Raw genomic sequence first — 72,089 nt, 5'->3', positions numbered from 1 at the left:
GATGTTTAGACGAGTTGTATATATATATATATATACATATATAATATGCAGAAACAAAAAAAAGTGGTAACAAAATATAAAGATGTAACGCAATGTGAAGAGAGACATTAGCATGATTAATACAAGCGTATGACAATCATTTTTGTTATCTTAATTTATCAATATATTTCTATCTATTCTTGCATAACATGATGTCAATTTTTAAACGCACAAAAATGAGATGTAAATCTCGTTCGCGAATTCGAATTTGAGGTTGCAAAGTGAAAATAGAAATAATGTAAAAACTCCTTGAAATTCCCAAAAGTTTTGAAAAAAAAGCGAGCAGTATAGAAATGTCAGAAAAAAATCCAAAAACATTTAATCAAGTGTATTTACTCCTTAAAGCCGTCAATAATTACAGCACTAGATCGATACCTCTGCTGATGGACTATCATTATCCGGCATTCAGATTTTCTGTACTGGCATGATCTATAACAAACCTTTTTTAAATTGTCTAAATTTTGAAACTATTACAAACTAAGGTTTAACTTCGTGCCGCAAATGCTGTCTTCAGAATTATTTCACTTTTGTTAGGTCATATTTGGTAATATATCTCTTTAACTGTTTCGGTTCTTATACATGCCATGCTTTCTTATATTCGACTATGAGCGTCCCTCAGGAAGGTAAATCATGAGAACCGCTTCTGACTCGTTTTTTATTTATTCACAGCAGAGGGTCGGAACCTCTCCTGGTAGGCTATCAGTACCGGAGGGAACCAGCAGCCCATACCCCAGTATTCAGTATTTCGCTGCTGGAATGATTTATAAAAGGCATTTTTTTCTAAATTTTATATAATAAAAAACTTAGGTTTCAACTACATCAGGCAAGGTTAACATAAGTTACATGCATGAAGCTTTGTTATAGTGCCTTTTTGGTAATATATCTCTTTGACTGTTTATGTTCATACACATCCTTGGATTCATCATACGGTTCAGCAGAGCATTCATGATGAACGCTTCGGTCGATTGACATTAATAACGTGTTGTTGTATTTTTTCAGCACGGGATTGCTGCTTCTCCTGGAAGAATTTCAGTCAGCTTTGATAATATATTCTGGGAAGTCAGTAAATCGGCATTTGTACGGTACTGACATGCTTTATAAAAAAAAATCTAAACATTGTCCGTTTATAGATTTTGAAATAATTAGAAACAAAGGTTTCAACTTTCTCAGCTCAAATAATGTTGACCTAAGATGGAGTTTACTTTTTTTTCTGCCCTTCTTGAATATAAAGCTATCCAATTGTGTAAGGTCAATTGTATCCTTTGCCTTCAAATATTTGGCTTTGAGCATTTCTAACAAAGGTAGAAAAGTGCTTCGTATGAAAGAAATTGAAAATATGTTGTTTTCATTTTTTACAGAACTTGGTCGATACTTCTGCCGGTGGATTATAGGTTTCCATAGGTTTCATAAGCTGGGTATTTAGTACTACGGGACTGACCTAATTTTTAACAATCGTTTCTAAAATTGGTCTTTAATAAATTTTAAAATCATTAGAAACTTAGATTTCAACTAACTTAGACAAAGTTGACCGTAGATAAGTTTTGCTATATTATACATTATTCCTCTTATTTTATAGCTCTTTAAAATTTAAGGTTATTATACAATCTTGACTTTCAAATATTTGGCTTTGCGTGTTCATGTTGAATGTAAATCCAGAAAATCGCTTTCAGCGCATGCAATTTATAGTATGCTATTTTCATTTTTAAAACTATTGACATCACTGCATTGCTTATCATTTTTTGTTGTTTATAGATTCTAACTGTTTTTTTCAGCAATTTTAAAAATAAAAGGCAAAGATGCAAATATGGGAAAACAAATCTTGCCTCTGAGGACAAAGCCTTGATAATTTAATGTAATCAATGTAAAGGTACGAATAAAAAATGTGTTATACTGGTTTAACAAACAAAAAAGTACTAACAGAAACTTATAAGGAGTTTCACTATAAACAAAATATCGGAAAATTATGCTTTTATTTTTCTAAAATATAAGTAGTAATATTGTTACCTTTAATATTTGATATTCGTTTATAACAGCAGCAATACAATAACACTGATAAACTTTTTCCTTAAATACAAGAGTATAAAAAGAAAACAAAATATTCTGAATAATAGGGTAACCAAGTTGCCGAACATTTTTGTCATATTCATTTTATTGAAATTATTTCGGACTATGTTCTGCCATAGAATCTACCCTTACAGACTTTATCTTAATGTACTTTTGGAATACGAAATCATATTTTTTTTAAAATTTTATAGGATTCTGAGATTTATCAAATATTAATCCAAGGTTCTTTGACCAAAATACAAAATCAATTATGTATCCGATGTGTAATATATGAAAATGTATCCCCCCACCCTACCACCCTTTTGTATAATTAACAATACTTTATAATATTTAAATGTCAGACAATTCAAATGATACCAAATTGTCTCCTTTACCCAGTCACATTTTCAACCAACATAATATGATTCCCTTTGAACATTTTAAGTCTATACCTGCTAAATTAATAAGTATTACATACCTCTGATGTTCCATTGTATTGGGTCTTTTAAAAGTTCTGTGACTTCCGAGTGTTCAGTCTGTAAAGTACTGTGGGAATCTTGCAACTTCTTCAGATTTTCTGTAACTTCTGAGTGCTCTATCTGTAAAGCACTGTGAGAATCCTGTAGCCTTCTCAGATTTTCTGTTACATCTGAGTGTTCTGTCTCCATATTCTCCATTGCTTGTCTCAGTGCTTTCATCTCTTCTTGTGACTGTTTGATTTCCAACATAATTTCCTGATTTGACTTATCTAAGATTTTAACCTTCACGTTTTGGCACTCTTGATTCATTGGTTGACCACCTAATCGACTTACAGCCTACAAACAAACATTTAAAAGACAAATGTTCAATGAATATTATTGTTATATATGTTATTTTCCGATCAGTTAAACGGTTGATCTTTTCATTTTAAAATCTTGAACAGAATATCTCATATTAAAACTAAATTTTACAAAAATTAATTTGATAGGAATGACACCTTTGATGACAAAAAAAACCTGACATTGGTTTCACAGTGTAAGTTTTGAAAAAAAATGTATTGATTGGTTTGATATGATTTATGACTATAAATAAAAGTCAAAAGAAATACTGTAGAATGGATTTTTCGTGGTTTTTTTTAAGTTGAATTTAAGAAAAAATGTAAACTTGGTATATTAGGTCTCAGGCTATTAAATATATAAATACCGTTTCGATCCCTAAAATCACTGAAGAGACATTTATTGTCGAAATCCGGATCTGGTGTACTAAAATATATTGACACCGTATGTTTGTGGCATAACATCGCGGCCACAAGTTTAAAAAGTTTTTCTGTTTAGTATTAAATTTATTTTAAGATCCATTTTGTTACATCTTGTGATCAATTTTATTTGGCAATCGCCAATAGCAGTCAGCAGGGTTCATGAACATCAGTTGTTCGACCTGTTAGTCAAATGCGTTTTGTTGAAATATACTTTTTCACTTTTTTGGTCTTTTGGAAAATGTTGTTTGTGCTGTTTTTAGACCTTTCTACAACGAAATTTGTTTTAACATGTACATGTATAAAAATTGCGGTTTTTATCCAACGCAATCATAGGTTTGAACATAGTTTTCAATTTAGACTCGTTTATATTTTTTTGTTTGGGCTTTGTATCATATTTTCCCTTCGGTTTGTATGATCCGTTCATCCTATATAGACTCTTTAAATTCAAGAGTTTATCTACAAATTAGGGTACTTTTTCTAAAAATGAGAATACTCTTAATATGGCCTTCCAAATACCGTTTCGATCCCTTACATCACTGAAGAGACATTTATTGTCGAAATCCGGATCTGGTGTACTAAAATATATTGACACCGTATGTTTGTGGCATAACATTGCGGCCACAAGTTTAAAAAGTTTTTCTGTTTAGTATTAAATTTATTTTAAGATCTATTTTGTTACATCTTGTGATCAATTTTATTTGGCAATCGAAAATGGCAGTCAGCAGGGTTCAAGAACATCAGTTGTTCGACCTGTTAGTCAAATGCGTTTTGTTGAAATATACTTTTTCACTTTTGTGGTCTTTTGGAAAATGTTGTTTGTGCTATTTTAGACCCTTCTACAACGAAATTTGTTTTAACATGTACACGTATATAAATTGGGGTTTTTATCCAACGCAATCATAGGTTTGAACGTAGTTTTCAATTTAGACTCGTATATACCTATATATATATATATATATATATATATCACTCGTCTAAACATCAACCCAACAATATTAGATCTGTAAATTTGCCTTCGCAAATGTTTGGTTCTTCCCTCGCCGGGATTCGAACCTATGCTACTGTGATATCGTGACACCAAATCGCCTGCACTGCAGCCGTCCAGCTAGACCACACAACCACCTGGGCTTTACAATAATAGAGCTTCCGCTGGCCGTGTGTTACCTCTCCTCGTCAGTTTTAATCGGCGTACTACAGTACATGATATATAAGGCATAAGATGTTATTGTTACAGATCAGCTAAATTATCTATAGTAAAGGATCCTACAAATTAATGTTATATACAGTCACAGAAAATAATTATATTTATAAGTACGTCTGAGTCAGTGACAACTCTACAACAGATGTATCCAGCGGATCGCCAGCAATGATGGTGATACATGGCTGTGTACATAATGTATATACAACTCATCTAAACATCAACCCAACAATGTTAGATCTGTAAATTTGCTTTCGCAAATATATATGTCTCTTCGCTGGTGGAAATTAGATTATACATTTAATCAGCACTTTTTTTACAAATAATCGTAGAACAGTACCATGAAGAGGTATCAAACTCAATCATGACTGAACTAGCTGCATATGTTGAACTACATTAGATGTTGCGACCGGACCTATATCTTTCTTCTATATGTTTCGAGAAAGGTAAAAACAAAGTGTAAGATGTACTACTATATCCAAAGAGTTTAAGTTGTGATGTATCATGATTAACACGCTAGCCCCAACGAATTTAATAACAAAAGACAGCAGTTACTGCCAAAACACAATTTACTCAGAAATCAATTACGTACGCATTGAAAACATTTACAAACACACATAATAAATTTTGAATTTTCGTAGCTGATCACCAGACACCGTAGTACATTTAAAAGAAAAAATTATCATAATGTACCAGAAGACGAAGCTGAATGGAATTCTGAATCCTAAAACAGAGAAGTGTATGTTTTAATCTAAATCCAGACAACAGAAATATTGACTCGCTCAAAAACAAGTTTATTTGTGCTAACAGGTAAAAGAAATTCAACAACAATATTGAAATTTGACAATAAAGATGACTACATGTATTTGAAAGTAGCTGATTCAATAAGGCAGTTAATAAGGTACTATTGAAACCGTCAAATGAAACTAACAAATGTTAGAAGGACTTAAATCGTAATTTTCTTAAGACGCAATGCAATTTTAAGTAAATTGGATGATAAAACTGGTTATGTTGAATGACAAAAAATATATTATTAAAGCAGTCCAAACAAACTTGACCCTTAAATCATGATGGTATATGCAAACAGAGAAAATGATAAATGAATATTACACCTGAAAAAAAATTAATCAATCGTACGTGAATTAAAATGCCTTGATGATAATTGTGCGATATTTTCAGGAAGAGAACTATTTACCTGCTCTCAAAAGCATTAGACGTTTTATAAGCTTTTGGAGCATTGTGTCTAGAGGTCATCACATATAATTTACATATAATTTGAACCTTGTAATAAGTGATCATTTAGAGAATCAATATCAATTGACATCAAATTTTCCAGAGAAAGCGTATTAATAAACTTTCAACCATTGTGTTTTTTAAGTTCTATCACACGTCATAAAACCAAATCCTATGTAATTGGCTTATTATCAATTTGAATACACCTAGTATATAAAAAAAATGTACAATTTATAATTTTCTTTACAATAAATTCTTTTAAAAGTCTAAAATGTAGTCTGCGATCGGGAAATATTAAAATTTAAAAGTATAAATATTTTTTTAAGTTGACTGCAATGCTTTATATGTTATCTTCAGTTCGTATGTTGTTTGGTGTCTTTTTAGTTTGTTTACTGACCTATTTAGTAAAAGTAAATAACATTAATGTCTTACCTAAATAAAAGTTCATAGTTACAAATAGCACACATTATCAGAAAAACAAACGTTGTATTTTGAAGTCAACGAAGCATGAAACAGAGACGAAGGTTCAAATATCATTAATAGGGTTATTGTTGGATCTAGGGTTTGAAAAGTGTGGTGACACATTTTTGCAGTTTTACTTGAGACACTTTGGGCCACCTCACATTCTGAAAGTGATGTAAATTATTAAAATTACACTTACAATTGATATGTCATTCCATGCTGTCGTGAAATAAGCAGTATCAATTTTATTACTATCATGATGAGCTAGATTATTTCTGTACCATTTTATTCTAGCTAGATCAGGTCCTGCCGTTGTCTCTATTGGAAGTGGAAGGCTGTCAAATCCATTTATTGGTTGATTAACAGATGTCAGGTGTCTGATCAAACAGATCATCAATGTGACATCGAAAGTTGTCGAATCAGGTACACCTGTAACATCAAAATTATACGAATCATGTACGCCTGTTATATTAAAAAGTACAAGAATTGGATACACCTACAACATCAACACTTTTGGAATCAATTACTAGAAAACCTGTGAAATCAAAAGCATTGGAATATGGTACACCTGCTTCATGAGAAGTTTTTGAATCGGTTATACTTGTAGCATCGCTAGTTCAAGCAAAAGATACACCTGTGAAATCAAAATATTTTAAAGTAGTTATACATGTAACATTGAAAATATTAGAATAAAGTACAACTGTAACATCAAACGTATTGCAATTATGTACATGCATAGCATTAAAAGACATTGAACATTTTCAGTTATCATAGTCCTTGAAATAGACAGACAAATATTTTGTGAAATAGCTAGTTTGACAAATAAAATGTAAATAGTAACAAACTTTTTCAAGGCATATCTTAAATCATTTGAGCCCCAACATGACAAAAAATCTTTTCGGAACATGTAGATAGTCAATCTTTAAATTCGTACTTTATTTGGCCTCTTTAACTTTTTTGATTTGAGCGTCACTGATGAAACTTTTGTAGACCAAACGCGCGTCTAGCGTAAATACCAAATTTAATCCTGGTATCAATGATGAGTTTATCTATATAATACAATTACAGTTAAATATTGTTAATAAATAGCATGATACGAGTATATTTTGACATTATTTACTAACTGCATTTGTTTGAGTTTGAAAAAATATGTGTAGCCTGTGTAAACATAAAAAATATGTGCATGCCTGTCTAAACATAAAAAAATATGTGGGGTTAAATTTGGCTGTGATTATACATTATGGTTCTGCCTTGTGATGTTTATGACAAACATATTGTTATAGTCTTTGTTCAAATCTTTTCACACCTTAGTACCCAAGTATGTCTACACTAATTAATTAAAAGATTTATAGGTATGGTATAGACAATTGGTCAATATATATATATAGCTGTCGATGTTAATTCTTTTTGGTTTATACCCTGTATGCATATCTCCCCTATCTTCAGTTGAACAAAAACATACCATTTCTTGGAAACAGAAGATTCCACTGAGCCTGGTTCAAAACTCTCCTTAATTTCAAGTCATAAAGAGTGTTGTAGCTGTTATTCAGTGTTGAAGGTAAACGAGTAGGTGGGAATTCGCTGTCGAAATAAATACGGACTGCTCTTGGTGACACTCCTTTCAATAACAAAGCTAATCGGATATAATTCTCTTCTTCTTCTGATAGTGGTGCCATCTTTTAAAATGATTTCTACTATAAAACAGAAACTTTATCAAATCTACATTATGGCTCATAGCTTACTTAAAATCAAAATGTTCCTACACATGAAGTTATGTAAAAAAAAACACCAAAAACCCTCTCATACTATTCATCTCAATAATGAACAACATTCACTTAGATTTTTTCGTCTAAATAAACAACCGTTTATTGAACCCCAAGAATTTTCGAACATTTGAATTTTTATTAAGGCATTTTACCAAGAATCTAAAAGCCGAAACAAATCAATTAAAACGATTTTTTTTCGCAAACTTTTTTTTTAAATGGATTGAAATACAAACTTAATTAACATTACATCAATAAAATCTAATACTCATGGTCATGAATTCTCCAATATTTACTGCTCACGCATGTTCGGCGGGGAAAAGATACAGAGGGTGTCATAAGGATATTTAAACTCACAAGTCGAAAACAAAATGACAATAACAAACGAAAAAAAACTGAATGTTAACAACAGTTTACATCACACAACATAGAAAATCAATCTTCATACCGAGAATCTTAATGTGATCGATATACTATGTACATGCTACCACTTTTGGCATTATTATTGTTTATATTTATATGCATTGAATGGTTATTTACTATTTCAATCTAATGGATCAGAAAAGAGAATATGATGAAGTTTGATTCTTACCTTCTAAATTGAATTTATATCTTCTCAGTGAGGGTTACAAATATCAAGTTATCATTCCATGCAGGAACATATATATAGTAACGTTAGATATACTGTTCCCAGTTCCATGCTACAAAAAAAAATACTATATTTTCTTATTTTGTGTTTAACCTTTTTGTATACAAATGTAGATTCATGTATATATATAAATAATGTCTAAAAATAGCAACAATGAACATTCAATCTAATTAAGCGTGGATCAGTTTGTGAAAATAAACTGATATATTTTGTTACTGAATTAAAATTATATAAGTATCTAAGAATAAAACTTAAACACACTAATTGATACATTAAAAAGTTCTATTAGATGTTAAATAGAAAAACGCAATATTCCGCTTAACAAATTAGCTTCATCAGGCGTGTGCATCTCTCAAGGTGAAATCGGATGCATGACAAAAAAATATTTTTGTAGCTTAATCTATACAAGAGTTTAGGGACAGTGTAACATATTGATTGGGGCATAAAATATGTTTGTAGCTACAACTACATAAAGTTGGAATAAAAGTTAAACACCTTCATAGATGTTCGATTAATTGTATGAATTTTTATAAATTAATTTGTATGATTTCAAGATAATTATGGTTGTGATTTGCTTTGAAATCTTTTTTCGTCTCTCTCATTGAGTCCATCAGGTTCAAGAGTTCGTAACTGGTGCATCCAAAATATCTCTCTTTTTTGTCTTCCTTGTGTATTCCAATTTTGATTTTTCTCAATGATTTGAAATGTGACGTTTTCAAAATCATGTCCTGCTCTTAAAAGGTTTCTTGTAATTGGGCAGTTCCTTTCTTTTGTATAATATGACCGATGGTTATTTAGTCGGATGTTAAATGGTGTTTCTGTTTCACCAACATATTGTTATTTGCAAGTTCCACACGTTAGAACATAAATGCAATTTTTCGTTTTGCAATTTGATGTTATAAATATGTAGTGATTTTTCTTTGTGACTGTGCTGATGAACTGGGTTTCTATATTTGCGACTTTACAGCACTTACAATTGCCCCTTCCGCATTGTTTATAACTCCGATTGTTGATTGTTCTCCCGTTTAGATACTTTGGATGATACTAGAATATCTTTGAGGTTTTTAGGTCTGCGGTAAGCCATGTATATATATATATATATTCATAAGTACGTCTGAGTCAGTGACAACTCTACAACAGATTTATCCATCGGATGGCCATCAATGATGATGATACATGGCTGTGTACATAATGTATATACAACTCGTCTAAACATCAACCCAACAATGTTAGATCTGTAAATTTGCTTTCACATTGTTGGGTTGAAGTTTAGACGAGTTGTATATATGTTCGTTATGATCACAGAATGTTACGAATTCTATTGCTTGAATATGTGTATCTAAATCTGTTTAAAATATTTGAATTGATCAAAATGGCATGTATACAGTGTTTATATTTCTTTAGAATAGATGTGTCATATCGATAAATTGTTCTATTGTTTTAATCAAAACTGTTAGCTTATACAATTTGCATAATGAAAGAAGGGCACAGAAATTATTCTCGAACTTATTTAACCATAGTGTGAGCTGATGTTAAACATCAGAGCACTGTTTTTACAACATTTTCAAAGACTATTCATATAATTTTGGTGTCTTTTTTCAAAGTCTGATAAGTAGTAAAACATCTGATTGTATTTAAACTGAATTGGGTTAAACAATGTATTCGTTCAGTATTGTTATTCAGTTTCATTATTATACTTAACCTTGGACTATCAAGAATATATAAGAGTTCAATCCATAACCCATGAGTTGTTTCATTGGCAATCATACCACATCTTCTTTTTTTATAAGCTCTTCTCATCACTTTGAAAAAAATTAAACTACTGGCAAAATAATATCAGATGTGGCCCAAACCATCCTTATGGTAACTAGTTTTAAAAAATAGTACCCCTTGACACGCCCCATAATGAAGATGACCGCCATGTCTAAAAAAAAATGAACATTATGGGGGGAGAGGGGTTAAATGTAGATTTGGTCTTGTATTTCTGAAACTAAAGCATTTAGAGCCAATCTAACAAGGGTTAAAATGTTCATCAGGTAAGCAAAATCTCTGCCTAAAGTTTCAGACACATTCAACGTGTTTTCGGGTTGCTGCCCCTGAATTGGTAACTTTAAGAAATATTAGCAGATTTAGAGTTATAAAGACCTTAAGCTTGGTTGCTATAAAGACTTAGCTAACTTGTTTTAATGACTTAACTAACTCAATCGTTAACTAACTCGATCGTTTAGACAATTTCTCTTACTTGCTTACTTAAAACAAGATAGATAACAAGTCTTGTTACTAAAATAATACTTATTGTAAATACACATTTATTCACACAGTTATGACTAATTATGATAAAAAAAAAAAAATCGTTGACATTTTCCACTTTTATCACATATTCATATGAAAAATTCTACTGTCCTGATAACCGCGACATGTAGTTCAAGATCTGATTTTATTCCTTTTTCTTTTTCAGGAGTAGTAACCCGGGATACAGTCATCTTTCTTTGATGGTACATACATACTCTATTAATAAAAAGTATACCTAACATTTTATCACATTTACGGAGTAGTATTATTAAAAAGTATTGCATTTTAGTGAAGAAAACAAATAACACCAACTTCTCCTTTTTTCCGCCCTACAGACTTGACCAATTTTAAAATAATCACTGGTGTTGTCTTTATTTCAAATGCTTCTTTAAGTTAGATCATAAGTAAATGTTTTTTGAGACAGAATTTTCTTATAATTTGCCAAAATGAAGATATTACTATGCTTTTTTCAAAAATATAATAAAAAGTATGGTTCACCGCGCTATTTTTCAAGCTATGAGTCGTTAAAAATTGCCTAAATTTGGTTAGTTTGTTCATGGAAAAACACATAAGAGTGCATAAAAAAAATTCTATGAGATAGAATTTTGAAATAAATTGTGAGAAGATAGGTTTCGTAATATGCTTTTAGAAAATAAAAAGAAAACATGGTGTCACCGAACTTGTTTTTTTGCCACAAGAAAAAATAAAAAAAATCCCTTTTAGCCTAGTATATAAATTTTGTAATAAAAGAGTTATCTCCCCTTAAATGGCTCCTTTGCAAAAAATGATTTTAAAACCCAAAAAGGTTGATATTTGTTAAAATATTTTGATAATACAATAAATTATCAAGTTTTCTTTATATAAATAAACAGTCTAACCATAAAATTGCAAATCTGTTTCCAAATTTGCTGATTTGGGCAAATAACTAGACCGATTTTGTACTGTGATTGTACAATCCAAGATGGCGGTTTACCATCAACCTACCTTAAAAGGTGTATTTTACATTTAGAAATGGCTCTTTCGATATCTAAAATATTGTTCATATCTATTTCGTTAGGAAAATCAAGTAAATGCTAAGTATCTCTTTAATCACTCTCCCCCTCTTTTCGAGTATGTAACCACTTGACTGTCAATGCTGTTGTGTTTCCCGAAGTATCTTCATTACTTGAATAGCCTCAAACGTTTTTTTTTTAAAGTAACGGTGTTCGCCATTTGGAAATAGTTGCTGTAGACATTCCGAAATTTAAAGATTAATAAGTGTTATCTAAAAAACTAGCTTCAAAATTAATACAAATTGTGACTATATGTCACAATCGGAAAGAAGATATTGTGTGTGTAAGCTTACTATAAACACATGCAACACACGTCGACACCATTTGCCAAAATAATAAAAAAATTCAAAGGAGAAAAACCAATGACATGATTGATTTTATACAAAACTGTAAACGACAAACAAATGATGTACAGAGATCTGTATAGATCTATAATATTAAAATTACGAGGTCCAATTTGTCAGCCGTCATCACGTAAAAACGATGAATCAAAGAATTCAACTTTACATATTACTAATATAGTACAATGCTGTTGATTAAAAATTACACCACTCCAGACCCTTTTGTTTTCCACATAATTAATATTGCCAATAATTAAGAAGTTCCGGGTGGAATCCGATACCGATACCAATAGTATATTCACCTGATACCTATTAACTTATCTGTATGTTCCGCATTTGACAGGCGCACCACCAAACGCTGTATTTAGGATTTTGCTATATACACGGGTCATAATCACAGGGTTGACACTACTACTGTTCCTACTTGTAGTACTTTTATCAGTATGACTTTCCAAGATGACAATATGAACAATAAAAAATCTGGACTTAAAATAAGGCGTATAGGTACAGCATGTACAATTTTGAATTTGTTTAAATGACGTAAAACAGCGAATCAAAGAACTCAACTTTATGTATAACTCATAAAGGACAATGCTGTTGATTAAAACATACTCCTTTCCAGGCCCTTTTGCTTTCCAAATAAAATTATTAATACCAATAATTGATCAGTTCCAGGTCGACGGGTCCAAACAGAAAGATGTTGAAAGCAGAGAAAACTGTGTATCTTATAATCGACATGACTTTATCAGATGACAATACTTATAAGGCTTACGCATAGTTGTATTCTTTAATTCAGTCACAGACCCGCGAATCACAGGTGTGTTCTAGTAAATATGCGTATTTACGTATCCGTATCATTTTTGTTGAGCCTTTTATATTCAACTCGTATTTCCGCTTAGCATTCAGACATTTTCTACTTACCTATACTATTAAACGAGAAGACCTCATTTTTGGTGTCGCTTCTCTTCTTTCCACAATAAATTAATCAACACGCCTCTGTGTCCTATAGGTACAGTGCATAGTGGCATTTGTCATCCATTCATATGATTATTCAGATTGAGTTATTTTTGGAGAAAAACGAGAAAAAAAGACATCCGGATATTGTTCCGTCATTGGACGAAATTTTAAGAAAGATTAGACTTCCGGTTTGCGTTTTTCTGTATACTTTGAACATACATATACAAAGAATAAAGTGTATTTTCAAAATTCTATCTGCTATCATGTTCTTTTAAGTTAACTATCCACGGCAGTCACAGAGTTTATTAAATAGAGAAGGTCTGTATACTTTTCTGTATACTTTGAACATACATATACACAGAATAAAGTGTATTTTCAAAATTCTATCTGCTATCATTTTCAAGTTAACTATCCACGGCATTCACAGAGTTTATTAAATAGAGAGGGTCTGTATACTTTATCAATGACCACTATGGATCGATTTGTAAACTTCGAATATACAAAGAATAAAGTGTATTTTCAAATTCTAACTGCTATTATTTTCAAGTTAACTATCCACGGCATTCACAGAGTTTATTAAATAGAGAGGGTCTGTATACTTTATCAATGACCACTATAAATCGATTAGTAAACTTCGAATTAAAAGTAAATACACAATATTTATATGATACTGAATGTTCATAATATACAGATAAGCGCTATAATTATTCATGTGAACTTTTGATACCTTTTCTGAAAATTTTACAAAATTCATTGATTACAAAAAAAAGAAGATGTGGTATGATTGCCATGTTGAGACAACTCTCCACAAGAGACCAATATGACACAGATATTAACAACTATAGGCTACCGTACGACCTTCAACAACGAGCAAAGCCCATACCGCATACTCAGTTTTAAAAGGCCCCGAACTGACAATGTAAAACAATTCAAACCAGAAAACAAGCGGCCTTATTTATGTACAAAAAAATGAACGAAAAACAAATATGTAACACATAATTAAACAACAACCACTGAATTACAGGCTCCTTACTTGAATGTTCATAACATACTAAATGTATGTTCATATTGAAATTGAAAGAGAACCAAAACATGGGAATATTGGAAATAAAGGAGGGGGGATAAAAAAAAAAAAAAAAAAGCATTTTCCTGTCCCCAATAACCTATCACTTATGATACTTTTGCTGAAATTTTCCAGTCATTCAATATTTTACAAAATTCTTCCAACAACACTTTACATACTTTAAACTACGCTCTGAATGCCCGCGATTTCGCGGGTGTGTTCTAGTGTTACTTTAAAAGAAGTAACCAAAATCAATATATGCGTAATCTGTCCATATGTTAGTGTCATATACTGTTTTGGACGTATCGATATAAGTAAACACAAAAGCGTCTTCAATGTTTCGTATGCTTTACTAGTCTAATATATACAAGAGAGACGTCGCCAAGTGACGACGTTGCGGGCCTATTGTTACGTAAATGGCGGTAAAACGTTAAACAAATAAAAGTGATAAAGTGCTAAACTGAAACTAAAACTAATTCACAACATTCTGGGGGCCGCAAAATGCAATTACTGTTCATGTATGCCAACTGTTCTCATCCGATATCCACGACGGTCCTTGCATCCACAAAGTCGATTCTTTGAATTGCGTTGATGATATTCCTCTAGTTCTTCGCTCACTTCCTCTTCCGATAGTTCCTCCACAATCTTCTCGTTCAGTTGATCGATCGTTTCCTGCTTCTTCACAATAAGTCCTCGAATGGTTGAAAGTTCACTAACGTCAAATTCCTGCAAAAGTTCCTCGGAACTCGGTTCCACTTCCGATAGTTCCTCCACAATCTGATACTATTAACTATTTTAAAGCCAATCGAGTAAAATACGGATCTATAAATGTATGCTTTGCTTAAATGATAAAGATTTATGATTTTTTATACTTTGATATAATTGCTGGAATACTCTTCCCATATCGATTGTTTGTACAACTTTTATGAAAAAAAAACGTATGTGCCTGCCCCAAGTCAGGAGCCTGTAATTTATTGGTTGTTGTTTGTTTACTAGTATGTGCTACACATTTGTTTTTGTTCATTTGTTTTATATAATTAAGGCCGTTTGTTTTCTCGTTTGAATTATTTTTCATTGTTATTTCTGAACCTTTTATAGATGACAATGCGGTATGGACTTTGCTCATTGTTGAAGGCCGTGCGGTGTTAATTTCTGTGTCCTTTTGTGGACAGTTATCTCATTGGGATTTATACCACAGCTTCTTTTTTATATGTATCATTATTGAACGCATACATATCGTTATCTAGGTTCTTTTATTTTAATTGTATATATACATATATACAACTCGTCTTAACATCAACCCAACAATGTTAGATCTGTAAATTTGCTTTCGCAAATTTTTGGTTCTTCCCTCGCCGGGATTCAAACCCATGCTTCTGTGATATCGTGACACCAAATCGCCTGCACTGCAGCCGTCCCGCTAGACCACAAGACCACCTGGGCTCTCAAAAAAAGAGCTTTCGCTGGCCATGTGTTACCTTTCCACGTCAGTTTTAATCTAGCGGCGTACTACAGTACATGATATATAAGGCATGAAGATATATATCTACTAACCCTTTCGAATAAACAAAGAATGGTACACAAAAAAGATTGAAATAAAATACATTTCAAACAAAGATAAGAAAAAAACAACGAAAGTAGTAATTATTTAACAATTTTGCATTAGTGTGAATGCTAACTAATCTTACAGTGCAAGATGCCTGCAGTACACTTAAATTCAAATAATGCCGTGACAGTTTATAGCGATATTTTTCGTAACAGCTCAGTGGCGGGTCATAGGGTGTTCTGGGGATAGGAAACGTTTTTTTTTGGAGATCAGTGCATTTGAATGGGAACATAATTTTTATAGTTGGAACCCCCTCCTTGGGTCCTGGATTTTTTTTTAAATGGATGGATCCGCCACTGCCCCTCATGCAGTCGGACAAGATGGACTGATTTTAATAACCTATCTATTAAATATTATCATTTTCTACGTATGTTACTTTAAAAGAAGTAACTAAAATCAATATATGCGAAATCTGTCCATACGTAAGTGTCATATATTACCAAACACAATGATAGTCAAAGTTTCAACAGGACATTCACGAAACTTAGGCAGCAATCAGCTCATGTTCAGGGGGGGGGGGGGGGGGTGACTTTGTTGGGGTTTTTTTTAAGTTTGTTTCTAATTGTTTGAGAAACAAAAAAAAAATTTTGACCCTGTTTTCAAATGTTTGCTGCCTTATGCATGTGTGGATAACTTTTATTCTTTAATAGTTAGTTTAAATAATTGTATACATTTATTTACATAAATCTCTATGAAACCAGTTTTTGACAACTATTATTATAAAAGTTTAAATCGCCATTCAATTCATTTCTTTTTAATTATTTTAAGTCATTTACGTTTCACTAAATAAATATCTGTTCACGTTGCAATGATCACAAATTAACGAAATATTTGGATTTTTTTCGTGAATTATTTGTCGTAACTTATGTGTCGTAACTTATTGTAAATCAAAGCACCAAAGGCGCTGTAGGCAGTTAAGTAAAAAAAAAACAGAGGCAAACTTGGCAGAAGTTTATATGATAAAACAAATATCGCTGCTTCAATTTGTTTTTTAAAGATTTTTTAAAAAGAATAAACATTAAACAATCATATATTGTACATTTATGTTCATTTAATGAATTAATCATTGAGGCAAATAATACATATTTTGTCAAAGTTTTTAAAAACAACACATATATCAAGTATATTTTTTTCATGGTCATGAGTCTGCAGTGGTACAAGTTTGCAATGATTGCAGTTCGTTAACGTTAGTATTGGTTGACTGTTATAAGTTTAAATTGACTTTAGTACGAGCTTGTAAAAGTATGAATAGACTTGCTTCCCTGGAAAGAAATCTGAGTTTGTGTTCAACAGTACATTAAGTTATCAAACAGGAGTGGGTAGGGTGACCCTAAGGACTCTCCCTATATTTCATTTGATCAGTTCTCATACATGAATATATATATGGTTTAATTTAAAGGTGGGGTGACTGCAGGGACTCTCCCTATATTTCATTTTATTTAGAGGTGGGGATCCCATCTGTTTCCAAGTTCTTAAACAGGAGGGGTATGGTGACCACATGGACTTCCCCTATATTTCATTTGATTTGTTATATAGTCCCATACATGAGTATATATGATTAAGGGGTGAGGATCTCGAATTTTTCCAAGTTCTCAAACAGGAGGGTGTACAGTGACCATAGGGACCCCTTATAATTTATTTGATTTGTAATATTATCCCATAGATAAATATATATGGTTTAAGATTGTGGATTTCGACCATTATAAATTCTCAAACAGGAAGGGGTAGATTGGCCCCACAAACTCCATCTATATTTCATATGATTTGTTATATTGTCCCATACATGAATATATATGGTTTAGGGGTGGGGATTTTGACCGTTACCAAGTTCTCAAACATGAGGTGTGGGTGACCCCCAGGGAACCCCCTATACTTCATTTGAATAGTTATATTGTCCCATACATGAATAAATATGGTTTAGGGTTGAGGATCTCGAATGTTTCCAAGTTCTCAAACGGAAGGATGAACAGTGACCCTAGGGAACCCCACATTATTCCTTTGATTTGTAATATTGTCCCATACAAGAATATATATATTCTTTAAGATTGGTGATCTCAACTGTTTCCAAATTCTCTAACCGGAAGAGGGAGAGTGCCCCCACGAACTCCACCTATATTTCATATGATTTGTTATATTGTCCCATACATAAATATATATGGTTTAGGGGTGGGGATCTTGACCGTTTCCAAGTTCTCAAATAGGAGGGGTGGGGTGATCCCCAGAGACTCCCTCTACATATTTCATTTGATATATTGTCCCATACATAAATATATATGGTTAAGGGGGGATCTCGACCGTTTCCAAGTTCTCAAATAGGAGGGGTGGGGTGATCCCCAGGGACTCCCTCTACACATTTCATTTGATTTGTTTTATTGTCCCATACATAAATATATATGGTTTAGAGGTGGGGATCTCGACCGTTTCCAAGTTCTAAAATAGGAGGGGTGGGGTGATCCCCAGGGACTCCATCTACATATTTCTTTTGATTTGTTATATTGTCCCATACATAAATATATATGGTTTAGGGGTGGGGATCTCGACCGTTTCCAAGTTCTCAAATAGGAGGGGTGGGGTGATCCCCAGGGACTCCATCTACATATTTCTTTTGATTTGTTATATTGTCCCATACATAAATATATATGGTTTAGGGGTGGGGATCTCGACCGTTTCCAAGTTCTCAAATAGGAGGGGTGGGGTGATCCCCAGGGACTCCCTCTACATATTTCATTTGATTTGTTATATTGTCCCATACATAAATATATATGGTTTAGGGGTGGGGATCTCGACCGTTTCCAAGTTCTCAAATAGGAGGGGTGGGGTGATCCCCAGGGACTCCCTCTACATATTTTATTTGATTTGTTATATTGTCCCATTCATAAATATATATGGTTTAGGGGTGGGGATCTCGACCGTTTCCAAGTTCTCAAATAGGAGGGGTGGGGTGATCCCCAGGGACTCCCTCTACATATTTCATTTGATTTTTTATATTGTCCACTTCATGAAGATATATGGTTTAGGGATAGGGATCTCGACCGTTACCAAGTTATCAAACAGGAGGGATGGGATGATCCCCAGGGACTCCCCCTATATTTCATTTGATTAATTATATGTTGTCCCATACATGAATAAATATGGTTTAGGGGTGGGGATCTCGACTGTTTCCAAGTTCTTAAACATGAGGGGGTGGGTTGACCCTGGGGATCTCCCTTATATTTCATTTGATTATTAATTTAGTCTCATACATGAATGTTTACGGTCGAGGGGTGGAGATCTCATCCGTTTCAAAGTTATCAAACAGGAGGAGGAAGAGTGGCCCAATGGACTCCACCTATATATAATAAGATTTGCTTACATTCAGGTATCATATATATAGTTGCACTATTTGTGCCTGTCCCAAGTCAGGAGCCTGTAATTCAGTGGTTGTCGTTTGTTTATGTGTAACATATTTGTTTCATAGTTATTTTTTTATATAAATAAGGCTATTAGTTTTCTCGTTTGAATTGTTTCACATTGTCTTAATGGGGCCTTTTATAGCTGACTATGTGGTAATGGTATGGGCTTTGCTCATTGTTGAAGGCAGTACGATGACCTATAGTTGTTACTGATGTCTGTGTCATTTTGGTCTTTTGTGGACAGTTGTCTCATTGGCAATCCTACCACATCTTTTTTTTTATATAAGAAACTTCCAGCTATTTTAACTGACCCATCAAAATTGAGAAGAAAAAAATACCCCTTGAAATTGCAGATCATTGTAGTAATATGTTTAACTTTAAAAGCATCTAACATGCATTACCAACATTTATCACTGATAAAGAAAATTTATACTGTTACCAGAAACATGTATATTGTTAGATAAACTGTTCCCAGCTGTCACATTGTATTGGATTTTGACATTGAATTGTGTAGAAAATGTTTTCTGCTTTTTCTTTCTTTTACATATATCTTTTGGTTTTCAATTCTAGTGTTTATATTTATTTATCATGCATAGATGTATTTTGTCACCTGTCTGGATTTTTTTTAAATGATAGCCAAACCCGGGATTACCATTATCCGCTCTCGGAATCGGATCCGATATTGTCTACCCCGGCAGCCATTTTATTTTCAATGTTGTTTTTGACAGATGCAGTGAGATACGATTTAACTCGGATTTACATATTATTTGTCGGCGATTATCTGTATAAATCTTGCGGTTGAACACATTGAACACCGCTGTCATGGATAGTAATGATGAAAATAAGTTTGAGATCGTTTATTAGAAAACTTTGGTAAAAATGTTTGGAAAGTTATTTTTTTTATTTTCTTTCAAGGTCCGTCGGGCATGTCGGGCATAGCTAGTAACCAAGTAGAAAGTCCGACTGCGAAAATGGAAGGTCGCAGACCTCGGACCACCGCTAATTTGAACCCCTGCGTCCAAATTGAAAAGAAACGAAATTTCGTATTCTAATTCAAAATTGCCGCCAACAGCATGACCAGTCGAACTTATTTTAATAGACTACTGACGTAGTTGACTACGTATTGATGACAAACAATATGCCTACGACTTTTGCAATTTGGGAAATCTAAACTACTTGTCTTTAGAGATTTTCGGCGATTAAATATTTCATAAATTTGTTCTTTTACATCTTAGCCAAAAGCTCAGGGGATAATAAAATACATAAGGATTCCTAATGTGCCCTGCTTCCAATGTGCAACTTCAAAACTTTTGGGAAAATCGACGATCATTTAAGGTTTTTTTGGTCATATTTTTTGTAATCCAGAATGAAAAGTATGAAAAAAATGTCCAATAAGTAATAAATAATATAATATCCAGCTAGATAATAACAATGGCACGTATTTCAGCATTTATTGGGTAGCACACAAATCCAGGGTGCTCGCATAAGGCAGCTTAACTGCCTAAAAATTGTATGTGTTCCTGTTTTCTCCTATTTTTCGCACATATACTGTCAGTCGAAATAGAAAGAACAATGATGTAGTTTTAGTTTATTCTATTGTTAGATCATGTTATTACTACGCATATGGGCACTATTGCCACGATTACCTGAGGGCACCGATTACCTAAGGGCATACAGCAGCGGACCTAACTGCCATCTGCATTTTATATCGGACAAAAAGCAAAATTATCGGACAAAAAGCAAAACGAACAAAAGCAACGGACAAAAAGCAAAAGTTTCGGACAAAAAGCAAAATAATTGGACAAAAAGCAAAACGGACAAAAAGCACCGGACAAAAAGCAAAAGTTTCGGACAAAAAGCAAAATAATCGGACAAAAGGCAAAACGGACAAAAAGCAAATGACAAAAAGCAAAAGTTTCGGACAAAAAGCAAAATTATCGGACAAAAAGCAAAAGCGGACAAAAAGCAAATTGCGGACAAAAAGCACCGAAATTATTCTCGGACTTATTTAACCATAGTGTGAGCTGATGTTAAACATCAGTGCACTGTTCTTACAACATTTTCAAAGACTATTCGTATAATTTTGGTGTCTTTTTTCAAAGTCTGATAAGTAGTAAAACATCTGATTGTATTTAAACTGAATTGGGTTAAACAATGTATTCGTTCAGTATTGTTATTCAGTTTCATTATTATACTTAACCTTGGACTATCAAGAATATATAAGAGTTCAATCCATAACCCATGAGGATAACGATACAAAAATCTATTAAAATTATGATTTCATTAAACATGTTTAATAATCGATAGGTCCTTACCAAAGTCACAAACACTATTTTCCCCTGTACACTAATCTAAACTAAAATAAGAGTCTTCAAATCAATCGAACAAAAAGTCCGAATGAGTATACATTATTCTTTATACAGAAGAACAATTTTTAAATAATTTCATTCTTTTTGCCCTTGGGACTATTTCGTTAGCATAGTAAGATGAAAATTATCTAACTTAGATACATATCATGTACGGATATATAGTCTAGGCACGATGTTGCCAGTCATTTGATAATGATAAATATGCCACTTTGACTGCAAATGAATGCTTTCTTATGAATTATTTGATGATTATCAAAGGAAAAAGTATGAACACTTTTTGGACCCATTGAATTCGAAAGACTAAGTACTGTATAGCTAATTTTATTGAACAGTATGAATGAAATTACCATATAAGGTCAAATACGTAAAATATGACATGTTTTAACGTATGTGTTACATCACAAGCAATTGGGTGGTACTAACCGTTCAGGAACGAGGCAATCTGTACAGTTATCACTAGCATAAAAATATTTAAAAACATTTAAAATATTTGATTTTACTCTTTGCTATTTCACGGCCCGAAAATGTCTTATTCTTATTATTTGTTTTCAAAAGAAGATAATACGTATTGTTTCTCATTTTGCATATCCGTGGTTTTCCTAGCCGTTTATACGGTATAAATTTTGAACATTATTGAAGTGCGTACGATGGTCTGTAATTGATTTACTCGTCTGCATTTGCATTGTTAGAAAAATAAAGAATGATAAATCTGTTATTGCATACGCGAAATAAAGATGACTCTATTCTTATCAGTAGTGTGTTGTTAGTTTCCAACCATTTATTCTAACATAACATATAAATAACACATTTTGAAATTAAGATAACTGAGATATAAAGTGAAAAAATATCACAATTTACCTGTAAAGTTTTAATAAAGGGTGTTATTATCACAACTGAGTGATTAACAATCAAAGCCATCGATTATTATTTTAAACGCAACCTTTTTATAATTAGATTATTGCCAATCACCCAATTCGTTGCTAAAATCCTGTTCGAACAGCGGTATACTACTGTTGCCTTAATCTATGTTTAATGACACCTAACATTAACAACTTGATGTAAATAGCAAATGTATCGGATTTTAGATATTAATCAAAGTATGTTATTAATGAACTGTACATTATGAATAAGCATTTTGATTTCGGAAATATGCACGAATGTGAGTCGTTTTTGTCTGGAATAAAAGGTGCATTATAGCTTACGCTCTACAGATACGTTGGGTACAAATGAATACATGGCATACAGTTTTATAAACTTTATGTACAGATTCATTTAATCTTTTTCATATTGTAATTGCCATAGAAACAAATGTAATCAATCCAAAACATGAAAACTTAGCCGTTGTCTTCTATGGTTTGTATTTCTGTAAATACAGACAGTGCGGTATATATTTTCAAAACATGTTCATGCCCCGTCATGCAACATCATGTTTTTTTTATATTGGTATTATTTCAAGTTATGTCTCTATGAGATGAAACAAAGATATCATATCTTGGAACTAGGACGTAAACAACACACATAATCTATGAATAATATATATGTCCCCAAAAGATATGTATTTTGAGAAACAGCTGTATTTACAAAGTGCAACCTATAATAAAACGTTCCATTTGTTCGTTGAACTCAACTTGATATTTGATAGTGCACCTAACTGATATATGTGAAAGTGTAGTATTACTGATTTTGAATGTATATTGGCTTTCTATGTTGTGATGTTATACTACTGTTTCAGAAAAGGCAGAGGGTTAGGTACCATTAAAACGTTTAATCCTGCTGCAATTATTTGCGCCTGTCCTAAGTAAGTTATGCTATGTTGAGTGGTTGTCGTTTGTTTATCTGGTTCATAAGTGTTTTTCGTTTCTCGTTTTTTATATATATTATACCGTTGGTTTTTCCAGTTTAAACGGTTTTACACTAGTATTTATGGGGCCCTTTATAGCTTGCTATTCGATGTGAGTCTATGCTTCGTGTTGAAGACCGTACCTTGACCTATAATGGTCTACTTTTATAAATTGTGACTTGGATGGAGAGTTGTCTCATTGGCACTCATACCAAATCTTCCTATATCTATTCATTCTCTGTTTAATTTTTGCTAATATTTAACTATCTTTTTTTCCGATACTGTTAAACATATTTTTGGCGCTGTATAAAGATTGTATCAAACTAAAGTTTTAGTTAAACTCTAAATTTGGCAACTTGTCTGCAATGAGATGATAAACAACTACTTGGCTGATTGTGTGTTAAATAAAGGTAACAAATTGACCGAGCAAATGGATAACAATACTAACCATTGTCATAAAGACTTGAATACCTATATATTCACGATGATCTAAGTTAACGCCTGATTTAGTATTCTCATGATATTTAATTAATATTTGTCATTGTTAAAATTGACTTTATTTATCTACAATACGCTTTAATTGTAATAATTTTGATAAACATATTAATTGTCAAATGTCTGAATGACAAAAATGACTTCTTTAAATTGTGCATTTAACTGTGTTATTAATTCCATATCAAAACGAACCGTCAAAAAAGCAATTATAGTAAGCTTTGAATAATGAATACATTACATATATTATTTGGACAAAATGCCAGAATTACTGATGTTTTTAACATGGCTTCCATTTTTCCCCTTTAAGTGTAGCTTTCTAACTAAAATATCTATAGTAGAATAGAAATTCGATGATCAAAAGAAGATTTGATATATCCTCCTTCGGCTATGAGACAGCAAACAAACGAGAAAAAAAAACCAACAAACTCTGGGTCAATAAAGCGTGTTTGCTGAACATCGATTTTTATTTACAATTTTAGAGATGTCTACGGTCTCCTCAAAAGTCATAAATCGATTGAGAGGGGTAAGAACCGACTAGCAAATAAATCTGAGGGATAAACATGAACTTTAAGAGGAAAACATGAACATTGAAGTGCAAAAAACAAAATGCCAACATAGCTACTTTTGCATAGGTACTATTTCTGTACTTAAAAAATGTAGAACTAGAAATTTACTTTTAATATTTAGTACTTTTTGTTTACCTAAAACTATTTTAATATTTAGGTATTCGTATTTTACAGTACTTGATTTGTACTCAATACTTTGGTACAGAAATAATACAATATTCCTTGTCTGCAAATCATCACTTTAAGAGATTTGGAATAGAAAAACTTTCAAAATGCTGAAAATGTAAAGGTAGTAACCAAAAATCTGTAGTACCTAAATTTCTAGTATAAGAAAAGTACTGTAAAATACAGGTACCTAAATATTACAATAACTTTAGAGGAACAAAATAGTACTGAATATCAAATGTAGATTTCCAGTACTACAAAGTTTTAGTACAGAAATAGTACCTATGCAAAAGTAGCTGTGTACATGGAAACGAATTATTTGATAACAACTGCCAAATTCTTAACTTGAAACAGGACATTTTAAGAAAAAAAATGGTGGGTTAAACCTGGTTTAATGGCAAGTCAAACCGTTATTAACCCTTTCATATATGTTTCTGTAGATTTTCTATACAAAAAAGAAAATACCATTACATGTATATCTTAATAATCCCGAACCAATAAAAGATATGAATAAATTGAAAAGAAATCAAAAGATCTAAAACCGATACCAAATATGTTTAAAAAAAAAACAAATAATATGCTATAACATAAGACAATGGCTAACTAACGCATCTTGACATAATTAGCCGTATTTTGAACGCAATAAATGAAAATTTATAGCTACTTAAGATATGTTAACCACCTGAAAATCAAATGGTCGTCCTCTGAATAAGTTATTTTTAATTTTATAAATTTAATACTAGTAAATGTTTTAACCGAAAGTATACTCACTTTCCTTGTATATCAACATTGGCTTCTGTTTCATGTTTACAATAAGTTAAACTGTCCTTACATCAATCTAGACTCTTAACTTAATTAAGCTTTTGACAAATTGCCTCCAATTCAGATGGTTACTAAGTATTTACATGAAGGTGTGTTAAATCTCTCAATAAAGGTAACCAATTGAAATCAACTAACCATTATCATATTATACACCTATTTCATTGCGTTGATCTAAATCAACGAGTCGTCTCGAGATATTTAATAAAATTATAGTAAAACGTATTTAGTTGCATTCTGGTCTGGAGCTGGCATGTCAGTAACTGCTAGCAGTCCTTTCTTAATACATGTATCATTGTCATTTTGCTTTGTTTATTTTATTACCTATTCTTACCTCGGACTCTGTACTTATTTTAAATGGAGTTGTACTGTGCTGTGTTTATTCAACATTGGCTACAGGTATAGGAGTTTCAGGCCTCCCACATGCATGTTTGCGCCTCTGGTCCTTGTCGTGTTTGGTTTTTAATTTAAGTTCATTTATATGTTTTGGAGTGTAGTTTAACGTCCATTTTCATTAAGCTAGCACACATTTTTATTTAGGGGTCAGCTGAAACCTGCCTCGCGTTTTGAAGACCCATTACATGTGTGGCCTTATACTGTTTTCTGTTCTGTGGTAGCGTTTACGTTCACGTCTCTTTTGAAACATTCACCATTTATATTCTTATTTTTTTAAATAATGAATACAACATATATGTAGTTTTTGAACAAATTACCTTTCTGACTGCAATTTTGAAGATGGTTCCAATGTTTTACCTGAACTTCCTGAAGGTATATATTTTGTTTTACCAAGAATATCAATAGAAAGAAAAAAATATGCGATTAATGAAAGGAGACAGAAAACAAATGATAAAAAAAATACTTACAGGGAAAATATGAAGCATTTACAAAACATTTAATTTACGATTCTAATTATTTCTACTGTTCCCATGAAGGCTCAAATGTAAGGACTCAATAAATAGCAAAAGGACTTTATGTTTAACATTGCCAATATGAATATATTCACAAGGACATCATTCGTAAATATAGCTCAACATGCAGACTTCTTATACGTTCAGGTATTTCACATCCAATTTTTTATGGAAATATTCTTTATAAAGCACAAAGGTGTCAGTATTCACCTTAGAAACTAACAAAACCTTTGAATAGACTTATTAAGAAGGGATATAGTTACGATACTGCTGTCAGGTCATTAAAGATTGCATATGTTGGCGTTAATAGTGACTCACTTATAGGGTCTTTGCATCAAAAAACAGTTGTTGGCATGACACGGGTTATATTCTTCTCATATATGTTATGATGGTATGATACTTAACCCCTAACGGGAAGGATTGTGCCTGATGTTCATATGATGAAATCATAATCTTTCAGTCAATTTTATTGCAGTCTGGAGCTGGCATGTCAGTTAACTGCTAGTAGTCTGTTGTTATTTATGTATTATTGTCATTTTGGTTTTTTCTTTGGTTACATCTTCTAACATCAGACTCAGACTTCTCTTGAACTGAATTTTAATGTGCGTATTGTTATGCATTTACTTTTCTACATTGGCTAGAGGTATAGGGGGAGGGTTGAGATCTCACAAACATATTTAACCCCGCCGCATTTTTTGCGCCTGTCCCAAGTCAGGAGCCTCTGGCCTTTGTTAGTCTTGTATTATTTTAATTTTGGTTTGTGTACAATTTTGAAATTAGTATGGCGTTCATTATTACTGAACTAGTATATATTTGTTTAGGGGCCAGCTGAAGGACGCCTCCGGGTGCGGGAATTTCTTGCTACATTGAAGACCTGTTGGTGACCTTCTGCTGTTGTTTTTTTCTTTGGTTGGGTTTTGTCTCTTTGACACATTCCCCATTTCCATTCTCAATTTTATAAAGTCACTTTAGAAACTATTGTGAATTTATAGAATGAAATTAACGGTACCAATTTTGTAACAGAAAATTTCAATAATAAAAAAATCCGTATTTTCATGCCAGTACCGAAGTACTGGCTACTGGGCTGGTGATACCCTCGGGGACTAATAGTTTACCAGCAGAGGCATCGACCCAGTGGTAGTAATAAAATTAACGGTACCAATTGTCTTGCACCAGATGCGTATTTCGACAAAACATGTCTCTTCAGTGATGCTCGTTGCCAAAATATTTGAAATCCAAAGCTTATTTAGAAGATTAGGAGCTATAATCCAAATAGTCCAAAAAGTATAGCCAAATCCGTGAAAGGAATCAGAGCTTTGCATGAGGGAGATACATTTCTTAATTTATAACAATTTCTAATATTTCAGTACCGAAGTACTGGCTACTGGGCTGGTGATACCCTCGGGGACTAATAGTCCACCAGCAGAGACATCGACCCAGTGGTAGTAATAAAATTTACGGTACCAATTGTCTTGGACCAGATGCGCATTTCGACAATACATGTCTCTTCAGTGATGCTCGTGGCCAAAATATTTGAAATCCAAAGCTTATTTAAAAGATGAAGAGCTATAATCCAAAAGGTCCAAAAAGTATAGCCAAATCCGTGAAAGGAATCAGAGCTTTGCATGAGGGAGATACATTCCTTAATTTATAAGAGTTCTAAGTTATGCAAATGTGAAAATTTTAATTAATTCTTCCTACAAGCGGACAGGGATTATTTTGTCCCCTCATGGGATCAAAAAAACAGTAATTGACTGGTTATTTTCTTACCAAATGCTAAATAACCAATTAATTAAAACATATGTCTTTGTAAAATCTAACATAGGAAATAAGCTGTTCTAAATTTTTGAAGAGAATCGACCACACCAAGATATTGTTAAACAACAAAACCCAAGCTGAGCTCAAGCAAAAGCTATACCGGTGTAGTTTTAAAACTTGGCTGTTTGAATAGTCTTTTGATATTTAAGAATATTTTTTCAATTTCTTTTTCAAATCCCAAAAATATATCAACTTTGAGAATTTTGATCGAATCTATGCATTAATAAATATCCACCTTAAGTACAAGGGTGGTGTTAATAAGGAATCTAAATAGAAATAGAGGCTCTAAAGATCCTATATCGCTCACCTTGGTCTATGTGCATATTCAACAAAAGTCACTCACCAACATTGTTGACGAAATTAGGATTCATGACAAAAAATAATAGATCTTGTACTGCTGATCGTTTTGTCCTTTTAATTTCTATTTTCTTTTTTGTTGTTGTTTTAAAACATAACAAAAAGTACCAAAATATCCTCATTTAATGGCAATTACTCCTGTAACGAGAGACAGTCTACTAACAATAGGGGGTTATAATTTGGCTTGATTGCCTTCCCCAACATTTTTTTGTTATTTAAAGTTTGTATGTATCATATAAGACAAAAAGCTACAAATTGGTAACAAGAGTGCAGACGCTGAAATGTCTTGCCTTCTTTACTAATCATTGATATTATGTTGATAGTTCAAAATATAAAGCTTTAACAACTGTCACATAAACTTAACATTAACCAAGAAAACTTAACATTGACCAATGAACATGAACATGGGGTCAAGGTCAGATGAACCATACCAGACAGACATGTACAGCTAACAATTCTTCCGTAAAACAAATATAGTTGACCTTTTGCTAACAGTTTAAGAAAAACAGACCAAAACACAAAACTTTCACTGAGTTATGAACCGTGATAATGAGATCAAGGTCAAATAAAACCTGTGTGACTGACATATAGATCATAAAATATTTCCATACACCAAATATAGTTGACCTATTGCATATAGCATTAGAAGAAAAGAAAAAACAAACTCAAAAACTCAACTTAGACCACTGAACCATGAAAATGAGGTCAAGGTGAGATGACACCGGCCAGCTAGACATGTACACCTTACAATCATGCCATACACAAAAAATAGTAGAACTATTGCATACAGTATATAAAAAAAGCAGACAAAAATACAAAACATAACCATTGAACCATGAAAATGAGTTCAAGGTCAGATGACACCTGTCAGTTCCTTACAGTCCTTCTATACACCGAATATACTAGACCTATTGCTTATAATATCTAAAATACGGACTTGACCACCAAAACTTAACTTTGTTCACCTATCCATTAAATGAGGTCGAGGTAGAGTGAAAACTTTCTGACAGGTATGATGACCTTGCAAGCTACGCACATACCAAATATATTTATCCTTTTACTTATAATAAGAGAGAATTTAACATAACAAAAATCTTTTTTTTTTCAAGTAGTCACTGAACCATGAAAATGAGGTCAATGACATTGGACATGTGACTGACGGAAACTTAAACTTTGTAACATGAGGCATCTATATACAAAGTATGAAGCATCCATTTCTTTCACCTTCTAAAATATAAAGCTTTTAAGAAGTAAGCTAATGCCACCACCACAGCTGCCGCTGTCGGAATACTATCACTATGATCTTAGATGTAGATCCTTTCTTTCTTATTAATTTTGCAGTTTAAAGTTTCTCTGTATCTTTTTAGATTTTAAGATATATATATCCAAAAACAAACAAAAAATGGCCAAGTTTTGTCTAGTAGGAGAAGATTTCTCTAAAAATTAACAGATGATGAGGGACAAAGGACGACAAGCTGTGAGAAAAGCACAATTGGCCCTTTGGATCAGAGGGGACTTAAAATCACTTGTAAAATCAAATAACAACTCAGGAACTTATTTTTTTTTTAAATGGTATTGTCATTCAAATAATAAAATAACTTTCAATATTAAAATGCTCCATTGTATATAACCTCATGTTTTGCTTTATATATTGTGTATTCATACAATGCATTGTTGTAGGACTTGATACTATTTTGCACGTCAAGAATTGTATATAGTTCTTAAAGATTTTAAGTTCTCTCATTATTAGGGACCTCAGTGGCCAACAGAGTTGGGGTAATTGTAATTGTAATCGTTAATCAGCTGTAATTGATTACAATTTTTCAAGTAATCATTGTAATCATTAATCAGCCAAAAATCTGATTACATGTAATTTAATTTAATCAATTACTTTTCAAAATACCCTGTAATCCTGATTACTTTATGATTACATTCTGATTACAATGAAAAAAATCTTAAACTGTGTTTATGGTCAGTAAAGGAAACTTTTTGTTATTGTTATTCAATTTATATTGAACATGTTACGATAGTTTGGCTTACTTTTTTTTTGATAAAGCATGACAATTGGTTTGTATACTTCATTTAAAAATAAACTGTTACAGTATTGAAAAGTCATCAATAGCCTAAGAAGAGTCATATAATACAATTATATGTTTCTGGCCTTAGTAAAAGATATTGTACATTTATTCACAATTTAAAGATGTACATGTACATATATATATTTGAGTTATACTTTTCTTTGGTGTCATCCTGGTTTGCCCACTTTTGATTACATGTATATGTAAACATAGAGGGAATAGTTGTTTTAACAATTATAGTTTATTTCTGAATTATAGTCATATTTTTTACCTTTTATTTTACCTGTAAATGTTCAAAAGAACATTATACAAAAGAACATTATATTCTGTTATTAAATCAAGGAAAGTGTGCAAAACTTTCTAAATTTTATATATTTTTGGCAGGAAAATTTATTTTTATTCATACAAAAAATAGGAAAAATGTGCACTTGAAATGAACTAGTTTTCCAATTCATCAACAAATAGTTTTAATTATTGGTACATTCTGAAAAAGGGTAAAAAGTACAAGAATGAAACTAAAGATTTATTAGAATAAATCTCATTGAATATCTTTAACTTTATTTAACTTATCTTTTTTAAATTTTAATAAAATACACTGTTCTGAAACTTAATATAAAAAATATACAATTTATTCTATCAACTAGAATATAAATGCAACTGTTCAATAGCCAAGCTATAAATATAACACAATTTACACAGTAATCTGCATCCAAGCTAGCATTTTCTTTAAAAAAAAAAAAAATAACAACAATAAAATATTTTTCGATTATTAATCATGATTGCTATCAACACCAGTTATAACTTCAACCAGAAAGGCTATTTACTGACTATGAAACAGCAACCAACAACGCAGCACGAACAGTGTGGTCAGGGGTTTATGTGAAAGGCTGCTACTTCCACTTCACCCAGTGTATTTGGCAATAGTCACAGAAATATGGACTACAGTCCTATTAAAAGTAAAATGAAGACATAACTCAACTGCAACAAGGAGCCGCAGTACTACCCCTTGTTCCACCCAACCTTGTTGAGGAAGTTTGGCTAAACACTAAAGAAGACATTTGAGAAACTGAAAATATACTGGTTACAACTTCATTTACAGAATACATGACAGAGTTCAGGATTGAAAGCTACTGTTTTCTATGGAATCACTATTACACATAGGGCCCACACCACAAATCACTTGGAAGGATGGCACAACAACCTTAAGAAGATACTCAAACATGCCCACGCAAACATCTACGAGATCATTGAGCTACTGAAAAAGACACAGGCACTAACAGAATGCAACGTTATCCAGTATGCAGCAGGAGGAGCCCCGCCCCCAAAAAGATGACGATACAGAGTATAAGAACCAGCCTCCAACTACTGAAAGAAAGATTCCAACAAGGACTTATCAGCGTGGTATATTACTCTCACGCAGCCGATGATCGATTCCATCTTCTCCATTTGAACTGGACAATGAAGTGAAGATTTGTAAATATCATGTTTTGTGACTTTTGGTTGTATTTATCCTCATTTTACATATTTACTTATACAATGCATTTATAAAATTGATTAATTTATTAAATTATGTTTGCAATAAAACAGATCTTTTATTTATGTATTTTTATCATGAAAATAATTCAGAAACTAATGAATAATATATACACTTTTGTAACTGAATATCTTTTTTTGTTATTTGTTGTGTACATGTATGTTTGTTGAATAAATTTATATTAAAATAAAAAAATTTCTATACCAAAAAACAACCTGAATATGCAGAAAACACTTACCAACTATATACCTGACCATACCTAAGTTGGAACAGACTATACAATTGTATGCTCATTAAACCTTTTGTCTTTTTTGCTTTCTTTACTAATAGATAATTGGTAGAATTAAAAGTGGGCAAACCAGGAGTTAACCCTTAATTATAATCTTTTGTTAATGTTGTGATTTTTGTCAACTTTGAATTGACAGGTATAGAACCCAATTAAGGTTTGTTTTTATTGCAATTACCAACTGAGTATAGCTGTAGGACAATATATATGGTAAAAGATAAATCAGACTGGCCAAGTGGTCTAAGTAGTTACTACTGCAATCACTAGCCAGTCAACACTGAGGTTGAGTCTATTAGGGAGCTACCATTTGATTTTTATGGGGGGGGGCTAGGATGAAAAATTTTGTCCTGCATTTTTTTCAGTTGTAATCTCTGTCCTGCCTTTTTATTTTTCACTATATCCAGTCCTGCTTTTTTTATGCAAGTGTCTCATCCTGCCTTTTTTTAACTCAAAACTCCTGTCTTGCCTATTTTTTTTCAAATTTCATCCTTATGGAATTTCTTTATTACAATTTCAAAAATGTTAAGTATTTTATTTACATTTATTTCTACATGTTCTATATCACATTAAAAATATTCAAATATCGTCTGCAATGTTTAGGCATTGCCTGATAATAATAAATTCATTCATCACATTCCTTAATTTTGATGTTAGTAGAGAATGACCAACTTTATACATAGCGAAATCTGTCTATACCAAACCATTATATCACAACATGTTTCTTCCGTAATCTTTACAGTGAAGATTGAATGTGAATTTAATGCTAACCCCTAATCAATCCGTAATCAGCTTGGTACACTGTACAGAAATATTTTCCAGCATCATAATGTATTTTTCTTGGTCAAATGATGCAATATAACCCCTGTAGCTACTGACACATTTAATGAGTCCACAAGAGGGTGCACATTTTGCGCAGGATGTACACATACATGATCATCACACAAAGAAGATATTTTAAACTTCATTCCTTTTTCTTCATTGCCTAAAAAATAAAAACAAAACATAATATGTTTATTGAAGAAATAATAGTTATACACTTGATTGCCAGAATGCAAAAATGAACTTAAATATGTTAATGAGTGAATTATATGAATATGCCTTGGTAGGTCAAGCCCAGTTAATACCAACAAATCTCCATGTTATTCTGGAATTATCTTGATCAGGAATAGTAGAAATAAGCTTAAAGTTGATCAGACCACAACTTCACTAAAAATACATTAAACTACATTAAGATTGGTAATGTTAAACCAATATTTCTTCTCGAAACAGACGTCTTTGGTGAATCAAAGCGCGAAAGCGCTGTAAAGGCAGTTAATTACAGGTTGTGTGTATTTCTAGTCCAGTTATATCATTATCTTCCATAGAGCAGAGGTGGTTTGTAGAATTTAAGATTTAGAGTTCTTTTGTACCTAGTTCACCTATATCTATAGTCTACTGTTAACAGTATATTTTTTGTGCCTCGCCATGAAATGCATTTTTAGCCATGGCCTTGTCAGTTTGCTTTAAATTTATGAGTTTGACTGTCCCTTTGGTGTCTTTCGTCCCTCTTCTTTAGACATAAAAGAACTTTTCCTTTTCAATATAAATAGACTATTTTTAATTATTGATTGTATACGCATATTCTATGACTCCCATAAAAAATAGTTCACAAAGATTGACTAGTCTCTGTACTGTGTGTATAGCAAGAACATCAAGTAAAATGTAACATAATGGTAAATGTACATACTAACATGTCAACTTTTTTGATGACCATACCTGCCAACTGTCAGTATTTGCAGAGTATTTCCCCCATCAAGAGCAATTTTGTCGACTATTTAAAGAAAACAATTAATTCAACAATGGCTATAAGCGTGTTAATGCAAGAAGAAGCCAAAAACCACATTAGAATATATTTGAAGGGAATCCATGACAATCGCCCCATTAGCAAATAGCCCCACTTTTTCACTAACTCGCCCCACTTTAAAAAAAACCTGCCCCAACCTGGATTACCAAATCGCCCCACTTGTGAACTGTGATAAATCCTGTTAATATTACTCCTGCCAACTCGCCCTACCTAATAGAAAACGATAATATCTAGATAAATATATTATTAACCAGGAAGAATTTAGTAATGCCAACTCGCCCCACTTATGTAAAACGATGTTATACCGTTGTATATAAGTAAAATTCTGTTAATATTACTCCTGCAAACTGGTCCCACCTAATGGAAATCGGTGAAATCTAGATAAATATATTATTAACCAGGATGAATTAAGTAATGCCAACTCGCCCCACGTATGGAAAAGATGTTATCCCATTGAATATAAGTTCAATTCCTTATATTGCCTTATGATACAGACGCAACGTCAGATATTGCTTCCATTTAGTGTAACAGAAAAATGACGTTAAATTGGACACGCGCTTTATATTATTATGCCTGCTTTCCTTTGGGGTAAATGCAAAGCATAACACAATTAAAAATGCCGTGAATCCAATCCAATATGATTTTATAATCAACATAGGATATTCAATTTTACTGCTAGTAATTATGTGTTTTTGGAGGAATATTGCTGCATTATATATTCAACCCGAGTATGATTCTATTCAAGCAGTGACACACAATACAATGTAGCTTATACTTATGATACTGAAGTTTTCTAACTTTTTGGTCGTCTTTATATAGATGTGTATTTTTCAAAACTGGTGAGTCCACAAATACATCAATGTTGAAATATTTTGTATAAACTGAACACAGTTACCATGACTCACCGTGGCCAAAAATGACGAGTCCCTGGACTCGCCTTCAAAAATACTTAGCGAGAACCCTGATTTAACATGATTTAACCAATTTCACATGTGGGGCGAGTTGGCAGGAGTAATATTTAACATGATTTAACCAATTTCACATGTGGGTCGATTTGATAAATCAGTTTGTGGTGTTTTTTTTAGAAAGTGGGGCAATTAGCCAGTGGGGCGACTTGTCCTGCTTCCATTTGAAGGCCCCCTTGAAGTTTTTGTATGACTATATGAACCATCTTTCACATAAAACCCCCATGTGCATTTTGAAAAGTTGGCAGATATGTTTCTAACTCCAGGCAAAATCTACCGGTATGAATGAAAAAGAAGTTTTCAATTAAGGCTCTGTGGCCATAACAGCTGTCTCATTAGCATTTCAACCACTTCCCATATTTGCAATTAAAACAATAGAAGAAAATTATTCAACGCAAAAACAAAACTTACTTGTAAATATGAAATTCTCTTTACGGTATTAGTTTTTCTCATTGTTTGAGATTGTACAGTAGTACCTGTAACTGCTTATACCTATTTCTTATTCACTTTTGCTTGATAAACTCACTAAATATCATATACATTGTACCATATGTATTTTTATATGCATTCCAATAACATGAACAATTGCAATTCAATTATATATACCAAAGCAAAATGAACTGCACCACTTTCATTCACTAGTATGCATCTTTTGGCAAAATACAAGTTCTTAGATGACACAATTAATATAATATATATTTATTGATAAAAAAATAAAATTTAGTATACAACTCTTTAACAGGTATAAAAAAAGCACAGCTGTGTCATAAATTGTGAAATCTGTGCTGAAAACATAGACATTGATGGTATTTGAGTAATTCCATATGTGAAGTTCAACATTAGCTCGTCAGTTGGTGGTGGACAGTTATAGTTCCTTTCTGCAGGCTAGGATGGATGACTTTTCAGAAAAACCAATTTCACAAATCAAAACTTTCCTCTAGATTTCTCCTACAATAATCATCCAGTTTAGTTCTTTTGTTTTAATTGGACACCATCCTGATTTTTAATTTTGCAAACCATTCAGTCTCTTGCTTGCAAATGGTGCATGCAAATGGTGCATGAAAATAGGATGGGTATGGCAGTAGACAAGTCTCTTTAAAGTGGGTTTGTGCCCTGAAAAAAAGTTTTATAACTTAAGTTTAATTGAAACTTGTGCAACACATATACCTAAATAACTATATAACATATAACATATATACATTGTCATTGATATTTTTTCAGAAAGCCTGAGGCATAGCTCATGAATTCCTGTCATTAGACATTACATCCTAAATTAACATAATTACTGCTAGAATAATTATCTGTATGATATACGTACACTATCATTGTACAGCCCAAGTCTTCAGTATATATAATTGTTGCATTCATTCACTCCTGTGTTCAGTCGTTCAAAAATATTTAAACATCAACAAATGAACTTTAATAAAGACAAGAAAACACTAGAAAAGATACGTACGCAGCAGTTAGTAATCATCAAACATCTGATGGATAACTGGATACCATAAGAAGAAGTACATACAACCCGTGTTTAAGTGTATTTGAAAGAGAAATAAATCTGGTTAAACGATGTAAAAAGGAGAAATATATCTGGTTAAACGATGTATAAAGGAGGAAAAAATTGTAGATATTGCATTACGATGCGTTCTACCTAATAGCACGTGGATATGTTTACATATTTAGACTTGACCCAGTATGACCCGTACCTTGTAGGTCACCGCCGTCGTTTAACTGTTTAAACACTTGACTACAGTCGTGAATAAGCTAGACAATAAAAAGCTTAAGTCTGTACTATTTGTGTGAAGTAAATGTGTTTGTTCTGTACATTTAAATTGTTTTACCTGATAACAAGGACGTATATCTATCCGTTTCCTTCTCAATACACTTTGTCAAATTCTTCGAGCTTCTTCAAAACATACGTATTACTGCGCCGGAAGTGAAAAAAATATGAGAAATCCTCGTAAAATAATGCTATTTTCAATTTTGTTGAATCCATTTTGTTATATTATTATACAAAGATAAAAAAAAAGTTACGATTAATTATGAATTTGCATATCATTATACGGAACGTTTATGGACTATTTTTTAAGTCGGTCATTTTGTCGGGAAATCATGTACACATACACACGTAGATTGGCTGGTACCCGATTGTAATGTTACACATCAAATATATCAAATAGCTAATACCCGGAACGTAGTACAGGGAACCAGGATAATAAGTAGACAACATACATAATTATACCGAAATTGAAAACGCTTTACGGTTTCTCGTTCATAAACCGAATTCCGCTTTGAATTATAGAAGATGCAATATTAATCATGTTCAGTCGACTTTTCATTGTTATATCAACGTCTGAACTAATTAAAGAATCTTTATATGTCAGATAACACTTGAAATTGACCCGACCTCTTTCCTCACGGAATATACAAATAATGATAGTTTGTAGTCAGGTTGACTGCTTATAATGCAAATTACACACTAATAGCAAGTTCTACAAAACGAACAATACACACTGATCGTTTCTTTAGTCCCCAATGTAAATGAAAGAAACAAAAACCATATCATACCATAAAAAGAAGAGGAGAAATTCGAACATTTCCGGATCTATTTCTGGCCAAAAGACCCCCAGCAAAGATTGAGTATGAAAAGATGAACCTCATGACTTAAAAGTCAGGCCTTAAAGCACTGCCTTTAAAAACAAAAAGTACATTAATGTATGTGTATTTAATAAAGTGGCAATTTTTTTTTATTGTGTACTAGAGAATATAGTCAATATTCAACTTTAACCTGATTCATCTCCATCTTCAGTGAACCGTGAAATCTGAACATAAATCTGAATTGGCATCAACTTTTTTTTATTTAAACTTCAGATTATAATAAACATAATAACTGATTTTAAAGTTGATGTGACCACAATTTAATGATAAATTTCTCTAAACAAAACTTATAACTTGGTACAAAATAAAGAATTGACAGAATCACACATAGATTTGAAATTAAAATAACCCCTTATAATGTATGCAGGGAATATAAAAACATTTAAAATTTCAGTTTATCACTGATACTTTTCAACAGCAAAACAAACCTATGATCAGTAATGTTGGGTGTCTGACCTGGTACTGTTCTATAGGTATGCTTATGTTTTCCTCATCTAAACTGGCTCCAATAACTCTTCCACCAAAACCTTTCCATTCCTACATAAAATTTAAAGACACAATACTATAAAGTGACAAATCAAGCTATATATACAAAATTGAAAATAGAATTTCTCTTATGCTGACTGATTTGTAGATCTTGCTTTGCAGATCATTTCTACTGTTCACATTTTCCTTTATCTGTATACTTTTCTGAAAAATTTGCAGCAATGCAACAAATAAGTAAAAACAAGTGATTTAGGATAAAAACTATGATCTGATGACAAAACCTTATATAGGGAGTCTCAATCGAGACATTGAAAATTTTGGGAAAAATAGAAAGTTTGTTTATCTTGATATTCTTTACATTTTCACTCAAGCAATATATATTATGGTTTTCCAGATATTTGACAATATATTGCATTTCATACTTATCATTTATTTAAAGCCATGGTAACCAGGTTTGTTGATTCCAGAAACAATAAAATGCTTTGCTGAGAGCAGACTGATACAACCACAGAGGTTAAACCCTGAACAGTTGGCACAAATTTGGAAACAGTATTCAAGCTTGATACTATCTGAATTTGCAAGGCTTAATCTAGAATTTTTGAGAGGGAAAAGTGACTTCTCCTTCGACAAGAGAGATGGGCGAGTTGGTCAATTTCTTGGAGAAGTAAAATTCCATTACTGTTTCCTTTGCACAGTACTTTCGTGGACATCATTAATGGAAAATTGTTTTATTTTTGCAATTAAAAATATACTTGCAGTGTTTTATATGAGTATGATATTGTATAAAATGTATCAATTGAAAATTCTTAATAATAAGGTTCAGACAGTGTAGTTGTTATTCTTTCATTTAATCTTTTGTGCTGTCAACTTTAAATTAAGTTTGTTGCTTGCCTAGTAATATTATCATGCATTAATCCCATGTGCATCTGCTTTAAAAAAAATTTTTTACAAAGTCCAGAAAAATATGAGTCCCAGGTTATGTGATGACTTTATATTGACTGGGCAATTTAATGTTTATCATCACATGTCATAATTGTGTAAAATATTGACTGTCCAGGACATCATGGCAGCTGTAAGTTGAGAATCATGTGAAAGATTGTAAGCCTATATATATAAATGAAAATAATCACTTTTTTATTCATCAATAAAGAGCTAATTTTTATCATTTTGTTAAAAAAGACATCTCCCTCATTTACAACATGACTGATGATCACTAGCTGGTCTTGTTAGTACGTTTGCAATCAACTTATCCATAAGATATCTTTCTACCTTTTATATTTCAATTTTTGATAAAAGAATATATTACATCTTCCCTTCATTCCCACTCTAAACCACTCTTAACCTATTGATTGGTAAAATTGATCATCTTTTGATAAATAAAAAGAAAACAAATCAGCTGAATTGATTATGCAATGTCCTCAGATGAAAATAAAAAAAATTGCACTGTTTCTAGTTTTGAATGTTAAATCCATGGATGTTCAAAGTCGGTGTTGTATTTATTTCATTTAAACATCAACAGTATTAGGCCTGGGTCGCTTCTGAAAATTTAAACAATAGTTTGATTGAAAGTTGTCCACTGAATGGTGACAAACTTCAAGTGATGAGAATATGTCACTTGGCACAGAGAAAGGAGCTAAATATAAATAACATGTGTGTCTGTAAGAAAAAATGTGTGACGAACGTGATGTTATTTTGTCTAATTTAGGTTTCATATGTTTTTGACTGAAAATTATTCATTTTTCTTTAAGAATCATTACTATTCATATAAAGACTGTCCCATAAAAACAGACATGAAACCCTGGGAGGACACTCTAAAATCTAATCAACAGGTGGGTGTCAAGTACAGTGAAATTGCGAGTGAAATTATAGGTCGATACCCCATTTTGAAAATGCATATCTGTACGGTTCAATGCATGTTCTTTTGTAACAGACCTAACAAGAACTTACCTTTATAAATTTGATAATGGATTCATCATTTCTAACTTGTGATATGTTCATAACTTCCATTGCACCAGAACTAGCTTTACTGACCATCGGTGTTAGAGAACATCTGTAAAAAAAATAACACAGAAAACATAAAATGAATCACAAAAGCACAAAAACAATTTATTCACAAAATGAAAAATTCTTAAAATTAAAAAATCTAGTATCCATGAAAATATAATTCATATTCAATCTACATAAATTATGCAATCCACAAGAAACAATTTTAAGTATTTTTAAATTGAATTAGCTTCATATATATAGAAATCTTTTATTCAAAATGCAAAACATAGGCAGTCGTTTCACTGATTTTCTTACTTTTTAAAATAACTCATAATAAGGTTTCTTACACCAAATAACCCCTCTCAGAGACATCTTGCCTACAAGTCTGAGACCGATATTGATTTGTAGGAAAGAACCTCACTCAATCATAAATTTTAATATTAAACTTAACATGCTAAGAATTATTGTGGTCATGTTTAGTTTGCCTGACCAAGCAATTATTTTAAACATTTGAGTAAATTGTTACATATATCAGTGATGACAGTAGCTTAACCAGTTCTTTTAGACCAGATAACCTGACAAACAAGAAAAATACAAACAGAACTGAATCTTAATTTTCCTCGGAGTTCGGTATTTTTGTGTTTTTACTTCTTACGTATGAACTGTTGGTAAAACAACATGTTCCACACCAAGGAAATGACAGGATCTTAGTACTGCTCCTAAATTATGCACATCCTAAAACAAAAGAAAATATGCTGTAATCTTTCAGATTTTAAGTTTAGCCGTGTGTCTGTTTTCTTTTTAAATAATTACACGTTTTCCTATTTAATTTTGTCAATAGTTTTTTTTTAACTTTATTTGATTTACTGATTGATTGGCTTTTAAAAACACCATACACCACTATTGAGATATTTTGAAACGATTAGTTTTTATTGGTTGAGGAAGCCAGAGTGCCCTGGGGAGAACCACCGACCTTTGGTAGGAAAACTGATAATCCTTAGTTAATAAAGATGGAGTCAAAGGCACCTCCTTTGTGCAGGATACTAGCTCATTACCTCAGTGTCAGGATAGTAAATCAGAAGATGGACTACTTCGACCAAACAAAAGAGGCCCCTCTAAAACTATGAATGAGAATTAGAAAGTTGAAATTATTTTTGAAAGAGATAAGAACACAGTCTATGTAACTATGTAGGTACAACTTTTTGTGTGCCTATTGATCAGTCACTAAGAAACATCATTATAAATCAGTAAACACACTCAACAAATACTACAGAAAGAAGCTTTTTTTAATTTTGAGGTCTACAACATACCTTTACTCTATAGGGCAGTAACCAAACAGGAAAATTGTTATTCATATCTTCTTTCCTGAAAAAATCAAAGAAGGTTTAATGACAAAGGTTTTTCAATCAAAGAAGGTTTAATGACAAAGGTTTTTCATATCTATCAATCTTTAAAGTTCCTATAGTATTAACATGATTAACTAGAGGCTCCCAAGAGCCTGTATCGCTCACCTGACTCTATTTGGGTTTTTGAATTCATATAAAAAAAGATAAAATTTGGCTACAAAGTAACAACACTTGGTCAGCACCAGATAAGAAACATTCATGCTATGTTTGGTTTCATTCCATTCTGTGGTTCTCTAAAAGAAGATATTTGTATGTATTTCCCATAGGGTCCTATGTTCAACTAAGTCCCCCTCTGGCGGCCATCTTGGATGATGGATCGGCTACAAAGTAACAACACTTGGTCAGCACCTCATAAGGAACATTCATGCCATGTTTGGTTTCATTCCATTCAGTTGTTCTCTAGAAGAAGTTCAAAACATATGCATTTCCCGTAGGGTCCTATGTTAAACTAAGTCCCCCGCTGGCGTCCATCTTAGATGATGGATCGGCTACAAAGTAACAACACTTGGTCAGCACCTCATAAGGAACATGCATGCCATGTTTGGTTTCATTCCATTCAGTGGTTCTCTAGAAGAAGTCATTTGTATGCATTTCCCATAGGGTCCTAAGTCCACCGCTGGCGGCCATCTTGGATGATGGATCCGCTACAAAGTAACAACACTTGGTCAGCATCTCATAAGGAACATTCATGCCATGTTTGGTTTCATTCCATTCAGTGGTTCTCTAAACTAGAGGCTCTAAAGAGCCTGTGTCGCTCACCTTGGTCTATGTTAATATTAAACATTGTACACAGATGGATTCATGACAAAATTGTGTTTTGGTGATGGTGATGTGTTTGTAGATCTTACTTTACTAAACATTTTTGCTGCTTACAATTATCTCTATCTATAACAGTAATTTCTGTGGAAAATATTGGTGAAAATCTACAAATTTTGTAAAAATTATTAAAAATTTACAATGAAGGGCAATAACTCCTTAGGGGGTCAATTGACTATTTTGGTTATGTTGACTTATTTTTAGTTCTTACTTTGCTGTACATTATTGCTGTTTACAGTTTATCACTATCTATAATAATATTCAAGATAATAACAAAAAAAACAGCAAAATTTCCTCAAAATTACTAATTCAGGGGCAGCAGCCTAACAACCAATGATCCAATTGATCTGTAATTTCCAGGGCAGATAGATCTTGACCTGATCAACAATTTTACATCCTGTCAGATTTACTCTTAATGCTTTGGTTTTTGAGTTATAAGCCAAAAACTGCATTTTACCCCTATGTTCTATTTTTAGATGTGGCGGCCATCTTGGTTGGTTGGCAGGGTCATCCGACACAATTTTCAAACTAGATACCCCAATGATGATTGTGGCCAAGTTTCAATTAAATTGGCCCAGTAGTTTCAGAGGAGAAGATTTTTACTAAAAGATTACTAAGATTTACGAAAAATTGTTAAAAATTGGCTATAAAGGGCAATAACTCCTAAAGTGGTCAACTGACCATTTTGGTCATGTTGACTTATTTGTAGATCTTACTTTGCTGAACATTATTGCTGTTTACAGTTTATCTCTATCTAAAATAATATTCAAGATAATAACCAAAAACAACAAAATTTCCTTAAAATTACCAATTCAGGGGCAGCAACCTAACAACGGAATGTCAGATTCATCTGAAAATTTCAGGGCAGATAGATCTTAACCTGATAAACAATTTTATCCCACGTCAGATTTGCTCTAAACGCTTTGGTTTTTGAGTTATAAGCCAAAAACTGCATTTTACCCCTATGTTCTATTTTTAGCCATGGCGGCCATCTTGGTTGGTTGGCGGGGTCACCAGACACAATTTCTGAACTAGATACCCCAATGATGATTGTGGCCAAGTTTGGTTAAATTTGACCCAGTAGTTTCAGAGGAGAAGATTTTTGTAAAAGTTAACGCTGGACGCAGGACGACGACGACGGACGACGGACGCCAAGTGATGAGAAAAGCTCACTTGGCCCTTTGGGCCAGGTGAGCTAAAAAAGTCATTTTTATGCATTTCCCTAAGGGTCCTTTGTTAAACTAAGTCCCCTGCTGGCGGCCATCTTGGATGATGGATTGGCTACAAAGTAACAACACTTGGTCAGCACCTCATAAGGAACATTCATGCCATGTTTGGTTTCATTCCATTCAGTGGTTCTCTAAAAGAAGTCATTTGTATGCATTTCCCATAGGGTCCTATGTTAAACTAAGTCCCCCGCTGGCGGCCATCTTGGATGATGGATCGGCTACAAAGTAACAACACTTGGTCAGCACTTTATAAGGAACATTCATGCCATGTTTGGTTTCATTCCATTCAGTGGTTCTCTAAAAGAAGTCATTTGTATGCATTTCCCATAGGGTCCTATGTTAAACTAAGTCCCCCACTGGCGGCCATCTTGGATGATGGATAGGCTACAAAGTAACAACACTTGGTCAGCACCTCATAAGGAACATTCATGCCATGTTTGGTTTCATTCCATTCAGTGGTCTCTAAAAAAAGTCATTTGTATGCATTTCCTACAGGGTCCCATGTTAAACTGAGTCCCCCGCTGGCGGCCATCTTGGATGATGGATCTGCTACAAAGTAACAACACTTGGTCAGCACCTCATAAGGAACATTCATGCAATGTTTGGTTTCATTCCATTCAATGGTTCTCTAAAAGAAGTCATTTGTATGCATTTCCCATAGGGTCCTAAGTCCACCGCTGGCGGCCATCTTGGATGATGGATCGGCTACAATGTAACAACACTTGGTCAGCACCTCATAAGGAACATTCATGCCATGTTTGGTTTCATTCCATTCAGTGGTTCTCTAAAAGAAGTCATTTGTATGCATTTCCCATAGGGTCCTATATTAAACTGAGTCCCCCGCTGGCGGCCATCTTGGATGATGGATCTGCTACAAAGTAACAACACTTGGTCAGCACCTAAGGAACATTCATGCCATGTTTGGTTTCATTCCATTCAGTGGTTCTCGAGAAGAAATTCAAAATGTAAAATGTTAACGACGACGACGACGGACGACGGACGCCAAGTGATGAGAAAAGCTCACTTGGCCCTTCGGGCCAGGTGAGCTACAAAGTAATCTAATAAAAATGCTTAAGCATTTAGTTCTGAACATGCTGAAAATCAATAGTTTCATAGCAGATCTGGTCAAACCAAAGATAATACATTGTACTTGGTAGACACAAATTATTTCTGTCCTGAACAAAAGTTGATCATCTGAGTGTCAGGACTATGCATTAGGCACAATTAAATGTTTAGGTAATATAGTAAAGGTGTACTGACATAAGTAGTCTCTAAGAATTATAGTTATTCTGTACCATTGTAAACTCATACCAACGTCAACTCGTACCACTTTACAAAAACTTGTACCAATGCAAACTGGTACCACTGCTAACTCGTACCAACTTATTTAAATGCATTTAAATGGTGTTTAATGATGTATATAATTTACTTTCACTCAATACCTCTCAAGTCTGTAAAATGTATATAATTTGAAAGTACAATGACCAATTTGTAGCTAATGTTCCCTGTCTATTGGATAGAAAATACCGTGGCACATTTTCTTTGTTGTCTCCTTTGAATAAGACTCTTTTTAAAACTTTTACTGATAGTTATTGATTTTAGTTTTTGATCATTCCAAATTAATTTTTCATGAATAAATTCTAGCAGTTAATCAACATGATTCCCAAAATGAAATTCTTACTTTTTATAAATAACAAGTTACAATGAAATGTAACTGTTTCCTGTTCCCGTATTTTCCCGCCAAAAAGCACATGGCTTTTAACAATTGTAAACATAGCATTCAATTTGTGATCATGGATTACAGCATTACTTAATTTAATTTGGATAATTTGGATATAGATATTCAATTGAAGGTACAGTTAAAGCAATGTTTTTACTTTCTTCTGGATTATAACTACTTTGAAAGATCAGCCTAAAAAATAAAGCTTTTAGAAAAACATTCGTATTTTTGTTTTTTAAAATCCAGTATAAAAATCAAGTAATTCAACTTTAGTTTTATTAAGTTTACAAAAAAATACCATAAAATATTTGTGATTTTTAATATATTTTTGATGGTACGAGTTTGCAGTGGTACGACTTCCCAGTGGTAGGAGTAAACTTTTTTGGTACGAGTTAACATGGTACGAGTTTTCGTTGGTACGAGTTAACTTGCTTCTGTCTCTAAACACATTCACTCCAGATGGAGTTTCCGTTAGTAGAAGCCATATTTATTATATGTGCTTCAGCTGGGGGAAATGTAAAAACATAAAAATATAGAAGATATACCAATACACATAATTAACAGTTTTTGGTGATGTTTGAGCCTGACTTGTCCAAAACTCTGAACTGCTGGTTACCAGGGATACTGTATCTATATAAAGAGGGTGCAAACATTAATCCACCATTCTGCCTCTGATGAAGGTCTGTTTTGGACCGAAACCAGTCAGGTTTATGGAGAATTAAAAGCTAATCCAGAGGATTTTTTTCTAACAATTTTTTTATGCTATAAAATCATTAACATTTTTTCTGTACATATAATAATAATGTTGCCTTTAAATGTGTGTCTAAGAGCTCTCTTAACCTTACAAAAAGCTTTTCTTTACATCACAACATAATTACTGTTATCCATACCTCGTGTTGACATACTTTGGGAAGTCAAGTTCTGGAACTATTAGAGGACTGGCATCTAAACATATTCCCTGAAACAATAATGTAAACATTTCAAATATGAATAAAAATCATATTTTCATTATCATAATACTGTGAACTTGTAAAGTATAAAACTGTCTGTCATATATGTTTCTTTGTTATGACAAAAGGAGTAGGTACGGTAAGACCCATTTTTTGGCCCCAAAATATAAAGTTTTACAAAATTATTAAAATGTAAACTTTGAGTTATTCATTGGACAGTTGAATGCTTCTGCTATATAAATATGGGCTGTTTTTGACAATACAATGCATATATAACGGGTTGTAGCGCCATTAAGTCATGCTAATTACTAAAATCTTCAAATTTCTAGTATTTTAGTTAAATTTTAGACTGTTTCCGTGTAAAACAAAAGTGGCCGCATTCAAGTTCATCCTTAATATTGAAATGTAAGTTGTATTTTATGATAATACATAACATATATAAAGGTTGTGGATGAACACGGATGCGGCCACTTTCATTTTTGACAAAAAGCATCTGTAAAGTGACATTTTTCAGCATATTTGGTAGATTTTCATATTTGAGCTTGAATCAGATCTTTTTAATGACTAAATCATTTAAAATCTTTCACATAAACTAATTAAATCAAGTGAAATAGACACTTTTAAAAGTGTTTAAATAGTGGTCAAAATCTTCGTCAGATGAAATTGAAATTTGAGGCCAAAATGAGTCCTTACAGGACCTACTCCTTTAGCCAGAGACTATGATTCTTATTTATAGAACATCACATTCATCTCTGCTTGGACTTCAAACCTCGACCTCTGTATTACAAGACATCCCTCTAACTGAATGAGCTGAAGAAATATTTCCTTGCTAACGGCTGGATAATTGTTTACTACTGGAGGGAAACAGTCACACATGTAAATATTCAATAATGTGTTTGTTCATGTATTATCCCTGTGTACATGGTGTATCATAGTGTGGGGTTTTTTTTAAACACAAGAAAATGTAAAAACAATAGCAAATGAACAAGACAAAAAAGAAAAGAGATACATTACTACTTTTTTTAACTACATGTATTAAAATTCATGACTGCAGAAAAATGTATTTGATTTTTTTTAATTTAAGATAAACAATAATGTGTCCATAGAACAGTAATACCTACTGGCACTATAATTTATGTGTTCAGTGGAAAAGGAAATTTGGAGCCAAAAATCTAGTTTGGCATTAAAATTAGTAAGATACCTAAGGGAAAATGTGTAATAAGTTTCAAGTTGATTTAACTTCAACTTCATCAAAAATTACCTTAGCCAAAAACTTTAACCTGAAGTGGAACAGACAGACAGAAGACAAACAGACTGGAAAACATAATGCCCCTAGTTGGGCATAAAAAATACCTGATGAGGTTTGTCTTCTGACAACCTATCTAACATCTGTTTGTTTACAAATTCTTTTCTATCCACCAAACCCTCAGCACTCAGTGATACATTGATAAATGACTGGTTCCCAGTCTCCTGAACTGGTGTGTCCTTTACAAACAAGGTGTACAATTTTCTTCTCCTTGCTGACAGTGCTAGTTCTATTGGATGTATCCCAAATATAATCTCTCCTTTAATAGGAAATGGTAACTTTTTCTTCTTTCTGAGAAATAAAAACTATACATTAAAGAGAAATTCTATAACTATAAGCCTAGACACATGTAAAACTGTTTTATAAATACTGGTTGAAATGAGTGAAAGAGAACTGTAAACCCCAGTTTTACAAGTTAAAAAAGCTTTAACCTCATTGTAACAGTGATTCCTGGCACAGCCAATAAACAATGATACAGGTCAATTTATTCGATACCAGTCAAAATATAGTTAGGGTTTCATCTTTGTATATACAGTGATATACTAATTAGGTGAAAAATGTTAATTTTTACTTTGTGTTTTACCAACTGACTCAATTTTGAGATTTTAAAGTTTAATAACAAACATGGAGATATGCACATTTTTTATCATACATGCATGTTTGAAAGTCTTTCCAATTAAAGATAACTTAAGGTGGTACCCAACACCTTGACTAAAATTAATTTGGCTCGTTTAATTTCATAAAATTTTCACAAAGTACTTTCTTTGACCCTTTGACAAAAATTTCAAAATTTCAAAATTAAACCAACCATTTAATCAGAAAAATTACACTGGTTATATAGCAGTTTGACAGACAATAATTTTGATCATTGAGAAGCTTAATGTTTGCTTTACAACACAATGTAATTAAAACGTTTAGCTGATTTTTAAAGAGTTATCTCCCTGTAGTGTTAGGTACCACCTTAAAAATTGTTTATTTTTTTTCAGTGGCGGATCCAGAACTTTTCCTAAGGGGGGGGGGGGGGCTCGCTGACTGACCCCCTGGATCCCCCTATGTTTTTATCTTTGAATTTACTTTGTTTAAATTACAGTTTTCCAAGTTTTTTTTCTTTTCTGTATTAACACTATGTAAAGTATATATACATGATATATATACAATCATACTTATAATAATTTGTTTTCACACTACTGGTTGCCTGTCTTTGCTGGATCCTACTTGGAATGAATGTTCTTCTGCACACAATACAGTATGATACACTAAACAGGTTCCTCATGTTCATATATACTCTTAATCCAAATCTAAAAAAATGAAAGAAAGTCATTCATTCATTAAAGCTAATATACATGTAATTCAGTTATTTGTCAGTGGTTGTCATTGGTTCATGTCTGTCATATTTGTTTTTCTTAAATTGTTAAAAATGTTATACTACAGTACTATAGGCCGTTTGTTTTCTAATTTGGATTGTTTCATATTTTTTACATGTCTGGGCCTTTTGTAGCCAAATATACAGTCATGACGGACCGGTAAGGGCTTTTCGCAATGTTAATGGCTGTACAGTTGCCTATAACTGCTTACATTTGCTTTGTTTGAACTTTGGTGTATAGTTCTCGGATCCTCTATCATTGGCAATTATACCTCATCTCCTCATCTTGGAGAAGACGTTACTAAGTTGTAAAACTTGTGTCTGATCCTTTTGTCATTTTGAACAATAAAATATGTTTAAACTAAACCTCATCTCCTTATTTTTATTAAGAATTCTATCAAAAATATCTCCTTAGACATGATTTGACATTTTATCCTGATTTAGAGTAATTTCTTGCAATTTGTTTGGCTGATATTGTCCTAATAAATTTCAGCACAATTTTTTATCACGTCAATTGAAATTATCTCCCTTATTTATTACGTCAATTAGAATTATCTCCCTTATACCATTGACCTAATAAAAAAACAAAAAACAATTGAGTTGCTTTGTATGTTTGTAGTCCTAATATTTTTTATTTTTCACAGTTTTAGATTTAATATCTTAAATAAATTTGTTGATATTGTCCTAAAATTGAATTTGAAAATAATGATATGTAATATATATATAACAAAATCAGGATTAATTCGTTACACAGTGTTAAATTGTCCTAATACGGAATTTATCGGGTCAATAAAATTCATATCGGGTTTGGCTTCGCCTCATCTGATATGAATTTTATTGACCCGATAAATTCTCGTATTAGGACAATTGCACACTGTGTAACTAATAGTATGAGGCCAAAAGAAAAAAAAGCTTTTAATAGAAATATCTTGACAATTTACAATGATTTAGTATATTTAAAAAAAACTTGCATTTCTTTTCAATCTCCAATACACAAGCACTTTTCTCCAAAAAGTTGTAACGATATACTAGTACAGTCAAACCTGCACCTGTATCATGTGTATCAAGCAAAAAACCTGTGAACATACACCTAATCGCTATTCATGCTATTTATTCCATTCCGGATAAGTTCTAGTAAACAACTTTTTCATCAAGTTGAAGCTATCAGGGGGCCCTCTTTATACAATGCACCATGCATGATACTTTTGAATAAGACCTGTTTAAAATACCATAAATACTTCAAACAAAACATTTTTTTTACTTCAATTTTAATTTCGAAAAAGAGGATCATACTCTATCAAAATTTTTTAATGGTGGCTATCTAAAGTTTTCCCTCTATCAGCTCACTACTGATGACCTCTATTTTCCGCAGCATGACCCAAACAGGAAGTTGTGTAAATGACTGTGTTTCCCAGATTGGACTAAATAAATAGCGATAAGGTGTATTATAAGACCACCAATTTTAGATCCCTCTGTAGAATATTTCATATAGAGACCAGTGTTTTGCTCTCACAGGTTTGACTGTAATTTGATTTGACTTTTTAGAGACAATAAATAATGTCTGTGGTCCCTCATTGCAATGACATGCAAAATTATTGATACTTGTCGTTTTCAATTATTAGATTAGTACAAGACTTGAATTTAGTAGTTGATATGGAGATAAATTTATGGTCAATATATAGACTTAAAAAGTCTTTATAAACATGATAAATGTCCCACTCCAAACGTTGCTTAGTTTGACCCCCTCCCCCTTTTCAAAAAACCTTGAACCGCATCTAAAAGTCATAAAAGACATGTGCCTTTGACAATTCCTTGTCGAAACAGAGCCATTTACAGTTAAACTTATCACTTTTATGATTGAAGTAACGTCTTGTTTAGATGTGGCATCTGCATCGCACATAACATGTGCTGTTCATTTTTTTGTAAACAAGGGATACTATAGGTAAGGGGAGTGTAACTATTAATAAATTGTTAACTTTTCAAAAGATTTTAAACCTAATTAATGGGGATTTTGATTTATAATATAGTAATACATGTGATTATTTGGTTATTTTAATAGTGATTATTTGATTACCAACAAATGCTTCATGATTATGAATATTTGATAATCTTGGACCAGAGACATATCAGTATATGGCACGCCTGAACCACTTTTATAGATAATCCTAAATGATCTCAGATAAACCAGGATTTTCTCAGATAAAGTAGGATTATCTCATTTTTTTACATTAACCTCAGATAAACCGGGATTATCTCGATTTTTTCCAGATAATCATAAATGCCGGTTTATCTCAGAATTTTCAGATAAACCGGGATTTTCTCCAGATAATGGATTTTCTATATTTTCTCAGATAAACTAGATTTTTTTCGAATTTGAATTAAGCTGAGATAATCTTAGTTTATCTGAGATAAACCGGGATTATCTGAGAAAATCCGGGATTATCTGAAAATTCTGAGAAATTTGATTAACTGAAAAAAAGGAGCCAATAGAAAGTCACGACACATTGGAAGAAAAATTGCATGGTCATAATGGATAAGGTATAGAGACCATGGAGCATCTATACAGACAGAATAATGAAAGATAAGGCTCTTACGGGAAACGTTTTAGAACGTTTATTTTTTTCTAAATTTTATAAAAAATAACAAGTGATTTATTCAGGATGTACATGTATTACAAGTATATCGATATTAATGAAGATCAGAGGGAAGTTGTCTTGAAAAGTTACTTTTAAGAGAATTTGAATGTAATATCCGTTTTTATTTTTCCTTATGAAGATAGTGAAATGTGTTACATAAATCTGACATCCGCACAATTAACCAGGACAAATAACTTCAATGTTCAAAATAAGTTTAGCACAGTTGAAATACACTATTTAGAAGTCCTAAAGAGTTTCCTTTTAGAAAGTTATAATCTTAATTAAAAAAGATACCACGCTCCATTATCTTTCCGTAATTTTCTCTATTAAAACAGTGAAATATGGTATCATACATTTTATTGCTTAAATATGTCACGGAGCTGTTCTAAGGCACTGGCTTTTAAAGACTGTGTTCAGATATATACAAATTTATTATCAACAGTTCAAAATATACAGTTCAATTAATTTACATTGTTAATCCAGAGACACGTCCATTCTCTTTCACTAACTCTCTCCAATCCTCTCGCATCTCAACATTTACCAAGTTTTATTCACGTGAAGGCCTTCACTACTTTCATCACTTTCTCACACATAAAATCGTCAAACCTTCCCAGACCACACAACTAAAGGGACAGAATATAAACAAACAGAGACATAAATTATATCGCTTCTAATTGGAAATGACACAGTTAAAACACAGCTGCATTATACATTAAATTTAACGGTCAATCAGACAGTCTGCTAAAGTTCACTTAAGTAATAAATTTACAAATACTTAACACTCTTTTACATAGGAAATTAATGAAGGTAATTAAATACTGATCCGAGATAAGAATAAATATTGCAAAGTTTCACCCTATGACATACCTCCCCAATTAACTGTGGCGTCCCGACACACAAACACACTCTTACTCATACATCAAGAATTTATATCGGACACAATAATATTTTTTTTTAATTTTTTTTTTTTTTTAATTATTATATCTTTTTTTCTTTTCTTTCTAAAATACATTTAGACAAATTCAAAGTCTATTTATTCTCATTCGAACTATGAAAATCATTTATAATAGCAAAATCTTTAATATCATTCTCTTTTACCCACTTGGTTTCACCATTCTCATACTGTACAAAATAATGTTTTTCTAATCTCTTTGACTCATTTCGTGATCTCATTGTATCTAAAATTTTAACCATTGTATTGTCATTATTTTCAACTGAATCAATGTTCGAACCAATATCTCCGTCATCTGTAATGGACCTATCGTCTGGATCAACAATTGGTTTTTTTTTGGATGCGATTAACATATTGTACAGTTTGTAGTAGGTGGACACATCGCTGCTTCCACTGGTAGTACGGGATCACGGCAAATTATTACGAAAAACGGAGTCTCTTGCATACTCTCGTGAAACAAAGTTCTGTAAACGAACAAAACAAAAGGAATAAAGGTATCCCAATCACGCTGGTGTCCACTAACATCCATTAATAACATTGCAATTAATGTTCTGTTAAACGTTCCAATAAGGATGGTATGCTGTTCTTTAAGTCTACATATTTCTTTCAAAAGGCTAGATCGAAAGTTTTTAACTGTCTTGGAGCCAAATGACGCCAAACAACTTCTTCTATAAAACATTTTCATTAACACATAAAACTTTCCTAAATCTACGTTGCATGAAAAATCAAACAGAATATCTAATCCAGACCTATAATACACGGATACAAACAATTTATAGCTACATAAACATTATACACAAAATCACACTTATTTTCCAAAACACTGACTATTGATTCCATATCAACTAACATTTAAGACACTTTTCACATTTACTCGTCATCTTCTGATTTTGGCGACACAAAAACTTCGGATTTGAATAACATGATATACCATTTTACATTAGAACATCTGACATAATCTTGGCGAGACAAGAATATTCAGTACTAATTTCCACATCATTTAGAACAGACGTCACAACAGACGAATTTCCAACATTTCTATTTCCACATTTACTTTTTCGACATCTGAAAGAACTTTCATTCAGAAGAGACGTCGCGACAGACGAATTTCCGAATTTTTATTTCCACATACTGACATAAGCTTCATTCAGAACAGACGTCGCGACAGACGAATTTCCAAAATTCCATATTCAGTAGTAAATTCCACATCATTCAGAACAGACGTCGCGATAGACGAATTTCCGAAAGTTCTATTTTCACATACATGTACATAGGAGGATCCACACGCCATATATTCCTTCTGTCTTCCCTTTCGTTAAGAAAGCACCTTCACGTTTCATTGATGTTTTCTTCTGAAAAGTTATTGTTGTATTCCTCTCTTCCGATATATTTCTTCCTCCTTTAGGTAGCATTTTGAAGAGTTAAAAGTTAAGTCCAAAATGTTAAATTAAAATCCAAAATAAATCTATCCCACCGCTGCCACCATAATGTCACGGAGCTGTTCTAAGGCACTGGCTTTTAAAGACTGTGTTCAGATATATACAAATTTATTATCAACAGTTCAAAATACAAATGTATACAGTTCAATTAATTTACATTGTTAATCCAGAGACACGTCCATTCTCTTTCACTAACTCTCTCCAATCCTCTCGCATCTCAACATTAACCAAGTTTTATTCACGTGAAGGCCTTCACTACTTTCATCACTTTCTCACACATAAAATCGTCAAACCTTCCCAGACCACACAACTAAGGGGACAGAATATAAACAAACAGAGACATACATTATATCGCTTCTAATTGGAAATGACACAGTTAAAACACAGCTGCATTATACATTAAATTTAACGGTCAATCAGACAGTCTGCTAAAGTTCACTTAAGTAATAAATTTACAAATACTTAACACTCTTTACATAGGAAATTAATGAAGGTAATTAAATACTGATCCGAGATAAGAATAAATATTGCAAAGTTTCACCCTATGACAAATATACATTTTAGTACATGTACTTACATTTTGTGTTTAGTAAATTGAAATTTAAAATTTTAAGTGTTTTTTTGTCAATTAGATAATCTAATCATGATGATGGCAACTGCCCAATACCTGAAATATTTATTACCTTACAACTTCATTATATTGTTTATTGGTTTGTTATTTAACGACACGTGCGACTGCCCAGTGCAATGTTAACCATTAAACAAACGCTGTTGGGTGTTTGATCGGTTCATTTTTATTTATCCAACTTTTTAAAAACTATATGTAGTACAGGTAAAAAAAGTTGGATAGATGAGATCAAAGGTAATCAAGAACAAAGGTTTTTTTTTAAATTAGAGTTTGGGTTGAAAAATAAGAGTGAAAATTATACCCGGATTAAATTTTCTGTAGTATTATTTAGCATAGCATGTTAAAATGTGCCACTGACATTTAATTTTCATCCTCGTTGAAGTAGGTGGAATACTGCATCAGTGTAGTGATATACGTTGATCTGTCCTTGCTGTAGTCTATCCTTAAGTTGGGTCAGTCTGTTGTCTATGTAGCTGCGGAACCGTAGCTCATAGGTCCTTATGTTATTTTTTGACTATTTGCGGACCATAGATGGTTCGGCAGCTATTGCCTATGTAGGTTTAGGGGCGTTTCCGTGATATTTGAAAGAGGGGGCGGGGAATGAAAAAAAAACGGCAATTATTGTTCTCTGCCGAACTTCCTCCATTAATTGTTTATGGTTTGTTAAAATGGTTGGATTGATCTTAAAAGCAGAAGACCAATAACGAGAAATTCCAAACATACGGTATAAGGCGTTACTAAACATTTCAATAGTCCTAGGCCAGCATTTTATGAATGAAAGGCGTAATTATGGTTGTCCTGGTAGAGGGTCCATGAGGAAGCTCAAAAGCTCCTGGGTTTCAACAATTAGCATCAAATTATGAAGAAGCTATACTTATAAATATCTCTCTATTTTAGATAAGATTCTGGTTTCTTTGAACAATTATACATGATACAAGACAAACAAACACTGAAGTATAAAGTTCGTTCGTTTTAAATATTGTCGGATTTGATATGGAATACACGATTGAATATGGAAAATTGACTTTAATGTACAACAGTGCTAAATTAAAGCAATCGTGTCACTGTCTAGTTCCGATAGGTGGTACCAACTAATGGATATTGAAACAATATGATACTACCAAAGGCTATCAAAATTGGGAAGTAAAAATGCTGCTTTTCTGTAAGTCGTCGAACCCCTGATTTGTGGGTTTCTTCTGTATAAAAGATGAAATATTTATTTATTATCTAAAATATACTATAAACCTTTATTTAAAAATAGCTTACTATCGCCTATTTTATATTTTTTTTTAAATAGTATAAAAACATACAGGAACAAATTTACTGTCAAATTTTAGAAAGACACCTTACTATCACTAAACAAACAACCCAATAATTAACAAAAATAAAAAGTTGGCTAAATGAGAATACCTTATTTTAAAAAGTTGGACAAATGAGAAGACATCGTTTGATCGCCACATTTTGCATAGAATTAGATCTAAATTTTTTGCAACTTGTATCTTTATTTTTGTTCTAAGAACACATTTCGCACTGAGTGCAATCAGGAGGTCCAGGACGGTTTTAAGACTTTCTGGAAAATTATTACTTAAAATATTTGTCTGACTGTTAAATAAAATACATGTCAATTCATGGAGTGTCAGTGAGTTTTAATTTTTTATACAAATGAGACCCCAACTTTGGTAGTCCAGATTGAACACATTGGGCAATCGTATATATGCAAGAAGGAACAGATGTATCCACAAAATTATAATAACATTTTATGAACTTTCCTGCTTTAATAAATCATTTTTTATACACTTTTAATGTAATACTATTTATAAATCAGTGTTTAAAAGTCACCAATATAATTATGCTAATTAAGATTAAAACTTCATATAACATTGTTATACTTAATCTTGTAAAAAAAATCATTAATAGATACTGTTTAAACTAAGATTAAAATTGCATGTGTCATTGGGTCATTTCATGTGTTATTCAATCATTCGTGTTACGTATCTCTAGTACTTATCTATGGATAAGAGCTAACACTACCAAAAACAAATTCACTAGAATCATGGAAGTATTATATTGACTTCCATGCTAGAATTAATCGAAAAATTCTAGAAAAAAAACTACCTCTAGGCTTATACTTTCATCAACAACTTATGTAGCAGATGTAACAATCATCATCCTATAAACGGAATACTTGCAATAGAAGCCCAACTTCATATTAGACTATTGAACAACACCTTTTGCGCAAGAAATCGAGTGGCGCTATGTTAAAAAACCTGAAACTATAAGGCTAAAAAAAGTGGGATTGGCCTATTTGATGGCTTCTAAGAAAAAATAATGAGGGGAGTCACCGGGTATAACTATATAGGTCTTGTAGAGGAGAAACAGGTGCATCTTTTGCGCAAGGTATCGAGTGGCACTATGTTAAAAAAAAAAAATGAAAAAGGGGGATTGTTTTCATAGCCTCTATAGAAAAATAATTAGGGGTGTCACGGGGTATAGCGTGGTGATAGATACAGTATACAGAGTGATTGTAGATATACAGAGCTGTGATTAAATTCTTAATTCGACGTCCAATTGTTTGATACTCAAATCCACGCCCAATGACAATGTTCCGTCATGTATTGCCAAAACGACGTCCGATTACCTTTATAGTATCTATAGTAGTCTTCTCTTACCGATGTCCAATATCAATGAATAATAGAATAACAAATTGCTGCACTTACACTTATACATGTAAATGCATATTGATAAATGGCATGCGAGTATACTTAAATCAGAACCCAACGACAAAGAAAACTAAACGAAATATATATATAGGGCAACACTCAGTCTTCAACAGTAGACGAAATAAAGAAATATAAATGCCAACTGTTAGAGTATTATAATTTGGATTAGCTCTGTAAGAAGTTTGTCAACAATTTATTGTTTTACACCTGGAGTGAAAAATATACAAAATAAATTGGCATTATGTTTTTATGTTGTGCTGTTACACCACTGTCTCAGATTATAGGAAGATTAAGCGCTCACAAACATGTTAAACCCAGTCAAATATTTTATGTGCCTGTAGTATAGTGGTTGTCGTTAATTTATGTCTTGAATATTTGTTGTTCATATTGTTTTATTTTGAAGTTATTTTTTAGTTGTATAATAATTATTTTATATGTTACATGTCGTGACCTTTAATTGCTCAATGATTCCCTGTTGAAGGACGTTAAGTTCCCTATGGATATAAGAAAATGTGGTTTGAGTGCCAATGAGACAATTCTTCATCCAAGTCTCAGTTTGTAAAAGAAACCCACTATAGGTCAAAATACGGTCTTTAATACGGATCCGTGGCTCACACCGAACAACAAGCTGTAAAAGGTAAACGACTATATAATTGCTTACATCCACCTTATTTGAATTCTGGTGTATAGTTGTCTGATTAGCAATCTCTACACGTTTCATTGTTTTAATAAGCTTTTAAATTACATACAAATGGATATTGCAACCTGTATCATCGGTTAAACATTAAAAGAGAAAAAAACAATATATTTTATTTGTTACATACACTATGTTTAGGTTGTAAAAATATTGATCGAGAACTGTCTTTACTTCTTTTTTATCTTTATTCTTCTCCGACAATCCAAGTTTCAGTTCTGTTATAACCTTTTTTGTCCCAATTTCCACAGTTTTGTTCATTTTGTAAAGTATATTTAATGCACAATACGGCACAATGGCAAAAAATGTCTCGGCGTTTGGATATTTCCATAGGTCCATTAAAACGGACAACTATTAGAGAAGCTAAAAAATTGGACGTCGATTAGAGGAGTCAAGGAGCCAAAAATTGGACCTCAATTAGAGGGTGATTGAATTGGCCGCCGATTTGAAATATTATTTTATTGTGACGTCAGCTTTGGACCTCGATTTGCGGAATAACCGTCGGAAAAAGACTGATGGTAGATAAACAGAGTGGTGATATGTGTACAGAGTGATGAAAGATATACAAAGTGGTGGTAGATACACAGAGTGGTGGTAGATACACAGAGGCATAGGACATAAACTTAATTGTCACAAATTTGATAGGACAAAAATCAAAGGACAAAAAGTCACAATTAATTTGTTGAGAATTATTTGAATATATAAGAGAAAGATCTTAAAATATTTCTTTTCGTTACATATTTTCATTTCTAGGCTTTGAATATTTGTTCATAATAGATATAGGTAGATGTGGTGCGAGTGCCAATGAGACAACTTTCCTTAAGCCTTGATAAATTAAAATTCATTAAATTTTGATCATGCAAATGATATATTCCTTGGTACATATCAATTATTTTATCATTATTTTATGTAATCAATACATTTAAATAACAAAGTTGTTTATATAGAATACTTCAAGTAAAACTTTAAAAAAAATGTTTTTAAAATTAGTGTTTTTCTTATTCAAACACTTTTTTTCAAAAAAAATGTATTTTGACCTTTTTGTCTGCGACTTTTTGTCCTGTGACTTTCTACATTCGTTTTAAATACTAGTACATTCAAACAGAGTCTCAGAGGATTATCAACTTCCTTAGTTTACTATTGTCATGTCAATTGACTGTCTGAAAAAAAAATTAAACTTGAAGAATGAAATTTAAAAAAACATGTTATTCATTTACCTTAAAAAGAAACAAAGTGAAAGTGAGATTTTTTCATATAAGAATCTTGACTTTCAATCTTGTAACGAGTGCCTAAGTTGTAATAAATTATCTTGTCTTGTTGGTAAACGGACAGAAAGTCACAGAACAAAAAGTCACAGGACATAAAGTCACAAATTTGATAGGACAAAAAGCCACAGGACAAAAAGTCACAAATATGTTTTTGACAATTGTTCAAATATATTTTGAAATATTTTCTTTAAGTTTTTATACCATATAATCCTTTTTAAGTTAAAAAAAAAACCTCATAAACCTTGATAATTGAAGATGTATTAAATTTTAATCATGCAAAGGATATTTATATTGGCAAAATGAAGCCATTTAGGTTCCAAGTCACTTTGACATTTTATTTTCATAACAATTACTTGAACGTTATTGACATTTATTGAGAAGATTTTTATTACAAAAATGCTTGAAACATAAAACTTCAAGAAAAATGTGAAAAAAAATATTTTAAAATAAATGTAATCTTGTTCAAACAAAAGTAATCTCAAAACTGAATTGTGAGTGACTTTTTGTCTGTGACTTTTTGTCTTGTGACTTTCTGTCATGATACATTCGTCTTGTCTTACCAGTTTGATGAATTTATCTTGTCTTACTAAACTTCTGAATTTATTTATTTTTACTTATAAATCGACTAAATAATTGAATTCGCTCCTCCATTATTCATGCTTAGGACCAACATTTTACAACTTGGTAGAGTTATTTTAATTCTGTACAAAATATGCTGACACATCTGTGTTTGTTTCAACACCGCGACAATACCAATATCATCAAGAGGTATGTGAAATTCAGATGGATTTTTGGTTGAACTGGATGAAGTTCCCTTCTTTCTTTGTGCACGGATTGACGAACACATTTTAGATTTCTTTTCATTCTTTTCTCTATGTTCTTCGACAATTTTGAAGAGCTCTGAATTAATTATTATAGAAGGGTATTTCCTGTGAGAAGGATCTAATTCAAGAAAAAAAATCATATCACTGGATTGTGATTTTGTGTCTTGTGTGTTAAAATATGCTAGTTTTCGAGTCAGAAGCAATAATCTAATTTAGAATAAAAGATAAGAGAAAAATATAAAACAGAAACCTTAGGAATGTTAATCTTTCAAAATATCTTTTTCGTGCATGAGTTATTTTTGGTTTTGTTTTGAGCAGTCTTAAAAGAAACTTTTATTACTTTTTTCCTGTTATGTCAACATGTATTGGGGGGAGTTGTATATTTATTACCCATATTACAGGCAGAGGTTTGACAATCATGCATGTCACCCGTAATTACATTTACATGTAAAAATTTCCCTTTTTGGATCCAGATTTAAAAACAGAATGAAGAGGGTTTCTCCTGTTTCTTAGCGAGTAAGCAAACATTTAGTATTTCCGACAATATACATGTATTGTTTATATCCTACAATTTAAATCTGGGTCTTTAACATGTTTAAGGTTTAAGGTATTTAAACTCTGACTTATGTATTAAATTATTTTGAAAGCAAAATGAAAAGTATGTGATTGTCTTATCAATAACCATGATGAAGTAATTGTTTTTCCATAATTGAATTGTGCATTATTTGTTTATTGGATTACTCGATTTTCATCTCTATTTTGTTTACTGACACATGACGAAATAGTTAAATTTAAATATTTTACAAAAACGTTGTCATTATTAAAAGATTAAAATCGACTGAATAAATGAATATGAGAGTTCAATATTATTATCGGCGATGTCGAAATTAGCCGTCAGTAATAAACAGTCAGTTGGCGTCAAAACAGCTAACAAATGCATGTGTTTATTAAGTATGTTTAAAGTATATGATGTATATTGTATCTCTCTTCTGTATTTCACTGGTCTTCTTTTAATTTATTCAACAAATTTCGCTTGTCCAGGTGTCAATAACGGTGATGTCCACACCATGAGTAGTTTGTTAATTGCGTGCCGTGTGCCGAATGTCGCCCCTCCTCTAAAAAAGGACGGTATAAAAACTATTTTTCATATACAATCTTGCAAACGATTGTCGTCCAATTATAACACTCGTTACATTGTTCTTTGGTATATTTAGAATCCGTAATAAACCTTAATTATCTGGAAAATGAGATAATGAATTATCTGACGGTATTCCTCAGTAAATATAATCTGGCAAACGATTGTCGTCCAATCAGAACACTCGTTACATTGTTCTTTTGTATATTTATCGGTCAATATCAGCCCTCGAGCCATGCGGCTCTTGGGCTGATATTGAACCTAGGGCTGATAATACCGACACGGGACATTTGCGCTTTTTCATAGGACATTTGCGCTTTTTTTTTGTGGACACTTGCGCTTCAAAACATAGGACATTTGCGCTTTTTAAAAATTGACATTTGCGCTTTTCACATAGGACATTTGCGCTTTTTTATATATATATATCTATGACTTCCCTTTTCTTTTATCCGGGCTTGGGACCGGCAGGTTTGACCGGGCAGAGTTAAAGTCATTCTTTATGGTTAAAAGTTTAAAAATCATTTCATAGCACAAACATGTCATATTGTTGATATTTGTTTAAAAGTTTATGTACAGCTAAAAGTACACATTCTTATGAAATAAAACCATGCATGTACTGTCATCACAATTACAGGTCAGTTATAGCTTGATATTCGAAGCCCAATGAGTGAACAAATCTTGCTCTTGTTATCTGTCCTGATTGGTACTTAAATAAATGATCGAGTTTCTACTTCTCAATTCTTGTTTGGGGAGCCTGTTCATTAATGTACCTTAGGGAGCTACCATTTGATTTTTATGGGGGGGGGGGGGGGGGGGGCTAGGATGAAAAATTTTGTCCTTCCTTTTTTTTTTAGCTGAAATCTCTGTCCTGCCTTTTTATTTTTCACTCTATTCGGTCCTGCCTTTTTTTTTTTTTAGTTTATCCTGATTTTTTTTACCTAAATTGTCGTCCTGACTTTTTTTTTTTGCAAGTGTCTCATCCTGCCTTTTTTTTTTACTCAAAACTCCTGTCCTGCCTATTTTTTTCAAATTTCATCCTAGCCCCCCCCATAAAAATCAAATGGTAGCTCCCTTATCATAAACATTTTTTTCATTTACTAGTCTCTATAACTTTAAACTCCATGTTCAAGACTGTGTAAATGTGAACTAACTATAATGACAAATATAAGTTATTTTTTTTAACTTAATGATTACTTCTCATTAAGATTACAGGTAGACCACTTTAGGTAAAAATCGCAAATGTCCGGTCAATTTAATACAGGTGAATCAAAATTAAAAGCGCAAATGTCCATAGTATTTGAAGCGCAAATGTCCTATCGTTTTACAGGTAAAAAAGCGCAAACGTCCTGTGCCCGATAATACATGCGATATGAAAAATGCCATGTTATAATCTGATAATACGATTCGAACAATGCTCTTTTCAAGTTAGCTGTAGTCAAGTCCTACGGTTTCTCAAAATTAAATTGTCCACAGAGCTTAGAATGTAACGCGCTTAATTCTTCTCTGAAAATTCAATCTTTTAGTCGTGGATTATCATTTTTATAATAGAAAGAATTGAAAATACTGTCACTCATTTAGCAAGCTGTTTTACTTTAATTGAAAACAAATAAGATGCAAAAGATATCATAGGGATATTCAAACTAACAAGTCGAAAATAAACTGACAACACCATGGAGAAAAGAAAAAATTACCAACAAACAAAAGTACACAAAACACACAACTATAAACTTAAGACTGATCAACACGAACCCTACAAAAAAACTGAAGTTGTTCCGTATCTAGAGTGCATTTCTTTCTAACAAAAACGATAAAAACGGTTCATCGAGCACACGTTTATATCCTTTGTTTCTAACATACGTTTGCAAAGTTTGCAATAACCCTTACAAACTATAAATTCGCGAAAAATGCGTCTACAGTTTAACTGTTGACAAGCGGATGATGGTAACTGTAGTTTTTGCCTGAATAGAACTTATCACCCTGTTAGTAAAATTGTATAAGATACCGTGAAAAAAACAAGTGTTTTTTCTAAGTGGTCTTGATTTATTTTCGATTGTCTTCTTACTAGAACATTTGTGGATATCCTAGTGTGTATGTGTTGAACAATCTAGCTTTAGAGGCAGTTATTTCATTGTGCTTTAAATTCAAATAGAAAAAAATGCTCCTACTCTATCTATAAGTTCATTATATTTTATGCCATTATTCTCTTCTTTTCTCCCAATATTATTATCTATTCATTTTTGTCCATTCTGTCTTCTTTTTCCGTTATTTTCTGTTATATCAACAACCCATCCAGACCTTCATGCATGTGTATGACAGGCACCATTGTTTGTCTAATTAGAACGAGGTTTACATTTTAGTCTTTAAGTTGTTGTTTACATATATTATTCTCTATTGTTATCCTATTGTTTTTAATTTCCTTTTTGTGTCCATTCTGTTGTCTTTTTCTATTATTCTCTAATATATATATATAAACATCCCTTCCAGAACTTCATGCATATATATGACAGGTCAGGCATTGTTATTGGTGAGTTATATGAAAAATATTAAGAATACCTCAATCAGTGGCGTAGCTTGCATGTATGCTCAGATGCTCAAGCATCCACATCATTTTGACCAAAAAAATAAAATAGCAGACTTCAACTCAGAAGTATCCAAATGTATCAAGGCTGAGGTTAATATCCAGTCATTTACGCAGCAGTATGCCTGCATGGTCTTTCATTCAGGATAAATTAGAATATGTAAACAAGATAGTCCAATCGCAGAATAGTGTTTCAAGTTAACTTTTGTTCGTCAAAAAAATCTGCGTTATCGGCTAAGTAAGGTAAGCGGAGAGGATGATGAAACGCAGACCCTTGGACATGTTTCCTCTGAAATTGAACCTAGTGAAGTGATGTCTTCTCATCTGACTCTAGCAACTAACAACTAAAACACCATATCCTGACTCCTGATGTCGTTTTTGTGACATGGTAAACGACGTGATAAAAAAAATCAATTTGTAATATATCGTGAAAATTCCTAGGCTTATGAATTCCCGTTTCTATCTAGGTTCAGTTTTATTTTCAATTAAAGAAAAGGTCCAATGTTCCCCGCCATGCACATCACAAATGTTCATGTCATGTTTTATCTATCAAAGGGCAAGGAACAAGGGAATAACTAAAAAAGCACTTGTTTTCTTTTTCTTTTCTCTTTTCAATATCTTCAGAGAAATTAAAGCTTACAGCAAATGAAATGGGATTTCCATTACCATTTATATTTCAAAGGGTCATAACTGGTTAAAAATATTTGAATATTACTTATTTTTGAAAGTGTCAAAGACATTGCTGATGATATGAGTTTCACTTAATCTGACAAAAATTGTACACATGAGAGTGCTAACACGACCGGTTGGTCGGAGGCCCGGTATTTTTATGTCTCCTGCAACGCGTTTAGCTAAATACTAGTAATCAAAAATCAAAAACCTAAGGTTGTAGACGCAAATTCCTGGAAAGAAGAGTCACTTCAGTTCCTATATTCCGAAGTTCCTTAATTATACAAAAGTGCCGCTGTAATGGGGTCCGTTTTTGATATGTCAAATATAAAATTAGGTGGGAAACTTTTAAATGCAATATTCATGAATTAAATGAAGGTACTTCCGAGGAAACAATAAAATTCAGTTGAAAATATAAAAATATGAAAAGGTGGGTATTTTGAATTTAAACAAAAATGTAACTAGTGTCGGATTCTGGGGGAGTACATGTGCTTAAATAAAAAATAATTTTCTGCATAAAAAGGTCCAAATTTTTTTAGCCTCGCGCCGCTCGGCGAAACATCCACATCATTTCAACCCTGGCTACGCCATTGACAATGATGATTGTGGCCAAGTTTAGTTTAATTTAGCCCAGTAGTTTCAGAGGAGAAGATTTTTGTAAAAGCTTTAAGCTTCTGTCAAAGTTTGGTACAAATCCAGGATAGTTTAAGAAAGTTATTAAAATTTCAAAAACTTTAACCACAGAGTGAATATTTGTGGGGGCGACGACGGAATGTAGGATTGCTATGTTTCACTATTTCGAAAAATGTTGAAGGCTAGCAAAATTAAGACCACTTGTGAGTAATATACAAAAAAACAGGAAATAAATTTTTACAAAATTTCCATCTGAATATTAGCTTGATTGTAAACAAACTTCTGTTCATGTTTAGTACAGAGTTATTAAAATTTCAAAAACTGAGTGAATTAATATTTGTAGAAGACTACAAAAGAAATGTAGGATGGCTTAGATAGTCTTGCTTTTGCCACTAAAGTTGCAGGCGCTATAAAAACATGAAAATAAGTTCATGGTCAGATGTACCTCATAAGACAAACAGGTTTACCTTTATATAATCATTCTGTATACCAAATATAGTTGACCCTTTTTTGAATATCTCTTATAACTTTTACTTATAGTATCCAAGAAATAATCCTTATCACAAAATTTAAATATGAACAAATATCCATGAAAATAAGGTCAAGGTCAGAAGAACCTTGTTAGACAGACATGTGCACCATACAATCATTCCATCCATTAAAACATAAATAAACATGAAAAATTACCTTGTTTCAGAGAAACAAATACATAATCACAAAACTGAACATTAATCACTGAACCATGACTTGTTTAGGCTAGGCATTCCCTCAGGATGGTAATAATGAATTGCTCTTTAAAGTCCTGTGGCAATTAAATGCATATTCAGGACAGGTTCATGAATATTAAGCCTATTTTGTGCAATCCACAAATAGAGCAGCAGCAAATGCCATTTTTTAAATCATTGGTTTTAACATGCCAGGGGGTCCAACTTGAGACCAACGCAATAACACAAGACCACTGATGTAATCTTTGTATGAAGGACATATATACCTTTTTTATAATTTTATAATATACCAAATATATAGTCAGCCATATTACACATAAGGTTGCAACCATTTGATTTTCTGGGGGGCTATGTTTTTTTTTCCTGTGCAAACTTTTTTTTTCGCCTTTGGCGAAGAACAATATATTTTTTTAGCGACAAACCAAAAACATTTTTTTTCTTTCAATTTTAGCATTACATAGTGGCAGCTGAGGGTGAAACCAAAATTGTTTTTTCTCATGGTCCAAAACAAATTATTTTTTCACCGAAACCTGGGAACAAACTTTTTTTTCCAAAAAAAACCATAGCCCCAGCCTTGGACTTCAACTTCATCAAAAACTACCTCGACTAAAAACTTTAACCTGAAACTTGCACTTTCCTTATCTATTTTAATTGGACCGTGAAATTGGGGTCAAAAGTCTAATTTGGCTGTAAAATTAGAAAGATCATATCATAAGGAACATACATACTAAATTTCATGTTGATTGCACTTCAGCTTAAAAAAAACCTACCTTGACCAACAACTTTAACCTGAAGCGGGACAGACGGACAAAAGGACGAACAGACCAGAAAATATAATGCCCCTCTACTATCATAGATGGGGCATAAAAACACCCTGGTTATTGAACCTGAAATATAGGGTAAAATGTATAATGAGGCATCTGCATACAGATATGGAGCTATCGAGCCTCTTCTACAGTTTGCATAATTATGATTTTACATAAATCCTTTTAGCATTATAGTCACCTATTAACAGCATTGGTAGCTATATGATGGTAATCAGCAAACACAATGATCAATTCTGTAAGGTAGTGCTTAAAGCATCGTTTATTTTGAGTCTTATTCAAACCAGCAAAGAAATTACACAAAAAATTCTTAAAAAAGTTGAATGATGATGATCGACCCCTAATGGAAATATAAATCATCTGCATGTGTGTCATACCGTGGACCACAGAAATCTCTTCGCCCTTTACTTATCCAAATTCAAATGAAATGAGGCTGGTTTTTCAAATATATTTTATTTACCAATTATAATTATTATGATATATCACAATGATACAAAATATGAAACCAAACACAATCTGCTTTTGTTAGGTGTGTACGAATATCAAAAAAACAAATTGATTCTAGGGATATGATTTTGGACACGTCTGTAAATTATCTCTACAATAAAAAGGAGGAAAAGGATCTGCATCATGGGTTTTGTATCATTAGCATACTATTACATTTATACAAAATAAATGTTGACATTACTGAGGATTCTATTTATTTTCCGGGTGGTTTTTATAATATTGTTTTGAACACTAATTAGGGGGAGATAATCCTAATGTAATTTCCAATTAAATAAGCATTATGAATTAAATTAAATCATGTCTAATTTTTGATACATGTATTAAATTCTGTAAACAGAGTAATTATTCTTTGTTTAATAAAAAAAAACTTTTTATTGCTAACCAAACTTATAAAAGAATTCCATAAACAACAGAATCCTCAATTAGTGCCAACTTTTAAAAATGACATTAAAAAAACATAACAATTCTTAAACAAAGGAAATTAAAGCTAAGTTTATGCTACAATAAAAAATACATGAATCAAATTATTTTTTGAGAACAAACTCAACTTATTTACTGGGTTATAAAAAAACAAAATAGCAGAGACGTGGATTAAGAGGATTTTTCAGAGGGCCCCCTTCAGTGGGAAAAATTTGGTTTAATATTTAGGGAATCACTAAAACATGACTGGAGCAGGGCCCCGCTGAAGCAGTCAGTGCCCCCCATATTCCTGGAAAATTTCTGGATCCACCACTGACTAAATATCTTGATCTGTGCAAAAAATTATTAGATCACCAAGGATATGTTTAACAATTCATTTCATATTTTTAATCACATGCTGTTTTAAAATAAAAAGTAAAGTTTATTTACTCACACCAAATTTCTAAGCATATTAATCTTTATTAAATATCCCCCCCCCCCCCAACCCCTTTCGGAGGAAAAATTTGGTTGATTGTACAGGAAATGACTGGTGTTGGGCCCCTTTATGTTAAGTTCTGGATTCGCAAATAGGTAAAGTGAGTAAGTGTATGATATGTTTGTTTATCCATCTACAACTTTAACCCACAATTATCAAGATTAAATGGGACTTTCTCTAAACTTTCAAATAATCTTCAGTATCTGCCAACACTGTGTTCCATTGTTTTCACTTCAAAAAGGTTGGGAAAACCCAAAATTTCATTATAATAAATTAAAAAACATACTGCCTTTAGTACAGAAAATCAGCTGAAAGTTTCAATGAAAATCTACCAAGCTGTGGATGAGAGCTGATGATGGACAAACAAACAAACAATACAAATCTTCTTTAACACCCCATTTCAAAGGCATATTTATGGGGATGTCTCCTCTCCCTGTTGCGGGAAAAATTTTGTTTAATCAATTGCGCTGGCCCCCTCTAAGAAAGTCCTTTAGGACCCCGCAAAATTTAAGTTTTAATGATTCATCAATTAAAAAACAATAATTGAATGCAAATGGAATACAAATAATATAAATAAAAAAATATCCAATTTGAAACTCAATACAGGAATAAAAACAATTTGTTTACAACTCATTCTGCCACAAGATTACTGTCTAAGGATTCTACTAAAAAAAGATAGTAACAGTTCAGCCACGGTTTGCAGGATATTGTCTGAAGATTGTACCACACAAGGCAGCAGAGGTGACACTTTCAACTGAAAAGAAATAAAGTCAAGTTTTAATTATTGTTTGATTTCGAATAAATTATTATTCTGGAATATAATAACATTTAATGTGCAATTTTTCAAATAAAAAAAGAACCTGATATCACTGAATGTGAAATATAAAAAATAGAAGATGTGGTATGATTGCCAATGAGACAACTCTCCACAAGAGACCAAATGATACAGAAATTTAAAACAACTATAGACTGTATGACCGTCGACAATGAGCAATGCCCATAAACCATTATCAAGTCAACTATAAAAGATTCCCAAAATGACATCTGTAAAACAATTCAGTCAAGATAACTAATGGCCTCATTTATGTAAAAAAAATGAACAAAAAACAAATATGTAACACATCAACATACAACCCCAGAAACAGGCTCCTGAAGACAAAAATAAACTTTCCAAACTTTTCTGAGACTTAAGGTGGTACCTTACACTACAGGGAGATAACTCTGTAAAATCAGCTAAACGTTTTAATTACGTTGTGTTATTTAGGGAGGATTAAGCTTTTTTAATGATCAAAAGTAGTGTTTGTAAAACTGCTATATAATCAGTGTAATTTATCTGATAAAATAGTTCGTTCAACGTTTTTGAAATTTTTATATTTTTGTCAAAGGGTCAAAAGTAATACTTTGTCAAAATTTTATGAAAATATAAACGAGCCAAATTAATTTTAGTGAAAGTGTTGGGTACCACCTTAACATCAATTTTCCATGAGTAATTATTTGAAATATTCAACATGATGAATGCAGAAGCTGCTGATAAATTCACTAAACAAAAAGTTAAAATAATTGAATACGGTATGTTATTTGTTGACACTTACTCCACACAAAATTTATGTTAAAAATGTAGGAATAAAATTCTTTTGAAAGTTGAAACGAATATATGAACCACTGAATGTAAGGCAGTTATTATGCATCTTTTTATAAAAGCTATTTTTTTACTTGATATCAGGTTATATCCCCTTCATATTTCTTGTTCAGGAAAGGGACAAAAAATCAGTAAAAATGGATATATAGTTATTCGCAACTTTAAAAAATATATATAGATCATAATAATTGATTAAAAGTTCTCGAATAACATACAAAATTCTGTGAGAAAATAATTGGTATTCAAAATCAAACTAATGGTTATGTTTTCTGCTCTTTGTATGTTTTTTTTATCTCTCCAACTCATTCTCGAATGCTATTTTCAATTCTATTAAGTTTGCAATACAAAAATAAACTTGTACTTTATCATATAGTATAGTATTTCAAACCTTTAAAAAAACAATTGATATCAATTACCATTAAATTATGAAAAAAACTAAAAGCTTGTATACCTACCATCATGTTAACAATATCAGATATTCAAGTCTTACTCCCCACACCATGAAAACATTGTAATTTCAACAACCTGGAAAAAAATGTTTTTAAGAATAAATTGTACATAAGATTTTTTTTAAAAGTGTAACAAAATTATGCCTTGTCACATTTCTTATGAATTTGTCTTATACTATCATTTTCTGTATGTTAACTTGATACCTAAGGTACAAAACAACTCAATTGAATACAAGTTGTTGTTCACATCCATTTGTATTTTTGTGCATCTGATGAGTTGAGCCTTTTTCAACTGATTTTTATAGTTCGTTCTTATGTTGTACTGTTATACCACTGTCCCAGGTTAGGGGGAGGGTTGGGATCCTGCTAACATGTGTAACCCCGCCACATTATTTATGTACATGCTTGTCCCAAGTCAGGAGCCTGTAATTCAGTGGTTGTCGTTTGTTTATGTGTTACATATTTGTTTTTCGTTCATTTTTTTTACATAAATAAGGCCGTTAGTTTTCTTGTTTGAATTGTTTTACATTGTCTTATCAGAACCTTTTATAGTTGACTATGCAGTATGGGCTTTGCTCATTGTTAAAGGCTGTACAGTGACCTATATTTGTTAATGTCTGTGTCATTTTGGTCTTTTGTGGATAGTTGTCTCAATGGCAATCATACCACATCTTCTTTTTAATGTGTTATAAAATTGTTCAGCATTGATGTAGATGTCCTCAAAATCAAACCCATTATAAACAAATAATTTAAAATGCCTATAATAATATGATCATTAGTTTTGTCGAATATTTCAACTCACCACATATTTTTAATGGTAAGGCCTCAGACTGGGTTGAAGATTTAATTGACCATCTTCCTTAAGAGCTGCTATCCTAACCTGGAAGGTGGTTTATGTCCTCATCTTATTGTCCATTTGCTTTCAGAAATAACATTATGTAAAAATAAATATCAGATGCACTTTTTAAGTCTTTTGAAATTTCCCCTAATCAATTGTAGTTACCCACAATTTCTCCCACCCTCCAAATCTATTATCTATAGCTAGAGCTCTGCTTACATTTTTATATTTACAGAACTCTAAATAATAGTAATTTTAGCAAGTATACATCTGATATTTAAAGAAAATGTGTACAAAAGTGAATATTTTAATTAAAAAAGTTATATTCCATATAAACACTCAGGAAATTTCAAGTATAATGAGTATAACAAAGGAATTACCTCCCTTTTGCCTGAAAATTTCACCCTGTTGAGACTCCACACCCTTTAAATATTTAACAATACAAAATTTGTATAATTAAAATAAAGAAATAATAATATGTAAAAACTACAACACATTTCAATAAAGGGATGCACTTTAGCACATGATACGGCCGTTGCTCTTTTAAGTTTCACCAAAACTGCATAAAATCCCCCTTTTTTAAGTATACAAATTCATTACTTAAGAAAACGTAAAATCTAAAATTAATAAAAAGGGAAAGGGAGCTTATGTCAATAGATATAAACAATTCACCAAAGTTTCATGGACATTGGTGAAAGCCTTTTTGAGTTATTGTCCAGGTGTGAAAAATCCCCCTTTTTTTATGAATA

General features: G+C 32.2%; 1 protein-coding gene and 1 long non-coding RNA gene across 2 annotated transcripts; both read right to left on the bottom strand.

Annotated features, from left to right (window-relative positions):
* Positions 1 to 14,836: 14,836 nt before the first annotated feature.
* Positions 14,837 to 50,998, bottom strand: LOC134727869 (uncharacterized). Its single transcript, XM_063592263.1, has 10 exons — positions 50,801 to 50,998; positions 49,088 to 49,222; positions 47,972 to 48,215; positions 46,559 to 46,626; positions 41,808 to 41,862; positions 41,153 to 41,232; positions 40,459 to 40,561; positions 38,454 to 38,562; positions 33,492 to 33,544; positions 14,837 to 15,112 (listed from the first exon to the last, which is right to left on the bottom strand). Exons 1-10 carry the CDS (start codon positions 50,860 to 50,862, stop codon positions 14,837 to 14,839), a joined length of 1,185 nt encoding a protein of 394 aa, XP_063448333.1. The 5' UTR covers positions 50,863 to 50,998.
* A 17,691-nt stretch (positions 50,999 to 68,689) lies between these two features.
* On the bottom strand, positions 68,690 to 71,747 carry LOC134681271 (uncharacterized). The gene is made up of 3 exons (XR_010100595.1): positions 71,305 to 71,747; positions 70,509 to 70,578; positions 68,690 to 69,168 (listed from the first exon to the last, which is right to left on the bottom strand). It is a non-coding gene; the product is annotated as an uncharacterized LOC134681271 (long non-coding RNA).
* Between the last annotated feature and the right edge of the window lie 342 nt (positions 71,748 to 72,089).

This window comes from Mytilus trossulus, chromosome 8 (assembly GCF_036588685.1).
Source record: "Mytilus trossulus isolate FHL-02 chromosome 8, PNRI_Mtr1.1.1.hap1, whole genome shotgun sequence".
NCBI lineage: Eukaryota > Metazoa > Mollusca > Bivalvia > Mytilida > Mytilidae > Mytilus > Mytilus trossulus.
The sequence above is the reverse complement of the archived record's forward strand: the minus strand, read 5'-3'. Positions and strand labels throughout refer to the sequence as shown.

Bases quoted from the DNA above. Each gene is read 5' to 3' on its own strand.
- LOC134727869 (XM_063592263.1), bottom strand. From the start codon at position 50,862: ATGAGGGACCACAGACATTATTTATTGTCTCTAAAAAGTCAAATCAAA. The intron at 48,216-49,087 runs GTATGATTGTAT...TTTATTTCTCAG, and splicing joins GTGAAAACAAATTATTATAA to AAAGAAGAAAAAGTTACCAT. The intron at 41,863-46,558 runs GTATGGATAACA...TGATTTTTTCAG, and splicing joins CCAAAGTATGTCAACACGAG to GAAAGAAGATATGAATAACA.